Source organism: Silene latifolia, chromosome 11 (assembly GCF_048544455.1).
Source record: "Silene latifolia isolate original U9 population chromosome 11, ASM4854445v1, whole genome shotgun sequence".
Classification (NCBI taxonomy): domain Eukaryota; kingdom Viridiplantae; phylum Streptophyta; class Magnoliopsida; order Caryophyllales; family Caryophyllaceae; genus Silene; species Silene latifolia.
The window spans coordinates 189,624,896-189,696,984 of record NC_133536.1 but is presented as its reverse complement, the minus strand read 5'-3'; the positions used below and the strand labels follow the sequence as shown (position 1 = coordinate 189,696,984).

Sequence of the window (72,089 nt, the reverse complement as noted above, 5' to 3'; positions counted from 1 at the left end):
TTAATCCCTACGTTGACCATTTTATCACAATTTACCTAGATTCCTTTTTGTAGAATTTGCAATGCGCGAAACTAAAACACCTTTCTTAGTCTCTCGATTCTTAGTCAATAGGTCACCTAGGATTTCAACAAATCCCTTTTGAGTTTGGAAACTAAAGTTTGTGCAACACTTCAACACCTAACTTAGTTTGTCATCCAAACATGTGAACGAATCCTTAATTCTTCTCACGAATCTCAAGGATGTTCTTTAAGGCTTTCACAAGCCATAATGTGGGAATTATCCCTTTAATTGACTTATTGTGCTCTCAGTATATATCACATCATGACACGTGCGTGTGTTGGCATACATGATCATTCTAATGTCGGAAACATTAGAATTTGATTGCATGCGATCAACAACTTAATAGGTTCAGTGAACAACTATGACTCTATCATAGTAATTCCACTTTCATCAACATGAATAACCCATTCATCCCTTTTGATGTTAAACAAATACGAAAGATCTTATCCTCATAAGACTCTCAACTCTATGCCAATATACTCTCACATAGATTCGGTAATCTAAAGTATATTGCACCTTTTCCTAGTCTCCCAATCACTCTTGCCAGAAGAGAGAATTGGTACATTATTCTAAATAAGTAATATGTTATCAACATATAAGACATGGAGAAACAATTCTAGCTCCCACTTAACTTCATGTATAATCATGATTCTTCAATCATGTGAATGAACTCATCCACTATTATCACATGAACGAAAAGTATAATCCTTTAATGCTAGCTTAAGTCCATCTTGTGATCACTTAAGATAGCTACGCATAATATGTTAAGATTCTTAGATCTTCATCTAAGGTTTTGTGTTTCAAACACTTTCTTCTCTAAATTCCCATTTTAGAAAAGCGAATTCAATTTGCCATTCTTCATAAAATGAAATGCCGCAATTCCTAACATAATTTATCTTGATCAACATCTTCATGTAAATCTTATGCATTTATGTACTCTGAAGCTCTATTTACTTTTGAGGAGACCCTCGCCTTACAGTAAATCTACTCTTGAGTAACATTTTTCGGATTGTAATGCGATGGCTCGTATGAAACAAGGTCATGATACTATCACTTTCACAAAGTAATATTTTTAAACAATAAGACATGTGCGATAAACTCCCACTGAACTATGCTCTCATTCTATCTTCATAGACAATAGTTCAATACCAACTCCCACTCTATAATTCTATTACTTTTACAAAGTAACATTTCAACTATAAGAGATGTTTGTGGCGATTCAATCTACTCCCACTCTATCTCTCAGAAATATATCAATATTCATGAGAGATAGCTTTGTGAGTCACAAACATATATATATATATATATATATATATATATATATATATATATATATATATATATATATATATATATATATATATATATATATATATATATATATATATATATATATATAACGGAGTATTAGTGTTTATCTAGACTACATATTAGCTTTCAAAAGGCCATTCTAACATGGCAGCTTGATAATATACGAGTCTTATCCATATCATCTGTTTAATAGACTCTCTATTCTAGGTATCTCATGATTGACCATCCGTTTAGAATTACTTGTCCATTTTGGATTGCAAATTCCCAAAATTGAGTTCAACAACTCAAACCGACTCATATTAGTTTGATCTTATGGGTAGTGACTCTAGGTCATAATCCATCTTTAATAAATCAAATTTATTACTTAGATCTTTGCTACTACGATTGGATCGTAATGCTTTAGTACTTTGTTCAATTGGTTCTCTACATCATTTAGAAATTTCTCAAATCTCTCAAATGCTTCACTTTATATTTGATTGAGTAAATATGCCCATATCTACTTAAATCATCGGTAAAAGTGACGAAGTAGTCATAACCTCTCCTTGCGGTGATACTCGTATGACCACATACACCGACATGTATTAGTCCTAACAAATCACTTGCTCGTGTTCCTTTACCACTAAAGGAAGTATAAATCTGTAGATACCCGTATCCGTCGATATTGGAATTTATAGAGAACCCGACAAACACCCGATGATGATAGGACACATGTATTTATTAGTTGTCATTGTCATTATTTGGGTTCGTTTTACGATGTAGAATGAGCGTTGTCGACGAAGTATTTTATTAATTTAAATGATATTTAAATTAAATGTTTTTTTAAAGTGAATTCATTTTATTGCTTTATTTTGAATTTATTTTCTCAAGTTTATTTTATTGAAAATAAAATAAATAATTGATTTGAAAAATCATTTTATGAGTGTATTTGATTTGAAAAATCATTTATTTTAATGTGTTATTTGATTTGAAAAATCGAAAACTCGTTTCAACCACGCGTTTTGGAGCTCGATTATAGCTCGGTTTTTGAGCCCGTTTTCTTTACGAGTTGGCACGAATCTCGAGTACACTAACCAACCTAAGCCTCTACCCATCCAACCCCAGTTCGAACCCCATAACCACGGCCCAAATCCCGTCCCAAACACTCCCCAACAGCCCGCATAAAACACGAGCAGCCTCTCTGTTTTGCGTGCCAAATCCCGAGCTCAAAACCCGCTCCAAACACCACCAAAACCCGTGCCCATTAACCCTAACCCATACCCTAGTATCCTACCCATATTACCTTAGCTTAAACACCAAGAAAATCCCTCTCAAACCCTCACAAAAGCTGCTGGACAGTAGCTATGCGTGAATGAGCCCGTCTGCCTCTCCCCTCTAAAAACCCTACCTTAACTCCTTATAAATACCCCCCTTCACCATACATTCATTCTTCTAAGTTCTCCATATATACTACCGTTACTCACAAGCTTTAAACTCCAGAAACAAACCCTAATTGCCTCTAAAAAACCCTCGACAAAACCGACTTACAAACTGAGAATCAGTTTGTGTGTCCTCTTTGAAACCCTTCGTTCAACCAACAAACCTCCATTAAAATTCGAGTTTCTTATTCCAAATTAACCACACAACATCCATCTACATATTAGACAAATATTTACGAGCCAAATTACCCTTGAGAGTACACGAATCCCCTCGAAAAACAGAGTGTTATACACTCTGTTTTCGCGGCTTTTCCTGTCTGTCCAGTTCTGTTTGTGCTCGATTTTTGTGCCCAATAACTCAAAACGAGCAGGGATTGTTTTAATATCTCTGTTCTCCTCTCTTTCTAGTTTTCAAAACATCTTTTAAATCGAATTTTCACCGTGAAACGAGAGAGAAATCGCAGTTTGAAAGTTGCTGTCCAGATTTGCAAAAAACATGTTGTTTGCTTTGTTCCTTCGTCGACGACGGCCTCTCGAGATAAAATCTACGATCGATTACGACCCAAGACGGTGTCAACGATACATATAGGTAGAGGGTGCATCAAATCCTCCTCTTCTCCCTTTTATTTCGTTATTTATGTTTGTTTTTTTATAGTTCGTTTTTACTTTGTTTATCGTTTGTTTATCGTTTGTTTTCGTTAACTATGAAACTAGTTTAGTCCGAGTATAAGTTAAAGTACCACCATGAACACCCGTGTTGACTTGAGATGGGAAATAAATCCGCCACATCGGTCGGTCGTACACCCCGTCTCATTTACATATCCTCGTGTTCAAGGTAGGGCATTAATAAAACGATTTCTAACTTCGTTCCTCGCTTTTGACTCCTCGTTTGTTTCGACCAATTCGACCCACCCTAGGACCCGTTGTATGTTAGTTCGACCTCTGATTGTTAACATATGACTCATTTAGATGACATTAGATCAATTTAATAACCTAATTAGACACGTTAGGTGGCTTCGACATAAGCATTAAAATCGATCAACAATTCTCTAATCTAATTGAATGTATCTCTCTTTTCACATGATTTCTCGCTAGTATAAGAGTGCGTGATTAGCACCTTCTTATTAACACTCGACGAGTTAATTTAATTAGCGAACTTGACCTAATTAGACCCTTTAGGCCATGTAGAGCACTCGGTTTTAGGCGAAGCTTTCTGACCTCTTTTATCATCGTTTTCTAATGTACATCCCGCATCGCTTTTCAAATCTATCTAACCTAATGAATCTAACCTAAGGATTAGGGTAGGCTAGGATATGTAGGTCGTGTTTGGCCGTGTTTTTGTAGTCCTTTTCTCGCTCTTTCTTATCTTTATCTCGTCATTTCGTATCTTGTAATTATTTTTGTTTACCGAGTCGTGTTTTGTAATTTGTTTGTAATTAGTTTTCCGTCATCGAGTCAAATGATTTCTAAAAAATCTTAGTCTTGTTTGGTTAGATGGTTGTGCTCCAATTCATGTAAGAGCGTAGTAAATCGCATGTTGTTTAAAGCGACATGGCCCGATTTATGCTAATGCATGCTTTGGTGTGTGGCCCTATGTCTAATTCGATAAGATTAAGTGAAAGCACGCATTACGGGGAGTGACCTAAGGCCGTGAGGCATGTAAGCCGTGGTCCACCCCCCCCCCCTTGTGCACGTTTTCCTAGGCCGAATTGGCCGTGTAGTGTGTCGTGTATGGTTTTGCGTATAGCGTTGTATTTTAGATCGAGTTGTATCTTTAGTTTGTTGTTGTGTCAGCATGAAATGCCTGGGTTGTAATAGGGTAGATCCCAACAGCTCCCCCATTCCCCTTAAGCCTTGTTTGCTTTGTATGTTGCATCTAAATCGACATAGAAACTTCACATGTTAGGGTTTTAAAAACGATGTTTGCATATCATATATCGTAGTAGCTATGACCTTGTTTGAAATCCGACACTTGACTTAGTAGAGGCCGTTATTGACGGGCGAGGTTAGGTGTCCTTATGGGCTTCCTAACACGTACCCTCACCCCTTACTCAAGATCTATGGTTTGTGGATCCGTCTAAATACCATTGGATTACGAGAGTCATTCAAATCGAGTGATATAGGGTACAAGTCTTTATCTTTAATCACTCGTAGTCTTTTGGCTTTATGCTTTTCGACGAAAGGTGTAAAGTTGACTTGAACGGTTCCAAGTTCCCAAAAAACTTGGTGGCGACTCTAATTTGTCTTAATTCGATTCGAAAGAACCTCGAGTCGATTATACCTAGTGTGGATCCCGCGGACGCAGTTCCCGAGGGCCTTGTCCGCAGTTTGGTGACTCCGCTGGGAAAAAGAGGACTAGTTACACTTTGTTTCTAGGGTCTTTTCTTCCGAGGTGAAACTTGAAAAGAAAGTATTGGAAAGTAAAACATTACTCATAGTGCTATGATTCATGCATAAACCCTTAAGGACTTTGTCGGGCCGTCCCATCGTTTCTTTGTGATGCGTGGGGGGCGACGTCCCACTATGCCAGGAACTTGCACATTGCTTGCTTCCGCTCCTCCTCGTCGTGGTTCTTGATGGTGGGGATGCTCTTCTAGGTATTCTACCTAAAGGCCCTTGCTCTATAAGACCCAAAAAGGATGGAGGGCATAGACCTTCTTGTAGAAGACTTGCCGAGACTTAGAGATGTCTAGGAGCATACATCCTTATAACATGAGAATGACAATGTGCAAGGTGAATTTCCCGAGTCTTTTCAAATTTTCCATATCGATTTCAAAACCGAACTTTTGAACAACCTACTTTCAAAATAGCATGGTTTTAAAAAACGCGGAATGCTGCCCAAATAGGACTAGAATTTTTGGCCCAAAATGAGCTTTTATAGCCGGCATGCTGCCCATTTCAAGTCTCATTTTCAAATCAATCCTTCGTTTTTCAAAATCAATCCAAAATATCTCTCGAACCTTAACCAAGCATGAAATGCGTCGAGTCGTGTCCGGGTCCTGGCCGTGTTAGGCTAGGCGTGTTTTGCTCCGAGAGTCTAGAACACGATCTTGTTGGGTCACCCAAGCTCACCTCTTGGGCTTCGAGTCATGTGGGTCGACCAATTGGTCTAGGATAGTCCACAGAAACGTCCAAGCTAGGCCATTTAGGGCGTTTCACTTAAGCCTACGGACTATGTTGGTCCAATCACGGGTTTAGTCACACCGAGTCCAGTTTAGAATCGAGTTATGATGGCTTGAGTCATGTCGTCTTGTCGAGTCTAAAATGAATCGAGGTCTAAATCCAACCGTGAGTCGAACCTTTTTTCAGTCATAAATCGAATCTTTGTTTGAGTCAAGTTGGTGTCGTGTCCTTAAGTGTGCAGGGGCTCTTACATTTGAATATTGACTCAGTTCGGGGTTTTCTTGTAGAAAGGCCGCCAAAAACCCGACTTCAAGCAATGGAAGATGCTGTTAACAAACTCACTGAGGCCGTGAACCTCATGATGACTCGAATGGATGCAATCGAATCTAAGCTGGGTGAAGATTCCCCTCCATCTACCCCACCTCTGACTGATCTGAAGAAACGGTTCAAGTTCATCGAAGACCGTCTGAAACTCTCCCAGGGGAAGAACATCCACTATGAAAATGCTAGGGCCTATGCCACAGTTCAGGATAAGTTGCCCACAAACATGGTACTCACTGATATCCCAAAGTTTAAGGGCATAGAAGATCCAGTCCACCATGTTAAGGCCTATAAGGGGTACTTAGCACTGAAAGGAGTGCCTGCTGAAATGCTTTCTGAAATTTTCGCTCAATCTCTGGATAAACACCCGAAGGCGTGGTTCTACAATCTTGACCTTAAGAACTTCCCCACTTTCGAAGATATTACGGTGGAGTTCTGCAAGCACTATGCTGATAATGTCGAGATTCAAACCAACATAAGAACATTGGAGGTGATGACACAGAAAGACAAAGAAGACTTTACTGAATTCCTTGCAAGATGGCGCGCTGAAAGCGTGAAATTAGCCAAGAAGCCTGATGAAGTTGAAATGGTAGATAAGTTCGTAAAGAATCTACGACCTGTTTACCGTAATGCTCTGAAATACCAGAATTTCGGTTCCTTCAAAGAATTGATAAGAATCGGGATAAAGGTAGAAGATGACGTCCGAATGGTAGAAGTTGAGAAGCCAAAAGAATACCAAGGGGCCTCATCGTCTAGGACCAAAACCCCAGCAACGACCCATTTAGATGAAGGCATCAATCTCTTAGAAGGGCAATCGAAGAAGCCGCAGCGCCAAACACCTAGGGCATTCACCGATATCGGATGCACTTATACATACGCTCTCCAAAGGCTCATAGCCCAAGGAAAGCTGAAGCCTATTGGTCCAACTCCGGACCCTCCCGCTGAACAACAAGGCAAATGGTATAAACCAAATGCCTACTGTGCTTTCCATCAAGGGAAGGGACACGATACTGAAAGGTGCTTTAGACTAAAGCACGAAATCCAAGACATGATTGAGAATGGAACACTCCCGATCCCAACTGTTAAACCCAATAACATCACCAATCCATTTGGCGATCACGCCAACTTTGTTTCTGTCAAAGACATTGTCGATTATTCCCATCTTATCCGCCCATGTCACTTTAAAGGGGTGTTTATCGGGAAAATATTTGTGGATTGCTTTGAATTCTTGCCAAACCTGAAGAATGAAATTCAAGTCGGGAGTCTTGCTCTAGAATGTAATCCTCTCATTAACGAAGTTAATAAAAGACAATTCGATTCACCAACCTCCATCACTAGCGTAGATCCTCAGAGGACTACCTCGGGATGGAGGCAAACCATCACAGGGATCAAGGACAAGAGCCGAGCATCTAAGTTGACAACTGAACAAAGGAAAGCTGAAGACCATATTTGAAAAATTATGAGTCGGGATCTGTTTTCTTATCTTAGTCAAGTCGAGTCTAGAACTTTCTTTTCTTTAATTTGAGTCGTTTGTTCCGCAATGACCTAGGATGTGTCCTAGGAATCGTTTCTTCGAGTCTGTTAAGCATTTCTCATTCCAATAAAAAGTTGCAGTTTCGTTTCCAAATATGTCTTGTTTCCAATCCTCAATCATTCCGAAACATGATAAAACGCACAACACACTCAAAGGAATCCCCGGGTAGAAATATGTCATGTTTCAAAATGTAAGGTACACTAAGATCCCGTGTTTGATTCCTTTACCTATTCCATGTCTGGTGGTAGAAAACCTCCATCAGAACCAGTGCTTTTGACAAGCTTTTAGATGATTCTAGGACGAACTCGGACTAGCTCTTTGTTTTCCATATCGATGACGGAAGGCAAGCCTTTTTTCCACAGAATCTTCCCCTCTCGAAGAGAGAAGATATCAACCCGTTCTAAGAAAGAATTGATAATTCTAACCCAATTTAGTTGGCGAAGCCCAGTTTTTAAGGTGTATCCGTTTGTGACTAAGGGAATGAATAGAAGACCATTTTCAAGAAGAGAAGAAAAAAAAAAGATGAAAAAGAATGAAAAGATGAGAAAAAAAAGCAAAAGAAAAAAAAAGCAAAAGAAAAAAAATGAAAAAGATGAAAGAAAAAAGAAAAAAGAAAAAAGATGTTGAAGTTATTGCGGAATGCTTCTTGGTTGAATGTCGAAGTTACGGAAGCCAGAATTCAAGTCAAGTACCCATAGTTGAGGTTCAATGGGCGAAGCCCAAAATCTTAAGTAGTAACCTCTTTACCCTCTAAGTCCTTCCTGAGACAGTTACAAAGGGATAGTCGGGAATTTTGAGAATTATTCCGCTTGTGTTGTTACACCCAGCCTTTAGGGTCCAGACATGGAAATTTGAACCCACATCATTTTTCAACCCATTTGCACTCGTGGTTTATCAAACCCGAGACACCCATTCCAGCCACATCAGCAGCCATAGCCCTTGGCCTTAGCACCAGAAAATGAACCTTCAGAATGACGGTCCACTATTCAAGCCTTTTGTTGCCAAGCTCCACATCCCAAAGAACCACAACCTTTTGTACCAACCCTAGACACGGGATTTAACGATACCTTACAGGCTAGAATGGGATACGACATGATACCTTAGGTGAAACCTTCGAGTGTGTACACACAATCAATATGCCAAGTTTATGCACCTTGCTTGAACTACGTCGGATTTGATTTCGCTCCATGCGAATACGTAGGCAGTCCTTCAGAATAAGGGATTCAATCCACCCATCATCCAAGTTGCCATATTGTCGGTTTCTTACGGGTCTTAACCAAGTCCAAATGAAGCCACCTTTGTTTGAGTTGGTCTTAGTACTCGATGTAAGCTAGGATAAGGATATAGGTTCAGATGAATAGTATCAAGTCTCAGAATGAGCTTTATCGAACGGTTTAGGCAAAGATGCTGAGTCATATAGATGTGGGTTTGTGTTGGGAACAGAAAATATGAAAAACCCGTTGAAAAGAAAGAAGGTGTGGAAGAAAAAGTAATAAAAGCCCGATGAAAAGAAAGAAGGCGGTGGCAAGAAATGATGAATACTCGCTGAAAAGAAAGGAGGCGAGGAGAAGAGTGACAGAATGTTCCCAACAAAAGTCATGTGTGACGTCTAAGTGTTCTCATAAAATCAGTCTGTGTTTAGTGTCTGGGCGAAGCCAACGTTGTTGCTCCGTAAGTTTAATCCACCTTGTTAATGCCAAGTGATCTTGATTCCCATGTGCCCTCGGGAGCACGCCCATGCCATACGATATCCCTGTCTCAAGTCCGATGGCCTTGTAATTCCCGTTTGCCATCTTTTGGCGCCAGAATGGCCAATTTACATTTCTACCCCCAACAAGTCAATAATTGAATTTAAACTCGTGCACACTTACGGTTTTATTTTCCTTTTTTTTTTACGGTAGCGGGCTACGCCCACGTAATTTACGGGTCATACAGAGTGTCTGAGTCGTATTTCCTGCTCACCTACCAAGGTTCAATTTCAAAATGCCAAATGTTTCAGAATTCCGAAATTTCAAAAACTTTTTGCATCAAATTTTGGGTCGACGACCCAACATCCAAGGGATTCATTTCAAATTCAAAATTTGGGTCGATGGCCCAATTATTCAAAATTTTTAACTTGTTCAAATTTCGGGTCGATGACCCCAATCTTTCGAAATTCAAAATTTCAAATTCAATTTTTGAAGGGTCGATGGCCTAACATACCAAGTGATGTCAAATTTAAACTTCGGGTCGATGGCCCAATTATTCAAAATTTTCAAATTCAATTTTCGGGTCGATGACCCAATCTTTCGAATAATCCAATTTTAAGATCGATGATCCAAATGTGCTTATGCGATGGTTATTGCTAGTACGTTTTTGTGTTTCAAATATAGCAAGATATGCTTCAACTGGGGGCTCTAAAGTCTTCGACTTTAGAGCCATTGCTAAATCAGGGGCTCTGGCCGTTGGCTTCAGAGACCATTATCAGGATGTAAAAGATGACATCCACCAAGAATTCAATTCAATACAAGAGTATGAAATGGAAGAATTCCGTAGCTGAAAGCAAATGATGAAAGCGGCGGCAACCTCCTCGGAAAGTCCCGTCCCATTCGGACAAGCGCCAGCAGATGATAAATTTTGGGCAAATGTCAACAGATGATGAATTTTGGAAAAATGCCAGCAGATGATAAACTTTGGGCATGTGTCAGCAGTTGCCGAACTACGACGCGGGTTTGATTCCGTCAGAAACGGATACGTTGGTGCCTAAGGATAAGGCTCAATCCACCATCACATATGCAACTTTATGGGTCGACGACCAACAATGACGATTTGACGCAACAGAAGCAAGAGTTAATCCCCGACGAAGTTTCAGGTATGATCTCTTCTTATGGCTGGCGAGCTTACATACGCAAGTCTAATGGACTATAAATGACCCGCAGAATCCTCAGGTCGAGAGGGACTGGGGGTACTTTGACTTTCGCCTTGTCCAAGCCTCAGTCAAAGTGGGGGCTCTGTAGATACCCGTATCCGTCGATATTGGAATTTATAGAGAACCCGACAAACACCCGATGATGATAGGACACATGTATTTATTAGTTGTCATTGGCATTATTTGGGTTCGTTTTACGATGTAGAATGAGCGTTGTCGACGAAGTATTTTATTAATTTAAATGATATTTAAATTAAATGTTTTTTTAAAGTGAATTCATTTTATTGCTTTATTTTGAATTTATTTTCTCAAGTTTATTTTATTGAAAATAAAATAAATAATTGATTTGAAAAATCATTTTATGAGTGTATTTGATTTGAAAAATCATTTATTTTAATGTGTTATTTGATTTGAAAAATCGAATTTGAAAATCGAAAACTCGTTTCAACCACGCGTTTTGGAGCTCGATTATAGCTCAGTTTTTGAGCCCGTTTTCTTTACGAGTTGGCACGAATCTCGAGTACATTAACCAACCTAAGCCTCTACCCATCCAACCCCAGTTCGAACCCCATAACCACGGCCCAAATCCCGTCCCAAACACTCCCCAACAGCCCGCATAAAACACGATCAGACCCCCTGTTTTGAGTGCCAAATCCCGAGCCCAAAACCCGCTCCAAACACCACCAAAACTCGTGCCCATTAACCCTAACCCATACCCTAGTATCCTACCCATATTACCTTAGCTTAACCACCAAGAAAACCCCTCTCAAACCCTCACAAAAGCTGCTGGACAGCAGCTATGCGTGAATGAGCCCGTCTGCCTCTCCCCTCTAAAAACCCTACCTTAACTCCTTATAAATACCCCCCCTTCACCATACATTCATTCCTCTAAGTTATACATATATACTACCGTCACTCACAAGCTTTAAACTCCAGAAACAAACCCTAATTGCCTCTCAAAAACCCTCGACAAAACCGACTTACAAACTGAGAATCAGTTTGTGTGTCCTCTTTGAAACCCTTCGTTCAACCATCAAACCTCCATTAAAATTCGAGTTTCTTGTTCCAAATTAACCACACAACATCCATCTACATCTTAGACAAAGATTTACGAGCCAAATTTCCCTTGAGAGTACACGAATCCCCTCGAAAAACAGAGTGTTATACACTCTGTTTTCGCGGCTTTTCCTGTCTGTCCAGTTCTGTTTGTGCTCGTTTTTCATGCCCAATAACTCAAAACGAGCAGGGATTGTTTTAATATCTCTGTTCTCCTATCTTTCTAGTTTTCAAAACATCTTTTAAATCGAATTTTCACCGTGAAACGAGAGAGAAATCGCAGTTTGAAAGTTGCTGTCCAGATTTGCAAAAAACGTGTTGTTTGCTTTGTTCCTTCGTCGACGACGGCCTCTCGAGATAAAATCTACGATCGATTACGACCCAAGACGGTGTCAACGATACATATAGGTTGAGGGTGCATCAAATCCTCCTCTTGTCCCTTTTATTTCGTTATTTATGTTTGTTTTTTTATAGTTCGTTTTTACTTTGTTTATCGATTGTTTATCGTTTGTTTTCGTTAACTATGAAACTAGTTTAGTCCGAGTATGAATTAAAGTACCACCATGAACACCCGCGTTGACTTGAGATGGGAAAGAAATCCGCCACATCGGTCGGTCGTTTACCCCGTCTCATTTACATATCCTCGTGTTCAAGGTAGGGCATTAATAAAACGATTTCTAACTTCGTTCCTCGCTTTTGACTCCTCGTTTGTTTCGACCAATTCGACCCACCCTAGGACCCGTTGTATGTTAGTTCGACCTCTGATTGTTAACATATGACTCATTTAGATGACATTAGATCAATTTAATAACCTAATTAGACACGTTAGGTGGCTTCGACATAAGCATTAAAATCGATCAACAATTCTCTAATCTAATTGAATGCATCTCTCTTTTCACATGATTTCTCGCTAGTATAAGAGTGCGTGATTAGCACCTTCTTATTAACACTCGACGAGTTAATTTAATTAGCGAACTTGACCTAATTAGACCCTTTAGGCCGTGTAGAGCACTCGGTTTTAGGCGAAGCTTTCTGACCTCTTTTATCATCGTTTTCTAATGTACATCCCGCATTGCTTTTCAAATCTATCTAACCTAATGAATCTAACCTAAGGATTAGGGTAGGCTAGGATATGTAGGTCGTGTTTGGCCGTGTTTTTGTAGTCCTTTTCTCGCTCTTTCTTATCTTTATCTCGTCATTTCGTATTTTGTAATTATTTTTGTTTACCGAGTCGTGTTTTGTAATTTGTTTGTAATTAGTTTTCCTTCATCGAGTCAAATGATTTCTAAAAAACCTTAGTCTTGTTTGGTTAGATGGTTGTGCTCCAATTCATGTAACAGCGTAGTAAATCGCATGTTGTTTAAAGCGACATGGCCCGATTTATGTTAATGCATGCTTTGGTGTGTGGCCCTATGTCTAATTCGATAAGATTAAGTGAAAGCACGCATTACGGGGAGTGACCTAAGGCCGTGAGGCATGTAAGCCGTGGGCCACCCTCCCCTTGTGCACGTTTTCCTAGGCCGAATTGGCCGTGTAGTGTGTCGTGTATGGTTTTGTGTATAGCGTTTTATTTTAGATCGAGTTGTATCTTTAATTTCTTGTTGTGTCGGCATGAAATGCCTGGGTTGTAATAGGGCAGATCCCAACGGCTCCCCCATTCCCCTTAAGCTTTGTTTGCTTTGTATGTTGTTAGATCAATCAACCCACATGCTAAATTACAACTTTGACAAAGTTAGTTTAGTTGCATCTAAATCGACATAGAAACTTCACATGTTAGGGTTTTAAAAACGATGTTTGCATATCATATATCGTAGTAGCTATGACCTTGTTTGAAATCTGACACTTGACTTAGTAGAGGCCGTTATTGACGGGCGGGGTTAGGTGTCCTTATGGGCTTCCTAACACGTACCCTCACCCCTTACTCAAGATCTATGGTTTGTGGATCCGTCTAAATACCATTGGATTACGAGAGTCATTCAAATCGAGTGATATAGGGTACAAGTCTTTATCTTTAATCACTCGTAGTCGTTTGTCTTTATGCTTTTCGACGAAAGGTGTAAAGTTGACTTGAACGGTTCCAAGTTCCCAAAAAACTTGGTGGCGACTCTAATTTGTCTTAATTCGATTCGAAAGAACCTCGAGTCGATTATGCCTAGTGTGGATCCCGCAAACGCAGTTCCCGAGGGCCTTGTCCACAAAATCATATTGCAAAGGAGACAAGATTCGCATATTCCATATGATTGAAAATCAAATGGTTCATTAAATCCAGTCGACACTAGCCTTTAATGCGATTCTTATTTATGTAACCTAATTGAAAAAGTCAAATGTACAAAACATTTGGATTACTAGTTATGAGTCTTTTGGATCGTATTTTATAGATATCTTTGCTTGAGTTGGAAGTGTCTAAAACATGAATATCATTAAGATAAGTGACATGGCTCACATCCATGTCTATTTTCAACAAAATACAACAATTATCTTTGATGGCAAAATATAAATCCTTTCATGTCTCACATAGAAATGGAAATAATGATTTAGACTAAGTGGATACATAATAACATTATGTAAATGATAACTCAAAGCTATTTGCTAAGGTAAGTATATAAATTTCTCTTGAAGTGGCGGCTACCCGAGCTCCATTTCATTGTCAGAGATTCTTATCACTCTTGTTTAGCTTTTCCACATTTCCAAGTCCCACTTGGAGTAACAAGCCCAACTTTGATTTCTTCCAAATACTTGGGGCAATTTCGCCTCCAATGGCCTATGACATTACAATAATGACATTCCTCATAGGATTTGGCACCCTTCTTGGTCTTGGTCTTGGTAGTCCCACTATCCATTTCCAATTTATAATTAGGTTTGGGTTTCTCGCCCATTTTTGCCTTCCCTTTATTAATGCCAATACTCCTTTCATTTGCAAGGACACTCTTGCTAGAACTCCCACTTAATTTGATATTTCTCATTGTTTCTTCAAACAAGGATGCCTTAGGTTTTGAAAGATTTTCTTCATAAGATTTTCTTTCCAAGGTGGTGGGCAATAATATTGGAGTGGGTGGAGTGGAGGTGGTAAAGAAGCAAAAATTTCCATCCTGACCAATGCCAATGCGTAATTCTCTAATCGTATCATTGTCATACTCGGAGCATTTTTCATCAAATGATTGGAGCCATGTTTCAACGGTGATTGGTGTAGGAGTATTAGATGAATTTGGAGTTGCCATTGCAATTGTAAAAATGATTTTGACTACAAAATAGAAAGTTTGAAAGAATTAATTAACATCTATCGTTTTAATAATACTCGTAAATTTAACTACAGGTATTGCATTTATATAGTGACCTCCACCCAACTATATAAATGATTCCAAGATCCAAATTCATATCAACTCGGGCACGGTGAGCCGATTAATCCCTTATTAATATAACTCGGTGGATTAACACTTTAATCGATTCTACTTTTAGAACTCTCGGTCGATAAAAATTACTCTAATTTTCATCTTTAGCCCGGAACACATGCGACTACGGTTAACAATACTTCCGTTGAGCTCAATCCAAATTTCGATGTAATAACATTTTATTACCCCACTTCGCCAACGTAACAAGGTTTGTATTACGGTGAAGCCGGATTAACTCCCTTATGAAATTGGTACTTCATGGGTTCTACTATTTGGTAAGGCTATATCTCAATTATTATATGTGAGAGGTCTTGTCAATTTATTATCTATCACGTTTTAAGTGAACTAAAGCGGTGAACTATGATAATTTTAATTGACACGGTCGATGACTCGATATGATATGCATGTGTTGTTATGGCGATTTGGCAATGCATGCAACATATTAAAAGAAATGCAAAGCAATAAATAAAATTCCTGGTATGGCCTTTCCTAAAAATAGAAAATCAAATAATCTATTACATATTAGGAAACCAACTCCTTTGGTCCCTTGAATCTTCAAGTGGCACGCCTCCCAAGACATCGTCTTCGTCGGATCACCTTTCCGAATGGCACCGTCTTTGAAGATGCTCCATAATTACAAATAATAATAAAAATACAAAACTATTCCTATTATACATTTGTAAAATGGAAAAACTAATAAAAATAAAAGTGATACGAGATCACATTAAATTACAACCAAATCAATATTCCCTTTCATTACGGGTAATATCGATTAAAACTAAGGCCATACTAAGATAAAATTACATAATTCAAAATTATATAAATAAAAGACATTCAACAATTGAAATATGCAGCATTATAATATGTACCTATCATGCCAAATGATGTGCCAAATCGCCCTATTTAACTTATATCGTACATATAATCCGGTTTTATGGAAATGCGTGATAATAACCTTTTAAAATCACTAATTAACACTTAAATCACTTCTAAGTTCAAGTTAATTATCCTAACACTTTTTAGGACTCAAAAATTATTCATCACTAAATTTTTGACAATAATTCAACTTGATTTAATTTTATGCTCATTTTTGACCTTAAACTCATTATTTATATGAAATAAATCCAAATTAAATTATAAAAATTCCAAAATTTGAATTTTAAATTTTTGAACATTCTGGAATAAATCCATGACACTCAAAATGTCAAAAATCATGGTTAAAATTTTCGAATTAATTTTGAGAAAATATAGTTGCATATTATCGGTTTTATCTCATAAAATACTTAAAGTATCCGAAAATTAATCCAATAATTTTTAGAAATTTAGATATGATTAGTGGGATATTAATGCAACTTAAAATAATTTTCTCAAGCCATGCAATACGTTTTAGCTAATATTTCTAAAATAGTCACTATTTATGCCATTTTTACTCTAAAAATCCATAAATCATGCTAAAAGATATGATTTAATCTAGAAATTTACATACTATCTGTAAATTATGCTTTGACATCATATTAAAAGTTCATGGCTTAATTCGAGATTTTAACTAATTTTAACCAATTTACCTCGTTTAATCCATTTTTATCTCATAAAAATCATAAATCATGCAAAATTAATCAAATTAACTCTACTTTTTACACACAACTTGTAAAATATGCATGTGATGTCATATAAAATTTCCAAGGTCAGAAACTTAGTTTAACTATTTTTAGCATTTTAATTCCCATTTTAGTCATAAAAATGTAATAAATGACCAAAAATCATTAAAATGAGCAATAAATTTCCATAAATCATAAAAATGACCTAAATACATTTTAGAACCAGAATATATAACATGCAATGATATTTCGTGGCTTATACTAATAAATCACAAATTTTTAGTTTTATATGTTAACCTTTTAACTCGGAAAAATAATAACCGATTATGCATGCAACGTCCTTATGCTCTGATACCACTTGTTAGGTTCATATACCTATTATTAGACTCCTCTAATAGTGAACTAATTAACTTGTTAATTATTTGTTCTTTAGATCTAGTGCATGCATAACAATATGAAAGATTTATAAGAAAAACAATGTCCCTTACATTGATGATTGGTTCGAAATATTGGGCACAAGTAAGGTCACCTTCCTTCACTTGTTCTTGAGCTTAATGTTATGGATGATCCTCCTAAGACTCCAAGTATAGAAGACACTCCAATAAGTTGCACCCAAGATTAATTCCAAAAATTCCTACTAATATTAACTAGATATGTAGTAAAAATGTTCCCTTAATAATACTAATATTTCTATTATTACTACTTCTAGTAATATATTTAATGTATTAGTATTTTTAGAGAGTTTTGTTACTTTGCATGTGAGGAAGAATTAGGCAAAAGAAGTAAAAACTAGAGCATCTAAAAATGAGCGACAAGTGCTCATTTAAAGAGCACCAAAACCGATTGGTGTAGCATATAGGAGAATCTTTTCCATTTTGTTTTTACTCATTTGTAAAGTATAGGTAGAGTAGTGTAAGAATAGGTATGTTTAAAGCTAGTATGTAGTGTCACTATCATGCTTTAATCAAAAACCAACAAAGACAAAAGAGCATCTTTTGCTCTTCCATTTGGCCGAAATATTGGACCCATTTTGGTCCATTTTTGCCTTTTGTCATTTGTCCCACAAATGCTTATAAGTCATATGTTTAGCTATCTCACATTATTAATTATTAATTTAATCATTTAACACTTAAATATTACAATTAATAATATAATATACACTCCACTTTTTGAGTAGTATACTACCATTATATCAACATATAATGGGTCCCATAATTACTAGTTAGTTAAAATTACAACTTCTTGTAACTTTAAATAACTAATTACCTCTACCTCAAAACTTATATAATACCTCAACTAATTTAGTAATTTAACACTTAATTACTAAATTAAATCTTATTTAATCACATTACAGTAAGACATAAAATTGCACTCTCATAATTAAGGAATTAATTAATCTGTATCGCATACAATTAATTAAATATCTATTTGGGCCTCATCCTATAGGCGTGACCTAAAGGGATCAACTGACCACCACCGTCACACGACAGTAATGTCAAACTCTAGTTAGCCAATCATTAACGATTAATGACGGTCAGTCGACTATATATAAAGAATCATCCCTCACGTATTCTTAGTATGAGATTTAATAATGATGTTTAAATCATGTGATCGCACTATTGTTGAGGACACATTTCCCAACAGTTCCAAGCTGGAACGAAGAGCAGCATAAAAAGGAAGATGAACCGACCCAACGACACTGGGGGAGCAAGTACGAAAGGAGAAATAGAGCTTGGAAATACCAGTACAAGCGCGAAGTAGAAGCAACTCACATTGAGGGTCCTCAGTCCTCGCAACCAAGTCCATTAGCTCAATGGTCTTAGTTACTCTCTTCTCCACAATCTCACTGCCATAACCAGGACAAGTACTGACAGGTCCACCTAAAACTGTAACACCACGCAGGGGCCGAGCAATATGGGGGGGGGGGGGGGGGGGATCCCAGGAAGCTGACTCCGAGGATCCTCAATAGGCCAAAAGACCTCCGTCTTGGAGACATTAAGATGCAGTCCAAAACGAGGGCCATCTGTTATAATCAAATCCAATACCTTCCCCACCTCCAATGTATCCCCGACGATGGTGCCATCATCCAAGTACCACGCCTGCATAGTGAGGTCAAAAGTGTCCTGGATTTTGCATACTAAGGGATGCAAAACCAAAGCGAAAAGCAAAGGGCCCAAAGGATCACCCTGCTGAACACCTGACAAGATCACAAGCAATGCTCCCCGTAAAAAAGATGGGCAAGGCTGGAATAACAAAACTCCACCCGACGGGAAAGAACTGGGCACCAACGGCGGACTTCCTGAAGCATGGTCGCACGATCAACAAGGTTGAAAGCATTCTGGAAATCAACCAGCAATGATGCTGTCGTTTTCACACCAAAAATAAATTCCTAAAAACTACTAGCAGAAGCTAGCGGCAAGTAGGGTCGATCTCCTCAGGGAAGCAGAACAGTGTATAGTCTAATCTAAGTCTGTTGGTTTAACGGGGGTTTTGGATGTTTTGTCACTAAAACTAATAAGTTTAAGGGAAGAGAAATAACAATAAGAAATAAAGGATGTAAACAATAAGGAGAGAGATATGCTAGGACAGTCGGTCCACCATGGTATTTCTGCAATCAACTAAAGGTAAGGGTCGGTCAAATTACTGTGAGAAGGGTAGCAATTATCTCCTTTCGGTCTCAAACTGCGAGTATCTCCTTTAGGTCTCAACTCACCCTAAATTACTTCTAGTTTGACTTTCGCCCTCACTAGGTTAATCTATTGATCATGACAAGTCCGCTCTTTCCAATCTTTCGATCCAGGTCAAAGCTTAACTTACCTAATTAAATCCTCGCATGCATTCAATTCATTAATTATCAAAACAAAAAGTCTGGGGTCAATTCTCACATTAATCCTTCCTACCCTAATTATCAATTAATTGCAATATACCATGGCTTCCCTATAATCCTAGCATAAAGGAGATTAGCTATTCATATTAACGATTCTATAACAATAGGATACGAATAAACTAAATCAAGAGGCATAATAAGGGAATTAATAAGATCTACTAGCATAAGAGAAATAAATAACAGTAGATAAATTAAGGGCAATAAGAAAGGAATTGAGAATAAAACTAACTAGAATTAAAGTCTAAGAGAAGAGAAGAAGTTACAAAAGGATCCGACGGAGAAGCAAAGAACGCCGCCCAAAACAATGTAACGTGATACTTAGCAACAGGAAATGTAATTGATAAAATCTATTAGGTCTAGGTAGTCTCCTATTTATAATAAGAGAACTTATTATCTAAGATAAAATAAATATAACATAACATAAATAAAGTCTCGACATAAGCCTTCTCGATCGAGTGACAATGGGCTCTCGATCGAGCTTCCTTGCGTTAATTCTTCTCGATCGAACAGACACGGAGACTGTTCGATCGAGCATCTCCATTAGAAGCTCCTTCGATCGAACAGACACGGAGACTGTTCGATCGAGCATTCCAGTAGCAGCTTCCTTTCGATCGACCTGTTTGAACACTCGATCGAACATACTCTTCAACGCAGCTACTAGATTGACTTTAACGCCTTAAGTACGACTTCACGCACTCCAATGCAGCGACATTTCCACTCCAAATCTACTCATCTCTTAAATGCAAGCTTGTGGGACGGTTTTAGGCTCAAATACCTCTCCTTTGGGTACATTCTTGCAAATGACACAAGAAACACCAAAGTACGCAATACGGGGCATATTCGTAGAAAATGACTATAAATAAAGTACAGAAATGCGTGCTAAAAGGGTCCTAAAACGCTGTGTAAATAGCACGCACAAACTTCCCCAAACCGAACCTTTGCTTGTCCTCAAGCAAACTCATGCAACTAACTAAGACTAAATAAAAAGGAGTAAACATGGACAAACCGTAAACCGTCAACTCAAACCAATTTAATGCATACAAATCAACTACTCAAAGCTCAATGTCAAAGCAAATGAATTTATGCATATTTCAAAAAGATGTTGAACTTTCGACCTTGCAAGACTTTCAAAATCGGACTCTCACGGGTCGCTCAATCACACAATTAAGCACAAGGTGATATATAATGTAAGATAAAAGGAATAAAAAACACTCACCTAACTGCAACCTATAAGAACATGCATGCAATCTAACATGAATAAAGTCTCTACAACCGTACATATGCATTCCAACCAAACTGATGACCAAGACACAAGCCGAGGACTTACATATGGGTAAGTGAGGTAATGGGTAAGAAGGGGCTGAAATGAATTTGGATATGTGGGGTTAATAGCCAGGCTAGCAACAACGGATCCAAATTATACAACTTCCCAACTTCGAACTCAACTAATCAAGACAAAACAGTGCAAATTGGATGCACACAACTCGCTAAACACCATAAAATTATCAACTCCCCATGAAGTATAGATAAAACATGGGAGTATAAATCATAACATAATTCTTTCATTTTCCGCATATGATTTTTCTTTCTTTCTCATATTTTTTTCCTTTTCCTTTTTTCATTTTCCAATTCTTTTTTTTTCATCTTTCTCCTTCATTCTTTCACCCATCCATCTTATAATAAGAAATAATAACCAAATGCAATCAACACATTCCCGGTATTGCTACCATTACTAGCTCGGCTAGGGTAGGAAAAATATGGATTGTAGCTAAATAGGGACAAAATAGGCAATTTGGCTATGTGGAGCTCATGGGTAAAACGAAATAAAGGGATTGCCTCTCCAAACATATGTCACCAACCACAGACCCGAATGCATACAGGTACTAAGTAGATAAAACTCATGCTTATGCAATTTAATGTTACATGCCTTATAAGGAGTAACTACTCTCATCCTACATGAACTGGTCATGAATGACACCAGTTATAAACTCTAAACCTCAGAAAATGATGTAGTTTGCCAAACTTTCAAGTCAAGTCTACTAGTTCAACAAATTTTGAAACGAAATTCGAGGAATTGCAAAAACTTTTGCTAAAAGAAGTGATAAAATGCAAGGCTTAAGCAAAAGACAATTTACAGCAATGAAAAACTCCAATCAGACTCAACCTTTCCTGTAAAATTAAACATGATTTTTTGGATTTTTCGAAAATTTTAAGTTTTTATGGATTATAATTTTTTGAAATTAAAGACAATGCATGCAGAAATGCAAGAAATATGAATACAAAACAAATGAATGCAGACTCAAGGATGCATTTACCCTCCCCAAACCAAATCGTACAATGTCCTCATTGTACACACAGCTAACAGCAGCATAAAAGGACGGTAAAGATGCAAACTCAAATGCAAACTAAATGAAACTAAACTAAAGGAGAGAAAAGGAAATGGAGTAGGAAACTCACAAGATATAACCTCCCCAAACCAGCTAGGAAGCTGGGGAGAGAGTAGCAATCGTGATATCAGCAGGGATCACGAACAGACATCGTCGCGGCAACAGCAGGGGCCACAACAAAAGAGGAGTAACAGCAGTGAGTCGCGTCAATCAGATTCTGCAAACAACTTGAGTTCTTATTAGATATTAGTCCACGAAACAAACCACCCCAAACCAATTCCCAACAAAAGGGAATTGCAATAAAACAGATAAAAATAGGGGAGAAAGAACTCAGTAAAATTACCCAACAGAAAATAATTAAACCAAAATAAGCAGCCGAATTTGGTTTAATTAAAACTTGAAAAATATTTGGGTAATAAGATGGTAAATTTGGTTGCAAAAATTTGGTGAAACATAGATAGGGGATGAAGCATATAAAATTAAAAACAAAGGGAAAGGAAGATAAATAGACGAGAAATAAAAGAAGAAAAACTCCCTCTAACTCGTCAGCACCAGGCACTCGATCGAGAGACATGAGTCCTCGATCGAGTGATTCTTCCAGTTGAGATGCTCGATCGAGAGAGTAGGCTTCTCGATCGAGTGACTCCGTAGGTGTGCCCAGCTTGTTGCTCGAACGAGAATCAGCAGGGCTCGATCGAGGTCTTTCTTTACATCATATCTTCTCGATCGAAGGAACAAAGTACTCGATCGAGTTGATATTCTTCGGCACGCTTCCCTAAGCTCTTTCAACTCCACATATACCTGAAAATTTTCACAAATTGCAAAACACAAAAATACCAATACCAAAAACCTGTCCATAGTCAACTAAACTAAACTAACTAATTCTAATCGTCCTAATAAAAGCAATAAATAGTTCAACAAAATCCGAAATTACAAAATAAATACAAGCCGAGTAACACTACGGCTTCAAGTTCCAAAACAAGCAAGCAAACCCGCAAAGGGCTTCTGGCTCAAGGAAATGCCATCCACGTCCTTCGTCTTGGACTTCGGTCTCCAAATCGACTTTACGGAAGACTTCTTCTTTTTCGGCTCAGCTCCAACTTCCGTCTTTAACTTGACCTTCTTTCTTTTCTTATGCCCATTAACATCAGCTCTGTCTCCAACCTCAGATTCCTCATCCGTAGCACTGCCTCCAATGACATCTCCAGCATCCACTATACTTAAACCTGCAACAACAGAAATAGCAGAGTGGTCCTCCAATTTGCTCCCAAGCCGGGGCGGAGGTATAAACATGGCAAACGGACGGTCCAAAACAGGGTCAATAGAAGATATGGCATTGCAAGACTCAAATGACATAGGTGCCTTACTAATGCCAGACTTATAGAAGGTCAAAACCTCCTCCCCAACCCGAAAAGTCATGCTCCCTCCCCCGACATCTATCACTGCTTTAGCAGTGAAGAGAAATGATCGCCCTAAAATAATAGGGGTACGTGTATCTTCGGGGATATCGAGGACTACAAAATCAACGGGAATATAAAACTTCCCGATCTTAACAAGAAGGTCCTCTATGACTCCTAAGGGTCGTGATGTACTACGGTCAGCAGCCATTTGGACTGTCATGTTCGCGCAATTAAACTTGGTCAACCCCTATTTCATAGCAAGTGAAAGTGGTAAAACACTTACGCCCGCACCCAAGTCACACAGAGCATTGTCAATTAAATAATTCCCTAAATAACACGGAATCGAAAAGCTACCCGGGTCAAACCTTTTCGACGATGTCCTATTTTGAAGAAGGGCGGAACCTTCCTCGGTCAAAGCAACCGTCTCATAATCATTTATGTGTCTCCTACGAATTAAGATCTCTTTCATAAATTTACGGTAAGAGGGTACCTGAGTAAGTAGTTCCGTGAACGGTACAGTGACGTTCAGCATCCGTAGCATCTCGACAAATTTGCCAAAATCCTTCTCCAGCTTCTTGTCCTGTAGTCTACTCGGGAATGGGACTTGAATAGACGGGTTATCGGTTGGATTATTCACGCTTCCCAAAGGATTTTGAGGCACTGCACTGTTCATGGGCTTTCGATCGAGTGGATCTTCAGCATAATTGCTCGATCGAACAAGAGATGGCGTTCGATCGAATGGAAATTCAGCATAATTGCTCGATCGAGGCATGTATCCCTCTCGATCGAGCTCTGGCACAGCTGCAGACGATGTTTCCTGTACTGTTCCAGCGTGAACAGTACCAGGGGATTCCGAGGTGTCAGTTTCAGCATTTTTCTTCACCAAATCGGGTCCGTCATAAGACAACCCACTGCGCAAATTAATGGTATTGACTGGGTCGGGTGAATTTTCCTTTTCTTGCGCATACAATTTAGACACAAGCATATCAACTCTCCGCTCATTCTCAGCACACCGGGTCACCATAATTTTAAACATATTTTTCAATTCTTCCATCTCCGCATTAGAGGAAGAAATAACTTGTTGCGGTGCCGGATTAGAATGCAAATTACTCGCATTTTGTACCACTTCACAAGACGGTACTCGCTTCTTAGCTTGTCTGAACTCTATCACTTGTTCATTTGAAGCCAAACAATCAACAGGTCCGTGACCTACATCTCCGCATCTGCCACACACTTCCTCTTGAATGTTCAAAAAGAAAACTTGTTGCACACTTTCTTTCGCTTCCGTTCTAGTACTTCTTGGACTCCCGTATTCAAAGACATGGGTGGCCATTTGATCAATGAGTTGCCACCCCTTATCATCATCAACATTTTTCGAGAATCCCCCATTTGCAGCGACATCTAGCACAGATCTTTGGTCATTATACAACCCATTGTAAAATTGGTTGCATAAGTACCACCGTTGAAAACCGTGATGGGGAATAGAACAGACCAACTTCTTGAACCTAGTCCAAGCTTGGTGCAAATCTTCATCATCCAATTGAGTGAAGTTGGTAATTTGGCTTCTCAAAGCATATGTTCTTTGAGGAGGGAAATACTTCATGTAGAAAGCTAGGGCAAATGTACTCCAATCAGCAATTTTGGAGACTTCCCTATCCAGATCTCTCAACCACTCCCGGGCTTCTCCAGTCAACGAAAAGGTAAAAAGGAACTCTTTCACCTTATCTTGAGTTACCCCAGCAGTCAATGGGACGGTTGAGCAGTAATCAGTAAACAATTCTACATGCCTTATCGGGTCTTCTCCTTTCACACCTCTAAACTGGTTTCTCTCTACCAGTTGTATGTAAGAGGGATGAATCCCAAAAGCTCCTGTGTCAGAAGTAGAAAACAGGAAACCCTTTGGTAAAGAATCCACAGTCGGATCCAAGTGAGAAGCTATCGTCGGCATGATAGAAATAGAACTGTAAAATTAGCAGGTTCACACTCTCTTTCCAGAGCAAATTACCTGCAAGACACTAAACACTAGGAGAGAAATGAGAACAGCCCCAAGGAATAAATTCCTTGAGACTAAAAACAGACCTAAATAAAACAAATAAACACAGTTGCCTCCCCGACAACGGCGCCAAAATTTGATGCTGTCGTTTTCACACCAAAAATAAATTCCTAAAAACTACTAGCAGAAGCTAGCGGCAAGTAGGGTCGATCTCCTCAGGGAAGCAGAACAGTGTATAGTCTAATCTAAGTCTGTTGGTTTAACGGGGGTTTTGGATGTTTTGTCACTAAAACTAATAAGTTTAAGGGAAGAGAAATAACAATAAGAAATAAAGGATGTAAACAATAAGGAGAGAGATATGCTAGGACAGTCGGTCCACCATGGTATTTCTGCAATCAACTAAAGGTAAGGGTCGGTCAAATTACTATGAGAAGGGTAGCAATTATCTCCTTTCGGTCTCAAACTGCGAGTATCTCCTTTCGGTCTCAACTCACCCTAAATTACTTCTAGTTTGACCGCTCTCACTAGGTTAATCTATTGATCATGACAAGTCCGCTCTTTCCAATCTTTCAATCCAGGTCAAAGCTTAACTTACCTAATTAAATCCTCGCATGCATTCAATTCATTAATTATCAAAACAAAAAGTCTGGGGTCAATTCTCACATTAATCCTTCCTACCCTAATTATCAATTAATTGCAATATACCATGGCTTCCCTATAATCCTAGCATAAAGGAGATTAGCTATTCATAATAACGATTGCGATAACAATAGGATACGAATAAACTAAATCAAGAGGCATAATAAGAGAATTAATAAGATCTACTAGCATAAGAGAAATAAATAACAGTAGATAAATTAAGGGCAATAAGAAAGGAATTGAGAATAAAACTAAATAGAATTAAAGTCTAAGAGAAGAGAAGAAGTTACAAAGGGATCCGACGGAGAAGCAAAGAACGCCGCCCAAAACAATGTAACGTGATACTAAGCAACAGGAAATGTAATTGATAAAATCTATTAGGTCTAGGTAGTCTCCTATTTATAATAAGAGAACTTATTATCTAAGATAAAATAAATATAACATAACATAAATAAAGTCTCGACATAAGCCTTCTCGATCGAGTGACAATGGGCTCTCGATCGAGCTTCCTTGCGTTAATTCTTCTCGATCGAACAGACACGGAGACTGTTCGATCGAGCATCTCCATTAGAAGCTCCTTTGATCGAACAGACACGGAGACTGTTCGATCGAGCATTCCAGTAGCAGCTTCCTTTCGATCGACCTGTTTGAACACTCGATCGAACATACTCTTCAACGCAGCTACTAGATTGACTTTAACGCCTTAAGTACGACTTCACGCACTCCAATGCCGCGACATTTCCACTCCAAATCTACTCATCTCTTAAATGCAAGCTTGTGGGACGGTTTTAGGCTCAAATACCGCTCCTTTGGGTACATTCCTGCAAATGACACAAGAAACACCAAAGTACGCAATACAGGGCATATTCGTAGAAAATGACTATAAATAAAGTACAGAAATGCGTGCTAAAAGGGTCCTAAAACGCTGTGTAAATAGCACGCATCAAGCAACATAGAAATTCCCACTTCAGCACCCTGAGCCTCAAAGAGCCGATTCAAGGCATGCAAGATAGCCTCTCCTCCATCGGACACACCCACCCTAAACTGAACACCAGCAAAGTAAGAAGACAAGGAAGGACCAACCAGAAAAGCACAAACCTTAGAGACAAGCCGTTTCCAAACAGTGACAACAACAATCTAACGAACCCCACCACCCGGTTTAGCAAGCGGCGTGAGAGGGGCACTGACAATGTACTCACCCAATGCGAGAGGACACCGGCCCTCAAGAAAAAGATTAACCACTCTAGTGATAGAAATGATCAAATCATCAGAGACAGCCACAGCTCCGCCACTCAAACAGTCCATCAGGTGCTGGGCGTGAAAACCATCCCTCCCACAAGAAGTACCGCGTGGAAAGCTCTGAATCATATCCAAAACAAATGACGTAGAGGCAACCAGAGGATGATGATCCCCAAACAAAGGAGGCAATGAAGGAGGTGGGGCGACATGATGCTTCTAACGCAAGGCCACAAGAGTGGCATCAGAGTAGGGGCGACCCAGAGGAAGAAAGCACCCGAACAGCAGCAGGATAGTTACCATCACAAATCTTCCGCCGACATTGACGGATGTTAAGCTCACTCAAATCCAGATCCTCCTCTACATTAAACAAAGAAGGACCCTCATCAAAACACTCCTGCAACAGTTGCAACCCCCCCTGGGTACCTCCCAAGCAAGGATAGCATTAGCAATACTCTCCTCCTGACGCTGGCGCCTAACAGCAGTCCTACACTCAAGATTACTCCGAGGAGAGAAAGTCTTAAGCAGACACAACGGTAAAACAAGCCAGCGGTTTTATTATTATTATTATTATTATTATTATTATTATTATTATTATTATTATTATTATTATTATTATTATTATTATTATTATTATTATTGTTATTATTATTATTATTATTATTATTATTATTATTATTATTATTATTATTATTATTATTATTAAATACGGAGTATTACACTTGATCTTAATAAAGTCTCTATTAATCTTATCTAGTCGATTAATGGATTGATGAAGGAAGGAGGAAGCTTTGCATTTGAAAAATTCCCTCCGCGGCTAAATTAGCATTAACCAAAACTAGTCTACCTCCTTGCGATAATGAATTCACTTTTCATTTCGATAATTCAGTGCAAGAAGATTGGATAATACTTTCAAAAGTATTTTTAGTCACTCTGCTATCAATAATAGGGCATCCTAAATACTTACCTAAAGGAGCTTCCTCGTTCATACGAAGAATGCCCCTAAATGATTCACGAAGAGAACGATCAATATTTCTAATGCATTGAAAAGTAGATTCGTCAAAATTACAAACTGTCCTGATATCGTGCAAAATGTATCTAATATAGACTTAATAGCTCTACAACTCTGATTAGAAGCTTTAGCGAAAATGATAGTGTCATCGACAAAAGTAAGAAATGAAAATTTCTCCACCTGAGCTCCAATTCTAATACTAATATCACTAGAATTAATATCACTATTTTTTTGTAGTGATCTTGCTAAGATTTAGGCGCAAATAATAAATATATACAAGAAACGCGGGTCTCCCTGTCGAATAACTCGAGTGGGTCTAAAGAAGTCCCCTGGTGTTCCATTTACTAACACCGAGAAAGAAGCAATTTTTATACATTCCACAATCCAAGAAATCCACATTTTATAAATTGTTGAACACAGACTAATAGGGCGAAAGTGGTTTGCTATTTGACGATTGCCAACTTTGGGAATCAATGCTAAAACTGCTTTACTACCATAATTTCCTATAGCATCCCAATATTTTTGAAAGAAGTCGGTATGAAATCCACCAGGCCTGGACATTTATTAGCGGCTAAGCTAAATACAGTTTGTTTAACCTCTTTTATAATAATATTACTAGTAGGAAATTTGTTATCTTCATCTATAATAAGCCACTAATAGACTTAAAATCTTCATTTTTGCCAGAATTACAAAGTTGATTTTTTGTAAACGTAAGTTTAAATTCATCAGAAATTCTTGTTTAATAAGTTCTTGATCAGTAATACAAGCACCATTCTTATTAATAAACTACTTAATACCATTTCTCTTACGTCTAATCGTGGCATAACTTTGAAAGAATTTGGTATTCTCATCTCCAAAATTCACTTTGTTTATATGGGATTTTTATTGCCAATAGACACGTTTATAGTCAAGAAGTGCATCACGTTTTTTCAGCCATCTCAATTATGCGTTTTCTAAATCGGCAATATGATAGGAACCTGGTTGTTTTTCTATATTTTCCAACTTTTTTTCAGCAGTTGAAAGTTGTTTAAAAATATTACCAAATATAGACTGATTCCATTTCTTAGCCTTTTGTTTTAGAAATTTATATTTTTGGGAAAGACAGAAAATATAAGATCTTTGGAACTGATATTGCCAACAACTTTTGACCATTTTACTACAACCATCCGGAGAGTCCACATGAGTTCAAATCGAAAAGGAAGTGCTTTCTTATGAACTTGGTCATGAAACTTCACAGAGATAGGACAATGGCCGAAGCCAGTGAAGGCGTGATGCAGAAACTGCATATTTGGAAAAATACTAATCCAATTAAGAGAGGCTAAGGCTGTATCAAGAATTTCATAAACATTTCAGAACCAGTTTTCTTTTTTCTCCAAGTAAAAAAAATTACTAGCAAAAAGGAGGTCTACACAAGTAGTATTACTTAAATATTTAGTTAATCTCACACAACGCGCATTGGTAACCTTTTCACCTCCTTCTTCTTCACTAGGACTCTTAATCTTATTCAGATCTCCTAGTAATAAGAATGGCAAATCGAGATTAAGGACAACCCTGCAATTCATTCCAAAAATCCGACTTTTTAGCAGGTTGGGTGAGAGAATAAACAAAAATAAGGCAAAAAATGACATTATTTTTCAAGTCACAAAATTCACAAGCAATGAATCTTTTCAATTTAAATGTGACATTAATCGAAAAAGTCATAGAGATAGATTCTTTCCAAAATTACCAAATACCACCTTTGTCTTCTTCCTCCAAACTTGTCTAGGAGCCATAGAGTGAGGACCAGGGATAGGCTTCCTCCACCTCATCCTCCCTCTACATTGCACATCTCTATGCCATATCCCTTTATATCTCTGACAAGTTACAGGTATCCAGTCATACTCAATCAAACCTGTAATGCGTTGCCCATTTTTATCCTCAAACATTATTCTATCAGGAAAATACTGGTCTTGTTGGAGCTTGTGTCCTCCAAAAATTAGTGTGATAACATTTGTAAATCTCTTACAGGTTCACAAGGGTATACTTCGTATATTTAATCAGTTGATTAACGTTTACCTAATAACGGTTGGCTTGCTAGAAAGTTTGACGTTATTATCATACAGATGGCGGTGATCAACTGGTCCCTAAAGGTCACACCTATAGGATGTTTTTGAGAAATGTGGTTATAGAAATATAATTACATTGATGCCCAAAATGACTAAAAAGTTAGTGATGTGTTGATGAGATAATTATTTAATGAAAATTAAATAATATTAGTTGAGACGAATTAACTGTCAATTCGTAAATTAAATATAATAAGTTATATTTAATTAAATATATATAATGTTAGCTTGGACGAATTAATCTGTTAATTCGTAATTAAATATACTCAGTTGTATTTAATATCAACAAGTTGAATGTGTCATAGTGGTAATAGTGAGGGTACACATACCAAGAGGTCATGGGTTCGATCCTCACTAGATGACAATCCAATACATATTATATTTTTGGAAAGACCAAAAATAAGGATTATACACTCCTTATTTCGGTTTACTTGGCCGAAAATTAGGAGAGTTTTTACTTTCCTAATTGACTCCAAGTTTCGGTCTGTATAAAAAGAAAGGTAGAGAATTATTTCTACCCTAATGCTTTTTCTTGACCTAGCCTCCTCTCTCTCATCACAAGAAACAAAAAAACAACTAAATTTACAGAAAATTTTAGATCGATTTCTAGCATAATCAAAGGGCATATCTCAGATCGTCTTGGGTGCAACTAATAGGTGAATATCAATTTTGATATTGTTCTTAGGCCATATTTGCTAGGACCGAAGGATAATTCTGAATCCCTATACTTTGTTTCTGACCTTTAATCATCATTGTTAAATCGTTATAATCCTTCTAAATTAAGGGAAGTATACAGATTATTTCCCACAAGTGGTATCAGAGCATTAGGCTACGATTTTAATTTTGATGATTTTCATAAAATTTGTATGTGAACAATAGGATTTTTGAAAAAAAAAAAAAATTTAGGGTTTCGAATTTTTTTTTGTGGTTCGAAATTTTTTTTTGTGCCGTTTTTTCTTTCTGTTTGATGATATTTTTCCATTCTATTTTTCATATTATAGTTTATAATCAGTTAAAATTATCATATGAAGAATTGGTAGTTTTTGATTTAATGCAGATTAAATTAAAATTAAATGGAATCGTCATGTTTATGATAAAAAGATTGTTTTTGCTATATAGTTTTTGGCATATAAATTAATCATGTTTATTATTTCATATGCTAATCACCTTCTAATAGCAAAGGTAAACAATATAGTCATCAAATCTTGTTTTAGGGCATATTGCCGCAAAAAGAAAGAAAAAGGAGGCCGTTTTTTTTAGTGTTTACAGAAAAAAAAAATTATTTTATTTTTGTTTTCTTTTTGGTAAACCGGGAAAAGGAAAAAAATAGGAAAGTTTTTTATTGCCTTTTTGCCGAAAAAGAAAGAGAAAAAAATTTATGGAAAGTTTTTTCCTTGTTTTTCCTATTTACCGAATTAAAAAAAAGGGGGAAAGGGGCTGTTTTTAAAATTCAGCCGTGACAGCTGAAAAATAAAAAAAAAAAAAAATTTTGTTTTTTTTAGCCGAGACCAATTTAAAAATTGGATTTTTTTTTATTTTTTTTATTTTGGCAAATTAGTTATTGTGAATCGGTTCACAATTTAATGATACCGAGTTATTTTAAAGCAGTTTAAAATTTTGACGGATAGAATTCATATTACAAGTTTAATATGGATTGAAATGAAATTAATGTGATTAAATTGCGGAATTGTCACTTAATTTAATTTAAATAGGTGGTTTGGATAAATTAATCAACATAATTAATGTATTGTTATGTATGTTTAATTTATTTTAGTTGATGCTTTTAATTTTGTTGAATGAATCGGATGAATGAATTTTATTTACGTATTTATTTTTGCAATCGGTTGTAATTTGTAATACTTAGTGTGGCCTTAGTCAAATTATGTTTTCGTAATGAAGGAAACATGATTTCTTATGTAATTATGAGATCTCGAATCTCCTTTATTTTAGTTTTGGGTTTTTGAAATTAGAATGTAATTAATAGGTCAATTATGTAATTTTATTTATTGTAATTTCAAAGAAGACTAAAGATGGAGATTGAAGCTCACTCCCGCTACATGGATCAAGATGGAACATCAAGACAAGCTTCTCGGGTCCAAGGATGGATTCCAAACTTGTATTTATTGTTCATTTTGATAGGATAGGCCACACTAGGACTTTTTTTTGTTTTTACGTTTTTTCATTCTTATTGTTTTTCATTCACATGTTAGTTTATGCATCATATTCCGCCTAAAACCAAACCACCTACTACTAAAATGCATGAAAATTGACTCATATAGGTTGTATGTTAATTTTCATGGACATGCAGATGTCATAGTCTTTAAGCCATCACTTTAGTTTAATCATTCTCGCATGCTAGATTATAGTTCACTTAAAATGAATTTAAATAAAGTTGATGGGATCTTCCTCTAAAACGGAAATTGAGATTAGTCTTTATAAGGGCAAACATCTATGAATCCCTTCTTCGTCGGTAGGCCTAATATGACCCCTTCTACGTTGGGTAAGTAGTTTTGTTGACTTAGTTTACCTCAACATCATAGTCCGAAGAGTTTCTCGTGATTATGATGGACTAAAGATAGTATTTACAAAAATTTATCGACCAAGAATTCTAACGGTAGAATTAGCTAAAAGGTTAGCTTATCAATTTACAGAGAATTGAGTCTTGGGGTCATTTATATAATTCTTGAGGGAGGTCAATTGTATAAATGTTTTTGAGTCTTCGCGTTATGACATTAGTTCATTAGACTTAAAATTAAAACGATGCACATGCTTATTGTTTTATTCTTCTTTCGCAGTGTAGAACACGTTTATTATCAATAATACTGTTACAACAAATGGCTGGAAATAACGCAATCCCAATGCCTAATGCCACACTAAATCGTTCGTCCTGGCTCAAAATGTTCATGGACCAAATGAATCAGTCCACTCGATTGAAGAATGATGGGTCCAATTTTGCGGACTGGGAGGCGGCACTACGGAATGCTGCCACTGCTGAAGGTAAGCTCAGGTATTTAACTGAGCCAATACCGGTCAACCCAGGCCCAAATGCAGGAGTCAACGAGTCACTCGCTTATAGTGATTTCGTTATGGAAGCGGGTGCGATAAAGAACGTACTCATCTTTGCAATGGAAACCAATTTGCAGAGACGCTTCATTGCCCAAGGTGCAAACAAGATTTTCACCACGCTTACTAACGAGTTCTCAAAGGCACCGAGAATCGTTACATATGAGCATACCTGTTGCTTCTTTGATGCGAAACTCCAGAAGGGCCAACCAGTTAGCCCACACATTCTTCACATGATTGAGAATGTCGAGAAGCTGGAGACACTGAACTGTAGAATCAGTGAGAGCATTGTCATTGACCGAATGCTTCATTCTCTTCACGATGGTTTTGCCCTTTTCAGGGCGAACTACTACATGAATGACTTGAAAAAGAGTCCTCATGAGCTACACTCCCTTCTCGTACAGACCGAGAAGGATATGAAATTGAGTGGGAGCATGAAGCAGGATGTTCTCACGATTCACAACAAGAGTAAAGGTAAGGGCAAGGCTCATGGCGACCTAGCTGTAGGTAAGCCAAAGTTCAAGAAGCCAGGAAACGGTAAGAGTGCACCTGGTGAGACTAGTGGCTCACAGGGTAAGGCAAAGAGCAAGGGCGGTGACATAGAGTGTCACCATTGTCACAAGACTGGACATTGGAGGAGGAACTGTCCCGTCTACCGTGAGGACATCAAGGCAGGCCGCGTCGTTCCTGTTGGTATGTCATCTTATATTCATATGATTGAGATTAACCATGCAAGATTCAGAACTTGGGTACTTGATACTGGTTGTGGTTCTCATCTGTGTAATCATTTGCAGGGCCTAAAGAACATCATACCTCTCGAAAAAGGTGATGTGGACCTGCGAGTCGAGAATGGAGCACGAGTTGCTGCTACCTCGAAGGGAACATATGTAATCCAACTCCCTAGTGGTTTTGAGTTATTTTTAAATAACTGTTACTATGTACCCAGTTTATCTAAGAATATTATTTCAGTTTCCGTACTTTCTAAACACGGTTTTACATTTTCAATAAAGGATAATAGTTGTATTTTCTCTTTTAATGAAATAATTTATGGCAAAGCAGTTTCCATGAATGGAATTTATATCTTAGATCAAACCACGGAAGTATTACACATGAATAATAAGAAATTAAAGGTTGGTGACAAAGATCAAACCTATCTATGGCATTGTCGAGTGGGACACATAAATGAGAAACGCATAAAGAAACTCGTCGATAATGGGACTATTCTCTCATTCGGATTTTCTGCATATGGCCCGTGTGAATCATGTCTCATTGGCAAGATGACTCGAATTTCCTTCAAAGGTGTTGGAATGCGCGCTAGTGACCTATTAGGACTCATACATACGGACGTATGTGGACCTATGTCAATTACCGCTAGAGATGGCTATAGATATTTTATCACTTTCACGGACGATTTGAGTAGATACGGATATGTCTACTTAATGAAGCATAAAAGTGAGTCCTTTCAGAAATTCAAGGAATACCAGAATAGGGTACAGAACCAACTGGGTAGAAAGATTAAAGTACTCCGTTCAGATCGGGGTGGCGAATATCTTTCAAATGAGTTTGATCAACACCTGAAAGACTGTGGAATCGTTTTACAGTTAACTCCACCTGGAACACCTCAATTGAATGGCGTGTCCGAACGGAGAAATCGAACCTTACTTGATATGGTTCAATCCATGATGAGTCACACCGTAGTGCCTGATTCATTATGGGGTTATGCTCTTTTGTCAGCTGCTCTTATACTTAACCGAAGTCCGTCTAAAGCTGTCGACAAGACTCCATATGAAATGTGGAAGGGAACAGTACCTAACTTGTCCTTTATTCGGATTTGGGGCTGCGAGGCTTATGTCAAGTGGAGACACGAGGATAAGCTCGGCCCGCGATCGGTCAAGACATACTTTATAGGTTATCCAAAAGGAACATTTGGTCATTACTTCTACTCGCTTACCGAACATCGAGTTTTTGTTGCGGCTAGTGCGACGTTCGTAGAGAAAGAATTTCTCGAGAACAAGTCGAGTAATAGAACCTTCGAGCTGTCGGAGATTCCAGAACCAACAACCGAGGAACAGATGGAGGAAGCTGTACCTCCAACTGATGATACGGTTAATATTCCTAAGGAACCTAGGAGGTCGGGTAGAGACTCTCATCCTCCGGACAGATACATTGGTATGGTCGAAGAGAATGACGTTTTACTTCTAGAAAGTAATGAACCCGCAACCTATAAAGGTGCTATGGCCTGTTCTGACTCAAAGCTATGGCTCGAAGCCATGCAATCCGAGATGGACTCCATGTATGAGAATAACGTATGGGATCTAGTTGATTTACCTAATAAGGTAAAACCTCTACAGTGTAAATGGCTTTACAAAATAAAGCGTTCTGTAGACGCGCAACCAGATATCTATAAGGCACGACTTGTGGCAAAAGGTTTCACTCAAGTGCAAGGATTGCATTATGATGAGATTTTTGCACCTGTAGTCATGCTACGTTCTATTCGGATAATCTTAGCGATTGCCGCATTTCATGATTATGAAATTTGGCAAATGGATGTGAAAACCGCCTTCTTAAACGGTTATTTGGAGGAAGAGTTGTATATGGTGCAACCCGAAGGTTTCATAGATCCTAAACATCCTAAGAAAGTATGCAAGCTTAAGCGTTCCATTTATGGACTTAAGCAAGCTTCTCGGAGTTGGAATCATCGTTTCGACCAAGTGATAAAGGAGTATGGTTTCACTCGATCGGTCGAGGAACCATGCTTATATATCAAGTCGAGTGGGAGCAAGATTGTATTCTTGATATTGTATGTCGATGACATACTCTTGATTGGGAATGACATTCCTCTCCTTTCTTCGGTTAAAGAATGGTTGAAGAACCATTTCCAGATGAAAGATCTAGGTGAGGCACATCACATTTTGGGAATCCGTATCTACAGAGATAGATCACGACGGACGTTATCACTTAGTCAGGAGTCTTATCTAGATAAGGTTCTTGAGAGGTTCAGCATGACCAACTCCAAGAAGGCGAACCTTCCTGTGACGATTGGGATGCAGTTGAGCAAGTCTCAGTCACCCACGTCGCCTGAAGGTATTGAGCGCATGAGTCGTGTTCCTTATGCTTCTGTAATAGGATCGATCATGTATGCCATGATATGCACACGTCCAGACGTGGCATATGCATTGAGTATGACGAGTCGGTACCAAAAGACTCCAGGTGAAACACACTGGATAGCAGTCAAAAATATCCTCAAGTACCTACGGAGGACTAAGGATTGGGTATTGACTTATGGAAGCGATACTAAGCTATGCGCAACCGGTTACGCAGATGCTAGCTTCCAAACGGATCGAGATGATTCAAAATCTCAGTCCGGGTTCGTCTTCACTCTTAATGGTGCTGCGGTCAGCTGGAAGAGTTCCAAACAGAGTGTTGTAGCAGATTCTACTATTGAATCCGAGTACTATGCCGCCGGAGGCAAAGCAAAGGAAGCGATATGGATGCGTCAATTCTTACAAGGGCTTTCGGTAGTTCCTAGTTCGAATGACCCGATCACCATCTATTGTGACAACAGAGGTGCCATCTTCCAGGCTAAGGAGCCAAAGTCTAGCAACAAATCTAGACATGTACTTCGGAAGGCTCACCTGATCCGTGATTACGTGGAGCAAGAAGAGATAGTGATTGACAAGATTGCGACGGATGACAACATCGCAGATCCTCTCACCAAACCGTTGAATTATGATAAACATGTTCCTGAGTTATAGTACTTGATTATGGATTTGATACATTATCTTTTTCATATATTATTTATAAGTTCATCGTTTTATATATATAATATTTTGTTTTTCATGTGGATTGTACTGACAACATTGAACGCCACAAAGTGAACTGAATTACATTATATTTGTTTTGGTCCGTAATCGCCAATGTGAGCTGATAACTCCGGCTATTATATTGTGCAGTCGATTGATGGTGGGTTCAACGAGCCATAAGTCAAACGGTTGACTGATCGATCACAGATACGAGATTATGACCATACCTCGTAGGACAACTTTTTGTGACAACGTAATGGAGTCCTAAATGTTTCATAACATTCGGTGCCAGGTCGTGGATAGGACGTCCATTGTGTTCCTAGAGTCGATTCTTTTGACTATCGACTGCCTCTTGAGATTAAGGCAGTTTTTGGGTGACTTTGGTTTATTTCTCACGGTCTACCGTAACTGGGGCTAAGTAGATTTTTTTCTTGGTCATTTCATACTGCGCTTACATCTGCAAGATTCGAGTTTAGGAAAACATCCAACCCTTATCAGGTATAGTTATTTCTCAGGGCCACTCGAGGAGTTGTAACTGAAATGCATGGCCATGCTCGAATGTTGATTCGTTTATCAGTTAAGTTACTCTCTAGTCGGGGAAACCACTCTTGATATTGATCGCTTGTAAAATACGACCTTTGTGAATGTGGATTTGCAAATTGTTTTACATTGAGTGGGAGAAATTTTATAGGATATGAGAATCGGTTATCGCACATACACTTGTGAGGACAAGTGGAAGTTTGTTGGAGCTTGTGTCCTCCACAAATTAGTGTGATAACATTTGTAAATCTCTTACAGGTTCACAAGGGTATACTTCGTATATTTAAATAGTTGATTAACGTTTACCTAATAACGGTTGGCTTGCTAGAAAGTTTGACGTTATTATCATACAGATGGCGGTGATCAACTAGTCCCTAAAGGTCACACCTATAGGATGTTTTTGAGAAATGTGGTTATAGAAATATAATTACATTGATGCCCAAAATGACTAAAACGTTAGTCGATGTGTTGATGAGATAATTATTTAATGAAAATTAAATAATATTAGTTGAGACGAATTAACTGTCAATTCGTAAATTAAATATAATAAGTTATATTTAATTAAATATATATAATGTTAGCTTGGACGAATTAATCTGTTAATTCGTAATTAAATATAATCAGTTGTATTTAATATCAACAAGTTGAATGTGTCATAGTGGTAATAGTGAGGGCACACATACCAAGAGGTCATGGGTTCGATCCTCACTAGATGACAATTCAATACATATTATATTTTTGGAAAGATTAAAAATAAGGATTATACACTCCTTATTTCGGTTTACTTGGCCGAAAATTAGGAGAGTTTTTACTTTCCTAATTGACTCCAGTTTCGGTCTATATAAAAAGAAAGGTAGAATTATTTCTACCCTAATGCTTTTTCTTGACCTAGCCTCCTCTCTCTCATCACAAGAAACACAAAAACAACTAAATTTTACAGAAAATTTTAGATCGATTTCTAGCATAATCAAAGGGCATATCTCAGATCGTCTTGGGTGCAACTAATAGGTGAATATCAATTTTGATATTGTTCTTAGGCCATATTTGCTAGGACCGAAGGTTAATTCTGAATCCCTATACTTTGTTTATGTATTTTGTTTATGACCTTTAATCATCATTGTTAAATCGTTATAATTCTTCTAAATTAAGGGAAGTATACAGATTATTTCCCAGAGGTCTACCTTTACTTCCACTAGTGCAACAAAATTTGTTACATTGTGATTCATTTGCAGGCCAAAAGAAACAGTCCAAGGAATGGTTCACAATTAAATGCATTTCATCTCTTTTTGAAGTGTCAGTCCAGCGGGCCCAACTTGAAAGCCTTATATCTCAAGTTATACTCATGCAAGTCCTATGATTCTTATGTCATTGGAAAGCTTGGGATCTTAGATAAATAATGGATTTTTAATCACCATCATATAAGCTCCATAGCTTGAGATATGGCCGATGCAAACGGCCTATGCATTACAGAACAACTCCTAACCTATCCGCACTAAACCTATCAGCACTAAAAGTTGAATAACTCATTATTTACTCCTTGTTTAAGGGTGATTCTTTTTGGAGGTGAAAGTTAACTTCATTTGCTTTCCAATGAGCTATCAGGTGCCTTGAGCTTCATTCTAAGGAAAGAGATATGCTCCCTACAAGATGCATCTAATTCCTGAACAGGTTCTGAAACTCGGTTTTGGTCCGTCTTCTAGAAAAAGGTCCAGGGCACCCCATAAACGGAATTGAGTAATTACAAAGCCTAATAATCCTAACTTAAGGTCTTAGGAAGAGAAAAGTCCATGAGAGTTTGTGGTAATTCACAATTTAAGTGAAGGTTCAACCAAATATAAACAATGGGTCTATGTAGGACCAATTCAGCAGCCTCACATGCCAAGGCTGTTTTGGTTGATATTTTTGGCTAAACAATAGCTAGGAAATCCTTGAAAGGCATCCTAATATTTTGTGCTTGAAGAGTGAAGCTGCCAAGGACCATTCCAAGACCTTACACATCATATTCGACCTTGTGCAAGCAAAAAATCTCAACTCAGCTTTATTACTTTATGCTTTATGTTTTTCTTATTTTCTAGTCTTCTATTTCAATTTGTATAAAATAAAATAGCTGTTATTTTATGTCCTTTTGTAAGGCCATATTTATGGCCCTTAGATTAGAATGAATGGTGGAGATTGTATTGCTTTGGTCTATATAAACCAAGCAAACCTAATGTAATATTCAGATTGAGTTTAAGATCAAAAATATGAATTTGAAAACTAAGTTTTCTACTTACTTAGTGCGGAAAACCCTCCATTTGCTTAGTGCTTTTAGGGCGGAATTTAGTCCTTGCTTCATGATTTTGGACGAGATTCCTAGTCTTGAGCTTGCTTCGTGATCTCGCTCAAGTCATATCTTTGTTCTTATTCCATTTCAGTCGCCCTAAACAGTTCATTGGTGCGTTTATTTGTGTTATTTTCATAAGAAGTACAATCTGTTTTCGAGTCCAATTCTCTCCAGAAATCGAGTCCTTTACGTTTTACTCCAAATTGGTACTAAGGCAGGTTATAATACTATTCCATCTTGTGTTAGTCTTGGGTTAAGCCTTTGTGAGTTCAGTTTATATCCTTAAATACATAAAAAACACAAAAACAAACCAATGAGTGAAGAGATTTTATACAAACTTGGGTTTGTTGTTTGAAAAATCTGTTTTTATTAAAGTGTTGTCATTCGGTTTTTCCATTGGAAAATCAATAGCAATGGAGTATGTCCCTCATGTTTCATTCTCAAAGATGAAGCCTTGGAACCTTGGTTCCATCTCCAAGTCTTTACAAGCTTCTATAGTGAAGTTACAAGCTCTAACAAGAGGGCTTGAAGGCGATGCGCATGCAAGGAGTACAATCGGATGTTATGGAGTTCCAAGGGAACCAAAACCTTCTGATTTGTACCAAGGAGAACACCTCATATCCTATGAGTGTTCTAAGTCCTTTCCTACCCTTAGAGGCAAAGGTAACATACAATTACTTCCTTTCTTTAATGGTGAAAACAATAGAGCATTTATGTCTTGGTTGTTTGATGTTGAATGCTATTTCAAGAACAAGTGTTTTTTTCATTCAAGGAAGTGTGAAATGGTTGTGTCTTGTTTAAAGGATGTTGCTTTGTTGTGGTATAATACTCTTAATTTTTCAAGGAGCATGTAAGAAAAGGGTAAAATTAGGTCTTGGTTTAAACTCGAAAGAAACATGAGACTAAGTTTCTGCCTTGCTCTACCATGAATGAATTATGGGCTGAACTTAAGACCCTTAAACAAAACTCCTTAAGTGTTATTGAACATGCTAAGTTGTTTGAGGATTATGTCGAAGAGGGAATCAGATTTGATCTTGGCTTGAAATCTGAAATTGATAGGAGAATTAACTTAGAAATAATACATTCATATGGAGAATTGCTTGAGTTGGCTTTGGATGTTGAGAAGAGTTTAGGAAGGCGTAAAAACCATGAGTTATTTGCTAAGGAGGACAGATTAGAAGCCATATAAACTGATGGGAAGAAGGATGGGTTAAATCAAGAAGTTGACATGCCATGCTTGGATATTGCTTGTCCTAATTCTAAGCCCCTTGAGTCAAAGATCATGAGCACTTATGCTGAAATGAATAGCTCATGTAGTGCTATCTTTGAGAGCCCATCTATTGAAAATAAAATCCCCTTCAACTCATCACATGAGCCTACTAGTGAGGAGGAGAGTAGCCATACCCTTTCCCATGAGACCATCAATGACCAAGCTACTGATTTGGGATCTAGAGAAGTGATTGTCGACCAACGACTAATTAACCTTCAAACCATAGAGTTTGGAAAGTCCATGGTCATGTTCAATGGTGGAACTTGTTGGGATTCAAGTAAGGGTAAAGCAAGAGGAGAGTCTTGGGTTGTTCCATTCTCAAGTTTACCAAATCCGACCTCCTACATCAGCCATGGTTCTTGCTTCAAAAGATGTATATTTGGAAGTATAACTTGCACTCTCTCAACTCCACACTTCCATTTTTACATGTTGGTGAGGTTAAAAGCTAGTGTTGTTCATTTGGGTGCAATCCCATACACATTAAATGAGGAATCCAAGCATATGAATGCTAACTTGTCTAAACTGTTTTGGAGTAATGACTTGAATCATTTTGAGAAGTCTAGCAGCTTGAAGTATATTTCTTGGGTGGTGTTGATGCTTCTAAGTAGGACTTCTGTTTTTAAAAGGTTCATTTTTACTCATTCAAGGTGGAAATTAATTTTTGAGAGTGAAATGAATCAATTTAAAACTTGCTGTCCAATTTTGGAATTCCTTTGTTTGGGTTAAAATTTGTTCAAATTCATTATGAGAGCTTGTTGTAATTGTTTGGTACATCAAGTACAAGGTCTCTACATGGTTTAGAAGGAGTTGTAGCACATTTGGTGATGTTTTTGTCGAGGGTGATGCACGAGAACAGAAACAAGCCCTTTGTTGCGCTATTGTGCTCTACTAGTTGTGTTAATGCTCATTATGGCTCGAGCTTGGGTGAGTATATGCTGTTGGTTATCCAATTTGGTGAAATGGTTGTTAAACTTAGAGTAAAGCCACCTTGGCCTTTTGATGATGGGTACATAAGTTCAATCGAGAGGAAAGTTGGAATGGGCATAAGTGGTGACAATGAGCCTTTCATGGGTATGAAATTTCCAACTCTATTTGCTGAATTTAATGGTGGTACTCATATCCGACCTAGCCAAGAAACCATGAACTTTATTCCAAGAAGGATAAGAGGTACTTGGATGACTGAACAAACTGAATTTTGGAATGGCACAACACCTCTCTTGCCATACACACAATTCTGGTCTATGATCCGGGAGGAAGTCATGAGAGCCCATCTCTTGAAGCGTGCTTGGTCTTTTGATAAGTGGGAAGACACAAGCCTTTGCAACAAGTCTCTTTATTCTTGATCCAAAAGAATTTATGGGCAAATTCTTTTGAAGAAAGGGCGTTCGCAACAAAATTTTGTTGCACTGTGATTCATTTTTAGGCCAAAAGGAACAGTCTAAGGAATGGTTCACAATTGAATGCATTTCATCGCTTTTTGAAGTGTCATTCCAGCGGGCATAACTTGCAAGCCTTATATCTCAAGTTATACTCATGAAAGTCCTAGATTCTTATATCATTGGAAAGCTTGGGATCTTAGCTAAACAATGGATTTGAAATCACCGTCATATCAACTCTATAGCTTGAGATATGGCCGATGCAAACAGCCTATGCTTTACAGGATAACTCTTGACCTATCAGCACTAAAAGTTAAATAACTCAATATTTACTCTTTTTTAAGGGTGATTCTTTTTGGAGGTGAACGTTAACTTCATTAGCTTTCCAATGAGCTATCACGGGCCTTCAGATTCATATAGAGCAAAGAGATATGCCTCCTATAATATGCGTCTAATTCCTGAACAGGTTCTGAAACTCGATTTTGGTCCGTCTTCTAGAACAAGGTCCAGGACACCCCCTAAACGGAATTGAGTAATTCCAAAGGATAATAATCCTAGCTTAAGGTCTTAGCAAGATAAAATTTCTGGAGAGTTTGTGTTAATTCACAATTTAAGTGAAGGTTCAGCCAAATATAAACAATAGGTCCATGTAGGACCAATTCAGCATCCTCACATGCCAAGGCTGTTTTGGTTGCTATTTTTTGGCTAAACAAAAGCTGGGCAAGGCTTAAAAGGCATCCTAATATTTTGTGCTTGAAGAGTGAAGCTGCCAAGGACCATTCTCCAAGACCATACACATCATATTCGACCTTTTGCAAGCAAACAAATCTCAACTTAGCTTTATTACTTTATGCTTTATGTTTTTCTTGTTTTCTAGTCTTTTATTTCAGTTTATATAAAATAAAATAGCTGTTATTTTATGTCCTTTTGTAAGACCTTATTTATGGCCCTTAGATTACAATGAATGGTGGAGATTGTGTTACTTTGGTCTATATAAACCAAGAAAATCTAATGTAATATTCATAATGAGTTTAAGATTAAAATTATGAGTTTGAAAATTGAGTTTTCTACTTGCTTTATTCTTGCTTAGTGCGAAAAACCTTCCATTTGCTTAGTCCTTTTGGGGCAGAATTTAGTCCTTGCTTCGTGATCTTGGACGAGATTCCTAGTCTTGAGCTTTCTTCGTGATCTCGCTCAAGTCATATCCTTGTTCCTATTCCATTTCAGTCATCCTAAAAAGTTCATTGGTGTGTTTATTTGTGTTATTTGCATAACAAATACAATATGTTTTCGAGTCCAATTCTATCTAGAAATCGAGTCCTTTATGTTATACTCCAAATTGGTACCAAGAGCCAGGTTATAGGTCTAATGAGTCCAATAATCGAGTCCTTTTCGTTTTACTTCAAAATATAAGTAATAATGAGTCCAGTATAAAATTACTTGCCTTGTTTTTTATTTCCAGAGACCCTTTTGTTACTTCCTATAAGACCTACTACAAACTAAAAAATAGATGAAATTGAGCAAGCTCAAACCAGCAAGAACCCAATAGAAGTAATCATAATGACCTTTACTTGGGTCACTTGATATCCAACTCTCCGCCCCATCTTGTTTCGTAACATAATTTATGACACTTACTATAATACTCGAAACCAGGCCTGAAATACTTATTGCTAACGCGGCAAGATTGACCGATATGCTTGCCATGCTCTTCGGAAACTTGGAGTAAAAAAACTCAATCTGAGCAATTGTTGTAATCCCTTCAGCTAAGCCGATAAGGCACACTTGTGGCACTAGCCACAACGCCGACATTGGCATAACCAACTTTCCTTCAATAGCACTACGCCTACGAGCATTCTCAACAACTCCAGCTACCACCATACATGCAAAAGAAAGTACAAAACCGATTCCCATGCGAGTTATGACATGTATGGCTACGGGTTTACCCATCACTCTAGACGCCAATGGGATGAATACTCTGTCATAGAGAACAATCCATAATAAGACAGAGCTAAGTGCAAATGTACCAAAGGATGCACATGGAATTTCGAAGCTTGGTGTAATGAAATGGCGGTCCATAGATTTTGCTTGAACCACTAGAAATGAAGACACGCATGAATGAGTTACTGCAAGCATAATTCCGGTCGACCATATTGGTATTATGTTGACGATTTCTTTGAAATCTTCAACTTGGTCTATTGTACATAGACTCCATGGATCATTAGCTATACCATCTATTGAAATATCTCGTTGACGATCTTTTACAATGCACGCCTTGTTCAAGAACCTATCAAAATAACATTGAGACTATATTAATATTCCCAGCACTGACAACAATAGTGGAACCGAATGAAGTAAATATATTAAATCTCATGTTAAGTACCTTAGTTTCTGCGTTGGGACTTGCAGAATTGAGCCCTTTGCAACATGATAAATGGTGTCAGCGCCTAAACAACTTGAAAATTGGTAATGCCTATTTCTCCATGAAGCAGCAACAACTTGACTTAAACGAGTAAACGCGCTAGACATAGGCTTCATTTTGACATAGAATGAAGAAGCCGAAAAGAAGCAAAGTGCCGAAACAAACATCAGTGAGGCAGGAATTGCGAAACCAATTTGCCATCCAAAATGGTCTTGCATGTACACAATGAAGGTAAATGCAAAGACCATTGCCGATATGGAACAAAAGTAATACCAGCTCACAAAGGTCTCTATAAATCGTTTACCACCCGGTTTACCTTTTGACAACAATTGATCAGCGCCAAAGGCCATGGATGAAGATCTGATTCCACCAGAACCAATCGACATTAGACCAAGGCTGGTGCATATATAAACCAGCTGAATTAATGTTGCAGAAGTTGAGTTACTTGATGTTTCTTTATGTGATGGAGGAGTTACCCCTGGAATTATAGTAGTCGACCACATAATTATCATCCCCTGTGCCACATTCAAATTTAGACATTAAAAAAGATAAGAGATCGATCAGCTTAATTGATTGTTGTATTCTAAAACAAAAGATTAAAATTTCATGGCTACACCACCAGATCAAACCTCAAATTATGAGATGAACCTACACAAAATAACATTATATCAGGACACATGCATCAACAATTACCAGCAGGGCCGAAACACATCCGAAGCTAATCATTCGAAAGCGGCCGACATAGGCATCTGCCAAAAAAGCTCCTACAATAGGTGTGAAATTAGTTGCAGCACTCCACAAGAATATGATGTTGGAACCGGTTACCGTGTCCAAGCCATAAACTCCCATTAGATACAGAAGCATATTAGGTAGAAGCCCATAATATGCTGCTTTCTCAAATCCCTCATTTGCTGCATCATTCATAAGTTCCTTATCAATCTCGAATATCATATTCATACCGAGTATAATACAACTACACATTACGTTGATAAAATAGTTTATGTAATTCTACAAGTACTGGAATTCAATATCACTTAATAGCGTCCTTTATCCTCTTTGAATTGGCTTATTAATTATGTTGTTTTCAAATTTAAGGTTATGAGATTAATTGTTCCGAACATATAAAATTAAAATTTAATTAAACGTTCCAATGTCGTCCACCTTATTATAAAATAAAACTTTGCAAATGTAAACTATCTTACTTGAAAAATTTATGAAATGTGGTGCTAATGGCCCGAGTTCAAATTTCGTGAGTAAAAAAAATAAAACTATGCAAATGTGTTACAAAAAGATAATGTGTAAAAAGAGTGCATACTCATGGGTCAAGGCGGTACCCCATTGATAATTTTATTGTAACTTGTATTAATCAACCCGTATTCTTGCATGAAGACGTAGGTCTTACCATGAGACAGACTTAGTCATATAACTACATGATCGATCATGCCACAGTCATGTACATCCTCTAACACAACAAATTATTTACATTCCTTAAAATACTCCTCACAATTCACAAAATAATAAAAGTGTAAATTTTCCATGAAGTCAGAGGGTATACAATACTTCAAAATAAAAAATAAAAAACAATTTACTAGAGCGTATATAAAATCTATATTCGACGTAAATTATGAATATAGGAATTACCTAATATAAAGGGTATGGTTCGTACACCACCTAGAGCTTCATTCATCCCTTTCTCTTGATCAATATCTTCATGAGACTCCATTGATATTTTGTTATAAATTTTCTTGAAATTTTATCAAAAAGTTGGAATAAATACTGAGAAAAAGTGAGATATTGATAGAGAGTATGGGGTCCGTTGTGCATCAAAAATGAAACAGAATCCCAATGTTTTAAATTGTAGGATTATGTACTAAATTGTAGGATTATGTTTCAAAAAAGGAGGTTGTTGATGCTCAAAAATGATATATACTAGGTAGTATCCTGCACTTCGTGCGCCCTGATTTAAAATTTTATTATTATAATTGAAGAAAAATAATATAAATCATATATGATCTTAATATTTTTACTTATAAATAAAATAAAAATAATTTAATATTTCTCAAATTAATTTTTTTAGGTTTAACTTCAATGTTTTAAAATAAAATACAAACAATAATTTTAACTGAAACTAATAAGTGATCATTAATTATGCATGATCAACGTTTTATAAATAAAATTGTGACCAATTAAATATCATATTAATTAAAATAATTTTTTTTGAATAAAGCAATAATCAACGTTAAGTTTTCAAATTATATGATTTCATGATACGTTATATTCCAAATCAATTAATATTTGTTCAAAATGATGTGAATATAATTTTATGCACTTTTTTAACTTTTTAAGTATAATGTGTGATATTTATGTATCAAACATATAGGATCTAAAATTAACTTATTGAAGCGTTTTGATTGTGTCTTGCATAAGTTATGTGTTAAACAATCTATAAGAAATTTGCACCTTTTGTTTTTTTAAACAACTATATATAATGATGTTTAAAAGTTTACTTATAAATAAAATAGATTGAACTTTCTCGAATATTAATTTTTAAGGTTTAACTTCAAAGTATTTAAAAGATGACTTAAAATATTTAACTAAAAGTAATATTTAGTTAGTCATAATCAATATTTTATACTTGATGTATACATTTTAAATGAAGATTTTAAAGTAAAATGTAGTTTGTTTTATACCTTTTTATGTCATTTAATACTATGTTGTATTACTTAATAATCATTACTTTTATTTTGATTATTCAAATGCACTCGCGATCACTATTTACATAGATACTCGTACACATACTCACTATTTAAACCTCTCAAAATCTCATATATATTCAATTTCTCGCAATATCATTTTTTTTCCATTCCCACACTATAGAAACTTATGTCTAAGTAGTTTTCTTTAAGTTTTATTTTTAATAAATACATGACTCTTCCAAATATATTTTTCTTATTTGTTTTAATGGTCTAAGCTTTATAACTTTCGCAAAATATTTTTAGCGTAAACGTAAAACATTGCCAGAGACTAAATTAGTAGGAGAAATAACATGGAAAATAGAAATTAAGTAACTCCCTCCCCTCATCATATGAGAGGTCTCTTAATAAAGCTATTGAAAGACAGTCTCTCTAAAGTTTTTGTGACATATCAATATATTTCAATAAATGTAATGAAAATTATACTCAATTAAAAGCATTTTTCGCAATGAACGTAATTATTTATATTTTGGAATTTTTATCAATTTTTTTTATCCTATTCGTTAAAAGAACAACCACAGTGCTGAGTTGTCAGCACGTGGTTGTCTGTTGACTTTTCAAAGCAAAAATTAAAGGAACCACTAACTCTTCCTAATTTAATTACAAGTCCTGATTTAATTTATGTAGTGTACAATGATCAACCAAATACAAATACAAAAATACAAATTACAATCTACAATACAAATTATATAACTTTTTTTTTGTAATGTTCAAAATTCAATTACATATAATATAAATTACAGCATCATAATTAAATATTATTACAAATTACGGGCAATATGCACTTTATCTGTTTTGTGCTTTTATTTAGAGAATCCATATTTTATACTCCTATTGCTATATACTCTGTAACAATTACATTGAAATAGGTCATGTCTTACTGTACATGTTTTATATTCAAAAAAATAAAAGCAAGCATACTTCGTATAATAGTTTCCAAACACTGAAATTACTTTCTAAAAATCAATAATGGCATAGATAATTTAAAATTACAAAACTAATAAAAAAAATGTATATATCATAAATATGGGAAGATAAAATTTTACTACTACGATGAAATTAATAATTTATATTAAAAATAATATAATCAAGCATTAAAAAAAAAATTAGAATTATTATCACCAGATTCACAAAAATAAAAAGGAATTTCCTCACAAAAATAAATAATGAAACTTCAAATATTTAAATAATATTTTCTACAAGATGCATGTAGCAAATTTGGATATTATAAGCTAACAAAAAATCCAAAAACCATTTGAATATAGAATACCTGAATCAATTAATAAATAAAAATCATGAAAGAAATTAACACTATAAGTAACTTAGTCGAAAACATTGATTGAAAATTATACGGGATTGCAATTATGAGGTTTCATGTGTTTTTTAAGGAGGAGATTGAAATTAGATGTTAAGGCAAATAGAGTTTGAAAACGGCGGGAGTAGATTATGATAGTTTGGACTTTGGAGCAAAGAAAGCCAACAAATATGTGAATATGTAAATACATATAGGGTTAAACAAAGGAATGCGATGTATTTATAATTACTACTCCGTAATAAGTTGGGCTAAGCCTACCCTTTCAGATCGAGCCAGGTTTGGATCGGGGTCATTATCGGGCCGGGTTAACTCGCGTCAAATGATGTATCAGATCGGGCTGAGTTTGGATCGTGCTACTATCGGATCGCGTTATTTCAGTTTTTTTACCATTAAATTTAGTTTTTAACCATTATTTAGTTCAATAACTTCATTATTAAGTCAAACATATCAATCTAAACATTAAAACACTTTCATTTTGATCAATATTAAGCTTAATAATTGTCGAGTCATCAATTTAATCATCTCAATATCGGGTCGGTCAAAATCGGAGCAGGACTGGTTCGGGTTTGGGTCACTGTTTATCGGGTCATGTCCGGTTATTCGTCATCGGGTCGATTTCAAGTCGCAAAATTTTCGGGTTCTATTGGGTCGGGTTTGCTCGAACTCGGGTCGAGTTATACTTACCAACTCCAGATATTAATTAGTAGTCGCTAATTCTCGAGTTATCTATATTAAAAGGACCCGAACTTACATGTTATATAGCTTTAAGGACCTAATTTATTATACCATACATATTACCATGGTTTAAGGACCTATCACTGACGGAGCTTATGATTACACACATTTTAGGCGAACACTGCATTGCATGTTTAATAAGTTGGAAATGAGAATCAAACAATCTAGCCATGCAATCACTTTTGATTAATGTAATTAACAAAGGAAAACGTAAATTCTCATTGCAGACAATTACTTTTCGTCTACATTTCAGACGGGCCAATATGTTTGTCATTTAGCGACAAAATATCTTTTTTAGTGTAAAATTGTTACAGTTTAGAAAATTGTTCTTTTAATGCTTACTGTCTTACTGCACGGGTTTACGGGTTTATAAACAACATCTCAACTTAAAGAGACTTGTAGGTTTACATAATAACATTGTCACTATTTTCATTTAAAAAAGAGTAAATTATAATTTCCTTTTAAAATAATAAATGACAAATTTGGTTACGTGTCCAAGTCATTACCTAATGCCTAAAACTGAGTTTAATTGATGAAAAATAAAGTTTAGGGGTACACTTAGTGATAAAGACAACAATTAGGGGTACCATGTATGTTTTAGAAAGTATAGGGGCAGCATGTAGAAAGTACGAAAATTGAGGGGTACCATGTAGTATATCAAAAAAAAAAAAAAAAAGTTTAAAACTTAACTCAAAATATTGCAAAAATTTAAAAATTGCTCTCTAACCCATATTTTTGCATTTTTATGGCAAAAATGGCTCTCACTTTTTTATTTCTCATGTGATTATCGAACTCTATTACAACTCTACCCATCCTTCTACCACCTAGGGGTACTCATTGGGCTGGGCCGAGTCGGGCTGGTGCGAGCCAAGGGCGGGCTGGACTGGGGTAGAGCAGCACTGGCACGACACTACCATAGGACCGGGCTGGTTACATTTTTTTTTTTTTTTTTTTTTTAAAAACGGGCTGGAAACCGGGTTGGGCTGAAAAAACCCAACACTAGGCCGACCCGTCGTGCTGACCGGGCTGGGCCGAGCCAAGCCATGTGCTGACCGGGCTGCTGAAATCTGGCCCATGAGACCGGGCTGGGCCAGGCCGTGCTGGGCTGGCCCGCCATGTTGTCCACCTTTACTACCACCCAAGGACTCCACGGTCAACCATCACAATCCTCCACCCAAAATCCACCTTCATATTCGTCATATGAGAATAAAAATTAGGAGCATTTTTGTCATAAAAATGTAAAAATAGGGGTTTGAAAGCGATTTTTAAATTTTTGCTTTATTCTGGGTGTAATTTTTAAACTTTTTTTTTTTATAAGAGAGTAAGTTTTAAAAAATGTATTTTAAAATCATACTGATGTAAAGAAAAAAATGCGATCAGAAAATATAGCCGTTAATTTGCGCGCATTTAATTGAAAAATCAATTATTGCTTTGAAAACAGATCTACACTTTTAAACTTCAATTTCAGATATTAGATTATTTTTGTTTCCTTTAAATACAAATCATTCACGTGTGATTACAGCAGCAGTTTTATCGGGTAGTCATAAGGGCGATAAAGTGCATATTGCCCGTATTACACTTACTCCATCTGATTCCAGTAAGTTCCGATGAGTTTGTTTGAGAAGACAATTCCCTGTTGCGGTGTGTTTTGCAATGACAATAAATAAGAGTCAAGGACAGTCACTAGCACATGTAGGGCTTTATCTTCCAAGGTCGATGTTTACGCACGGTCAGCTCTATGTCGCTATTTTAAGAGTCACAAGCAAAAAGGGATTGAAGATTCTGATTTGCGATAATGATAAACGCGTGTCCAATAGAACAAATAACGTAGTGTATAAAGAAGTTTTTGAGAAGCTATAGTTCAAATAACTTATGATTATACCCCATAACAACTTTTTGTTGTACTTATTTACTTCCAATTTGTCTACTTTTGTTAACTCTTAAAATTTTGAGAATTTATTTATGTATTTTCAGAATTCCCAAATTTATATTACCATGAAAGAGCATCCCCTATTAACAACACTACTTCTCAACCTTAAACAGCAACCCCGTGCAATTTGCACGGGCATAAAACTAGTAAATTTAGAATCAAATCACCGTAATTATTTAATGTAATTTTATAATAAAATTTATTAAACTATAATTAAAATTTTACTGAGATTTATACGACATTTATTATGTTCAGATTAAATAATTAGCTGTCATTAATGCTTGTCATTAAGGTTGTATAGAACATGTGGCACATCCACAGCGTTTCAACCCAGTTAGTACCAATAATTTAATATCTACGTCCTGATCAATGGTTATTTATTACTTCTGGCAGAATTGCCATAAAGACCTAGAAAAGAAAAACTATAACTCTACTTACACGTACGAGAAAATGGCCACGTAAGCCTTCCGAAAACAAAAATAAACAAATACGGAGTACATTTAAAGCAAAAATAAATTATTTACCCTAAATCAATTATCATAAGAAAATGATCGAAATGGATTCTGAATTGTTATTCTAGTCAAACGTAGGAAATTGCTTATCCATTTGGTAAGTAGAAAATCCGATAAAGTGATTTCATATATTGTGAAACCAACCAAAAGTTTTAAATTCACATCACATGAATGATTAATAAAGTTATCAACTTTAGGGATTTAACAAGAATTTCTACCTCGTATATCAATTAAGTCATCCATAAGACATTTGCCATTTTTAAATATATCAAGAAGATTCCCTCATATCAATGCAAGATTAGTACATCAATCTTACAAAATTTTTAATCAATTAATTATACATAATCAAATTGGATTATGTATTTCAAACCTGAAAAAGATAATTTTTTGGGAAAATGCACGTGGTGCCCTTGAAGTTTCGAATTTTGCCCGAAATACCCAATTTTTTGTTCCGGAAAACTTTAAGCGGCTATAGCTCGTGTCTACGAATTCAGAAAGTGTTAATTTTTTTTCAAATCGATCATCTTTCCGAGAACTACGATTTGAAAAAAAAAACTGTCGTATTTGGATCCCGTGGCTAGGAGTTTTTGTACGTCAAAGTTTTTTTTACCATACAAACTTTGAGTGATCATATCTCTTGGTCACGAATTCCAAACACGACAATTTTTTTTTTCAAGTCGTAGGTCTCGAAAAGATAATCAATTTGAAAAAAAAAATCGTTACTTTCCGAGCTTGTAAACACGAGTTATAACCTCTTAAAGATTTCCGGATCAAAAAATTGGGTATTTCGGGCAAAACATCAAAGTTCAAGGGCACCGCGTGCATTTTCCCTAATTTTTTTGGTTCGATAGAATATAAAGAAGAAAAGTATAGGGTATCAATTTTGATTTGTTCATTATATAATTCTTTTTATTAAAATAATTTGTTCATCAAATTATAAATTTTTTTTTGAATGCATCAAATTATAAAATTTTAGTTAAACACTAAACTATAATACTTTAGTTAAAGTATAAATAATTTAAAACAATAAACCATTATATCTTTTATTGATATTATTATTTTAGAATGATTTGGCTCATACAATGCATATTATATATAAACAAAATTATAAATTATTTTGATTACTTTCATAACACACAAAAAATCGAGAAAATTTATAAATTGGAATCATTAGAATTGTGGTATAAAAAATACATTTCCGCACATTACTCAATTCTTTTCGATTAATTTTCAGTTTTATTGTTTTTTCCTCAAAATAAAATATAATAACGAGAAAATTGTTCATTAATGACATACCACTATTATTTTATAGTTCATGTTTACTCAGTTTTCTTGAATAATTTTATAGTTCAATTTTTTTTTCCTCATATCAAAATATGAAAAATAATGAGGTTTTAATTTAGCATGATTAAGTAATACCGTGCATTTATTGTGCGGGATCTAAACTAGTTTATAACAAAATAATAATATCAAATTAGGTATAATAATTGCTTTTTTTGTTCAAATGAGACCGCTATGTTGCGGCTGAGAATCGAACCCCCTAACTTCATTGTTGGGGTAAGAGAGCTCTTACCACTTAAGCTAACTCTTGTTATCAGGTGTAATATTTGTTAATCATACAATTTTAAAGATCTTCGCTACATTACTTTGGTGACCTCGTCTACGATCCGGTGGTCCATTTGATTTAGTACAAATCAACCTAACAATAAGTGGATCGTGGACCGGACCAGAAAAATATGGTTGAGTCGGGAGTGATCAATTCTTCGAACCCCGGCCATTGAATGAATACACTTACAGGTAAATCATCCACATTCGCCTTTATAAGCTCTCTATTTTGGCTTTCTCCAACCAACTCCCGGTGAAACCACAATTACCACCTCTTCTTTCCTTTGATTTCCTTCATCACAAAATCTCATTTGTGACGGCACATATCCGTCACTCTGGAGTGACGTATACCATTTTACCTCACAAAGTACCCACTTTTTCTCTCTCTGCAACACTATTCATGTGGTCCCCTTTCTCCACTAACCCATTTTGTTACCTTTTTAACTCACAAAATATCTGCCATAAATGGTGACCCGTCACAAGGGAGACCAATTGTTCCTTCATTACCCGCAAGATATTCTTCATTCTTTTCACAACATCGTCAATACTCCACATAACATCCTCATACTCCACTTTGTTCCTTCTCCCACATAGCCCTTTTATTTATCTTTTTATTAAACGACTCTATGATAACTTAAAAAAAAAATAAAAAAAAAAGAACCTCTTTAATGATATCATGCATCATCCATTTGGGTCACTAATTCTGAGTTATGTCCTCGGTAAAAAACGATTGAGACAGAGAAAGTAATGAATAAAACAGAAAAATACGACAAGGAGAAGAGTTAGTTAGAAAGATAATATCTACATAATAACTAAAATACATTTCCTCTCTATAACCTGAGTTTGAAATTCATTAACATTCAAAATATATGTCTAATGAGTCAAGTATAAAACTACTTGCGTTATTTTTTTTTTCCAGACACCCTTTTGTTACTCCCTGTAAGACCTACTACAAACTAGAAAGTAGATGAAATTGAGCAAGCTCAAACCAGCAAGAACACAATAGAAATAATCGTAATGACCCTTATTTGGGTCATTTGATATCCAACTCTCCGCCCCGTCTTGTTTCGTAACATAATTTATGACACTAACTATAATACTCGCAACCAGGCTTGAAACACTTATGGCTAACGCGGCAAGATTAACAGATATGCTTGCCATGCTCTTCGGAAACTTGGAGTAAAAAAACTCAATCTGAGCAATTGATGTAATCCCTTCGGCTAAGCCGATAAGGCACACTTGTGGCACTAGCCACAACGCCGACATTGGCATAACCAACTTTCCTTTGATAGCAATACTTCTACGAGCATTCTCGACAACTCCAGCTACCACCATACATGCGAAAGAAAGTACAAAACCGATTCCCATACGAGTTATGACATGTATGGCTACGGTTTTACCCATCACTCTAGACGCCAATGGGATGAATACTCTGTCATAGAGAACAATCCATAATAAGACAGAGCTAAGTGCAAATGTACCAAAGGATGCACATGGAATTTCGAAGCTTGGTGTAATGAAATGGCGGTCCATAGATTTTGCTTGAACCACTAGAAATGAAGACACGCATGAATGAGTTACTGCAAGCATAATTCCGGTCGACCATATTGGTATTATGTTGACGATTGCTTTGAAATCTTCAACTTGGTCTATTGTACATAGACTCCATGGATCATTAGCTATACCATCTATTGAAATATCTCGTTGACGATCTTTTACAATGCACGCCTTGTTCAAGAACCTATCAAAATAACATTGAGAATGTACTAATATCCGCATCAACGACAAAAACAGTGGAACCGAATGAAGTAAATATATTAAATCTCGTGTTAAGTACCTTAGTTTTTGGGTCGGGACTTGCAGAATTGAGCCCTTTGCAACATGATAAATTGTGTCAGCGCCTGGATAACTTGAAAATTGGTAATGCCTATTTCTCCATGAAGCAACAACAACTTGGCTTAAACCAGTAAACACGCTAGACATAGGCTTCATTTTGACATAGAATGAAGAAGCCGAGAAGAAGCAAAGTGCCGAAACAAACATCAGTGAGACAGGAATTGCGAAACCAATTTGCCAACCAAAATGGTCTTGGATGTACACAATACAGGTTAATGCAAAGACCATTGCCAATATGGAACAAAAGTAGTACCAGCTCACAAAGGTCTCTAAAGATTGTTTACCATTTGGTTTGCTATTCGACAACAATTGATCAGTGCCAAAGGCCATGGACGAGGATCTGATTCCACCAGAACCAATCGACATTAGACCAAGGCCGGTGCATATATAAACCAGCTGAATTAGTGTTGCAGAATTTGAGTTACTTGATGTTTCTTCATGTGATGGAGGAGTTACCCCTGGAATTATAGTAGTCGACCACAGAAGCATCATCCCCTGTGCCACATTCAAATAGACACACAATAAAAACGATAAGAGATCGATCGACATAATTGATTTATGTATTCTAAACAAAAGATTAAAAGTTCAAGGCTATGTCACTAGTTCGGACCTCAAAGTATGAGGTGAACCTACACAAAATAACATTATATAAAAAAACATGCATCAATAACTACCATCAGGGCCGAAACACATCCGAAGCCAATCATTTGAAAGCGGCCGACATAGGCATCTGCCAAAAAAGCTCCTACAATAGGTGTGAAATTAGTAGCGGCACACCAGAGAAATATGATGTTGGAACCGGTTGCTATGTCCAAGCCATAAACTCCCATTAGATATAGAATCATATTAGGTAGAAGCCCATAATATGCTGCTTTCTCAAATCCCTCATTTGCTGCATCATTCATAAGTTCCTTATCAATCTACAATTTAATATATAATAAATATACTTCATAATATAATTGGAACAATAAAGAGAAAATTAGCATGGACTATTCAAAAAAAAATACTCGTATAATATAATACAATTATCCATTCTGTTTGATCCTCCATATCTAAGAGCTAGCCTAAGATTCATAAAGACATTTTAATATCTAGTTATGTCAATTTTTTTTTTACAAAAAGACAATTAACTAATAAAATGTAACAAACTTTTATTAATAAACCCGGATTCCTGCATGAAAATGTACGTCTTACCATGAGACAGACTTACTCATATAACTACATGATCGTGCGACAGTCTTGTACTTCCTTTGACACAACAGATTAGTTACATTTCTTAAAATACTCCTCACAATTCACAAATAATAAAAGATTAAAAGTGTAAACTTTCTGTGAAGTTAGAGGGTGTAATATACTTCGGAATTTAGTTCCGAAACAATTTACTAGAGCATATATAAAATCCGTACTCTACGCAAATTATGAATATAGGAATTACCTAAGATAAAGGGCAAGGTTCCTACACCACCTAGAGATTTGGAAGGGTGGTTTAAAAGAGGTTCATTCATCCCTTTTTCTTGATCAATATCTTCATGATACTCCATTGATTTTCTGTTATGAATTTCCTTGAAATTTTATCAAAAAGTTAGAATAAATAGGAAAAACTAAAAAGTGAGATGTTAATAAGGAGTGTGGGTCCGTTGTGCATGAAACATGAAATAGAATCCATGACGTCCAACACACCAAACATCTCCCAATGTATTAAATTGTAGAATTATGTTTCAAAAAAGGAGTTTGATGCTGCTCAAAAGTTACATATATATACAAGTAAACGAAGCACCAATAATTTAACGTCTACATTATTTATTATTTTTTACGGAAAGACCTAGAAAGGAAAAATGAGTGATTTTTCGACTACACTGAAGACTATAACTCTACTTACACGGGAAAGATGGCCAAAAAAACTTCTGAAAATGAAAATAATTAACAACTACAGAGTACATTCAAAACGAAAATAAATAATTTCTCACTAGGTCGGAGGGAATTTGGGAGTACCAACTTGCTTGTCAATCAATTATCGTAAGAAAATGATTGAAATCGATTCGGAATTGTAATTCTAGTCAAATGTAGGAAACTGCTTATCCACTTATTGGTAAATAGAAAATCCCACGAAATGATTTCATATATAGTGAAACCAACCAAAATTTTTAAATTCACATCAATGACTAATAAAGTTATCATCTTTTACTCTGTTAGGTAAGATTTATTTAATAAGAATTTCTACCTCCTATATCAACTAAATCATCCATTAAACATTTGCCATTTCTAAATGTATCAAGAAGATTCCACCGTATCAATACAAGATCAGCATCAATCTTACAAAATTTATAATCAATTAATTACACATAATCAAATTGGATTTTCTATTCCATACCCGAAAAAGATAAATTTTTTTGGTTCCATCGAAGAAAAAGAAGAAAAGTGAAGGGTATCAATTTTGATTTGCTGGATATCTTTCGATTTCTTTATCAAAAAGTTATACGAGTGTATTTGTTTACATACTACTCCCTCCATTCAACTCCACACTAACACTTTCTATTTTATACACTATTCACAATTAATCATTTAATCTCAATTTTCTCTCAATACATAAGCAAAAATATATTCATGTGGGATCTTGTTTGATTGCCTTTACGAAAGACATTAAAAATATCTAACTTTTATATTTTTTACAAATACGTAGCTAACGATATTTAGCGCGTAAAAGACGCGTTGGCAAACGTGAAAAAAGAAAGTGGTAGTGTGGAGTTGAATGGAGGGAGTAGTTGTTATACTAGTTGTTACACTGTGCACAAGGGACGCGGTGTCCCAATAAGGTTAAGAATTAGGCAGGATCATGTTGTGACGATTATATATTGTAAATAGAGTTGTTTTATTGGGTACTCTGGTTAGACCTGGTAAAACGGATTAACGGGTCGGGTTCGGGTTGGGTCAATTCGGGTCGGATCAGTTCGGGTTTTTCATTGATTTCGGGTCAACTCGGGTCGGAACGGGTCATTTCGGGTTTATTTCGGGTTTGTTGGTCGGGTCAGTTCCAGGTCAAGCGGGTCGGATTGTTTCGGGCCGGGTCATTTTCGGGTCAATGAATAATAGAGAAATTGTCATTTCAAGTCTTTTCGGTTCAATTAGAGTTATATTTTGTCGGGTCATTTTCGGGTTTGGTGGTTTCAGATCGGGTTATTTTCGGATCAGGCTAGTTCGGGTCAAGAAAGTTCGGGTCGGGTCGGGTCAATTCTGGTTTTCGGGTCACTTCGGGTCTCGGGTCAGCCTTTTCGGGTCGGTCAATCGGGTCGGGTTGCTTTTGCCATGTCTAACTCTGGTGGTGTAAATGGATCGGAGCAAGGATCATCTCCATTTCTTTGAGTCCATTTACTTTCAGCTATCCAAATCACATTCTATCAACATCGAACGGTTCTAAATTTATGTGTAGAATTAAAAGAATAATAGAATATAAAGGAGAAATTATTATTAAATGAGTTTGAGAGATAAAATGAGAGAAATAAATGGAGAGGATCCTCATTCGTGTAAATGGTATGAGAAACATATCCCTTAGAGCATCCGCAACAATGGGGCTCCCCATATTATCTCTTTCCTTTTCTTATTCGTCCACCTAATTTTCCACTAACTTTTTCATTTACCCTCCCCATTTCATAACTACATCTCTGCAACAATGGGGTTCCCCATTTCAACTCCACTTTACCACTTTACTTTTTCACGTTTGTCAACGCGTGTTTTACGCGGTAAATATCGTTAACTACGTATTTGCAAAAATTATAAAAGTTCGATATTTTTAATGTACTTTCGTAAAAAGATTTAATCAAACAAGATCTCACATGAATATATTTGGCCCACTTTTTAATAGAACTTGGCCCATTTTTTCATATGGGAACCTCCCCTACAAATGGTGGAACCTCTAATTAAGGGGAAGTGTGTGCACTAATGAGGTTCCCCATTTGAGGAGAGAGAGTACATATGGGGAGGCACCTCCCCATCTTTGCGGATGCTCTTAGGCTAAGATTATCCACGTCTCAAGTTGGGTCTTAGCTCAGATTTTCACAAGTCCCAAGCTAAGATTTACGATAAAGTGGTATGAGCTTTAGACTTGTCTTAAGTTGGGTCTTGGGTTTCCAAGACTCGACTTGAGACCCATGAATAGTAATTGTGAGTGGGAAATGTGGATCCCACATGTAAAGAATATAAGTTTTTGAGTCTTGGGATGAAGTAGAAAAATAGTTGAGTCTTAATCGAGTCTTATAAATAAAATAGTAATATTTTTACTGTTGTTGAGACTCAAACCGGGTCTTAGGATAAACATAGTCTTATGCTAGATAAAGGCGGTCACTCTATGGTTTCGCACTCCCGATTGGCCTAAATCGTGATATAATTTTAATAATACGGGTTTTTCTAACGTGTGCCCTACGGGCACACGTTAAGAAACCATAAAAGGAAAGATTCCCAGGATAATTTCATTAAAAATGGCAACATTGAGTTCATCTCTAAATTTATCATGAAATTATCCTGAGAATCTTTTTTTTTATGGCTTCTTAATGTGTACCCTTAGGGCACACGTTAGAAAAACTCAAATAATATTCCGTAGTTAGTTAGACACAACGCGACAGACACCTAGGCGTTATGTTTCCCGTCTTAAAATTATGACGAAAGAATTTGTGATAATTTTCCATTTTCTTTTTCTTTTGAGAGTTTTTTTTTGTTGTTCGATATTTTGACTTGTCTAACTCGACCCATTAACATAGTCGTCGAGTTGCACGAACCTCGTTTCCATCAAAAACGACAATCAGGAAAGATTCAACTCTCAATCATGCAAATTGTAGGAACTTCATCATGTGATTGACAAGCTTTCAGTTCATTGCTGAAAATCTCAAAACAGAAGTAAAACAACTACAGCTGAGAGTCTATTGTTAACGGCAAAAAACAGCACCCCTATCTAATGCAATGCCTAGTCATTAGATCTGTCTAGGCATTGCATTAGATAGGGGTGCTCAAGTCCGACTGTGGGATGAGGCTTGGTTACCCGGAGAGGGGATTGGTAGAGTCCCTGCGTTGAATTTGGAAGCGGACCCGGCTATGACAGTGGCGGACCTTATAGACACCGACCAAGGATGCTGGAACATTGAGGCTGCACGAGCCGTGTTGACCGAGGCCGACATTGACCTGCTACTCCAACTCCCCCTAAGTAAGCGGTTGCCCCGGGATGAGTTGTTTTGGTGGCCAACGAAAGACGGAAGTTATACGGTTAAATCGGGCTATTGGCTTGGGAGAAGGGGAAGTGTGTCGAATGCAAATCACGAAACTGATGAGGACACTCAGAGCTTGTGGAGGATGATTTGGAGGATGAATATTCCTCCCAAATTAGCCCACTTTACATGGCGTGTGTGTGTGGGAATTCTGGCCGTGCAGAAGAATCTCTTTTCCCGACATTGTTGCATGTCTCCGAGCTGTAATTTTTGTGAGGAAGAAGAGTGCAGTAACCATGCCCTGTTCCAATGCGAGTGGGCAAAGCGTGTATGGGAGGATTATGGCTATGGGGATATTATAGAGGCTACAGGAGAGTTGTTTTGCCGGGAACGTGTTGAGTGGATTTTGACAAATCTGGAGGAAGAGGGAAAGTGGCGATTCTTGGCGGTGGCATGGGCTATTTGGACGATCCGTAATCAGCGCATCTTTGAGGAAACCCCTCCACCTCCTGAGCTAGTGTTAACAGGTTTTGTGAAAATGGTGACTGATTATCGTCTTTATGCCACTCGGGTGCTGAGTTTCACTCGGAATGATAATGGTGCGGGTGGGAATTCCTGGTCTGCTCCGGATGTGGGAAGAGTTAAGATAAATACCGATGCATACCTGACCGGTTCTGGTGAAGTTGGGTTGGGAGTGGTAGCACGGGACGCGAATGGGAGAGTTCTCTGGACTGGAAGTAAGAGAGTAAGGGCGGGATGGGATGTGGCCATTGCTGAAGCACAAGCTGCCATTTTCGGGTTGGAAGTAGCTCAAGCGAGGAATGAGACGAGTATTATTCTTGAATCGGATGCGCTAAATCTGGTGAATGCTATTAGGACCAAGCTACTTACTCGCACTCCTCTGGGTCTTGGTGTTGATGATATTTGTTACCTTTTGTCTTCTTTTCCGAGTTATGTAGTCTCTCATGTTAAGCGTGGTGGGAATACGGTAGCCCATGCGGTTGCTCGATTGTGTGAAACGGTTGGGAGTGCCTTTGTATTGTCAGCGGACTTTCCGCAAGCTATTTCCGCTTTAGCGGAGATTGATTTAATATAATTCCCGTTTTCCCTTCAAAAAAAAAAAAGATCTGTCAAAATTCGACCCGACCCGGAAACCCGACCCGCCCGACCCATTTTTTTAGGGTTAAAAACCCGGTTTTTTCTATCCGCGACCCGAAATGACCCGTTATTTTAGGGTCGAGACCCGACCCGAGCGGGTCGACCCGTTGGGTCAAAAGAAAATCATGAATTTTATTAAAAATATTAATATTTATATATTATATTTGAAAATATAGTTAAAAAATTATTTTTTTTATTACTTAAAATTAAAAATTCAACCCAAAAGTCAATTTTATATAACTTTTATAATATTTAATAATAAAATAATTATTAAAAAAACTTTATTTTAATAATTATATCAATATAATTATTGTATATGATGAATATGATTAAAATAATAATTTTAAATATATTTTACTTTTTAAAAAAATATTTTTTAAATTAAAAAAATCATTTAAAAAAAACGTTAAAAATTCTTTCTTAACCCGTATTCTGACCCTAACACGGCCCGTATCTAACCCGACCCGTATTTAACCCGACCTGTATTCTTACCCGACTCGCATGACCCGACCCGGATCCCGACCCGTTTGACAGGTCTAACTAGTCATGAATGTTGTTGATATGGAAAGATCAAAACTATAAATCCTTTTCAAATGCCAATAATGCAATGACGTCCTATGACTCCTATCTAACCAAATGGGGTTGGTTTGTATACACAAATTCTTTTATTTGCAATGAAGATATCCAATTTAAAGTTAAAAAGCGGCCAAATAGTCATTTAAATAAATGCGACAAAACCTAACAATCTAGGTAGGAGCAAAAGTTCGTCCTATGACTCCTATCTAGGGATGGCAATGGGTAGAGTTTGGGTAGGGTCCGTCTATACTCGGACCCTAGATCCGGACCCGACCCGAGATTTTCCCTTTGGACCCGTACCCGACCCAAACCCGCAAGGGTCTAAAATTTGAGGACCCATACCCGGACCCTATGGGTAAGGGTAGGTCTCAGTCTCACCCATGGTCAGTTTAACCACTTTAAGAATAAGATTAACGGTATGGGGTCTATAATATTAAAAAAAAATTCATACTACTTTAACATTATGAGTTTATTAATCTGCCGTTAATGGTGGTTGTCGGTCGCCGGCTATTAGAGAGATGGTTGTCAGTCACGTATCAGTGCTGTGGTGGTGAATTTCTTATGTCAGTGGTGGAGTGGTGGTATTGTCAGAAGAGTTTGGTTGGGTTTTATCACGGGATGAGGGAAGAGAAAGAGACTTTAGTTGGGTTTCTACAATCTGTCAGTATGAATTCAGAAAAGTTGCAATTTTGATTTTTTTTTGTTTAATAAAGGGTCTAAGGGTCGGGTATGGGTCTCATAACTTAGACCCGGACCCGGACCCGAAATATTTTCTTTAGACCCATACCCGACCCATACCCATTGGGTCTGAAAAAATGAGACCCATACCCGACCCATTAAGGTCTGACCCTCAGGATCTGGATCGGGTCCCCGACCCACTGTCATCCCTACTCCTATCTAACCAAATGGGGTTATGTTCGAACTTTAACACATTTTATGCCAAAATGAAAATAAGCCTGAACATGGTAGCTCACGCAAAACGAGGACGCAGACAAGCTCAAGTTCAGCTCGGAGTTAAGTAATTAATATCGTCATTTCAATTAATTTAATATTATTAGTATTAGAAGTATTATCATTTAGAAATAAGCAATTTAAAATTACAGATGGTTATTTTATTTATTTTTTAATTATCGAATAAGAAATATAAGGCAATTGTATTTGTTTTAGGAAAGTCGAGTTTAGGTAAGTTTCAGCGTGTTTTAAGTTGGTTTTGGCTTGTTTAGCAAGTCGGTCTATTAGTATAAATAGGGAATCAATTATACTGTTTTAGAGATCGATTGAGAACTAATAGAAATTGAAGCACAAGTTTTTTCGTGTTTGCAAGTTCTGTAAACATAGGATCGGCGCGTTTTCGTTCCAAAACTGTTATTGTTTGACGTGTTTCAAATTCTAACCTGATTGATAGCAATAGGTCTTACGATTCAATCACCATTGTTCGATCTATAGGTCTAGATCGCGCAAATATCCCATTGTTTCGATTTCAAGACAGATTTCGAAGCAAATATCCCTTATTTCGATATTGTTCCTTATTCTTTGAAATCGCTTCCACACAATTTTCGTATCAATCCGCTATTTACTAAATGAATAGGCGAAACTCTTATTTTTCCCGCCTAAATAATATTTTCTAAAATAAAGTGTAGTATTTTTATCATATATTATCTCACAATCTTTTAATGGCACAATCTTTTAATAAATTTAATATTTAAAACATTCTATGTTATTTCACATTATACGTAAATTTATCTCCATTATTATATGATAAAAAAACCTGTATATTTTTTTAAAAAATAGTACATAAAAATTCATTGACTTTTAGTGATAAGAAGTTGCACAAAAAATGTTAATAGTAAAAATATTTTAAAAATAACATCATTAGTTTCTCAGTAAAAAAAGAAAACTTTCATTAAAATATTCATTTCATGACTTTTTACAACTTTAATTTTTATTGCTCAAATTAAAATAAAGTGATGAGAAACATAAAAAATAAGTGAATTATCAATTTAAAATCCATAAATAATACGGAGTACACTAAAAAGTAAAATTTTATAAATACCATTCATATATTGCACGGGATCAAAACTAGTTTATATATTAAATGTATCATATTAGTTAATGAACCAGGACATATCCATAACAAGTAGGTGGATGGCCTGATCGAATATAGATCTACAAAATCTGGTCTTGAACTGGACCAAACTCAACATTTTCAGCCTTCTTGAATCTTAGTCCTTAATTTAAAACTAAGATAAGGCCATGTAGAATATACGCTATCTAGATTTTAATTTTTTTTGAAATAAAAGATAATAATAAAATTATACTTTGTGGTTTAATTTAAATGATTTTTAATTAGCATAGATCTCGCGCATGCATGTGCGGTATATAAAGTTTTTACATTTTAATGTATTATTTATAGATTTTAAATTGACGCGTCACTAATTCTTTATTTCACCTTTTTTATTTAAATATGAAAAAAATGGAAAACTTATTAAGAGAATTGAGTGAAGTAATGAAATGTGTATTTTAATGATTCTTTTTTCCCATAAAACTAATGATTTTAATTTATTACTTTTCTCAAATAGTTTGATGAATTTTTTGTAAGTAATTTATAATTGTTAGATTTACACCAGTTTTGTTTTATTTAATTAGACGAATGTAATTGAGAGTTTAGAGAATTTTTTTTGCAAAGGAATTCTCATTTCTTCTCATTTCAAAAGAAGGAAATTACAATACTTTGCAAGACTAACCACTAGCAAATAAGAACAACAATAAGCCCCCTACAAACTTACAAAAAAAGTAAAAAACCAACTTAAGAGCATATTCTATCTATAATCCGTCTATAGTCAAGGTGGTGGTGCCACATGAACATTCTCACAGAAACTAAGAACTTGATCTTTTGAACTAGCTCCTGGTAATGTTGCTTGAAACCTTTGAAAATCCGTCTATTTCTTTTAGCCGAGAGCTGATGGACAGTAGCTACCAGAGATACCATAAACCAGTGAAGCAAGTCCTGCCATACAGCTTTAGACATAGAACAATGAAAGAAAAGATGTTCACTAGTTTCCAGATTATCTTCACAAAGAGCACATCTGTTGACATAAAACATCCCCCTTCTCTGCAAGTTATCAATAGTAGCAAGTTGGTTAAAGGATTAAAAGACTATATCTCAATTAAAATATAGAGATTAACAGATTAAAGGATTAGAGAAGATTATATATATATATATATATATATATATATATATATATATATATTTGGGATCCTCTGAGAACCATGAAGATAATGAGAACTGCGAGAACCTCTCACAACCCTTAGATCTTAGACAAATAAAGCGCTGCGATTAAACTTATTTTTCCAACGTCAACCTCAATTTTCAATCATTATGCATGCGCTTTACTTCTACTCTCCCCTCCTTCATCACACTTATTCAACGATAACTCTATAATCTGTGATTTCGAGCACCATTACTATGATTTTGATTAAATTAGTCCGTACATCCGACCTCAATTTCGCTTCCTTCTTCGTTCTTGTTGATTTCATCATCGCCTTTTCTGATTTCGAGCAGATTACAATTTAGGTAATTCCTTAATTCCCCCAATTTCTTTCTTATTTATCAATTTTTATGATTTTTATGATTCAAATTAGTTGATTAGGGTTGAATTCCTCATTTGTAAATCATTTTTTCTGATTTCGAGCAGATTAGAATTTGGGTAATTCCTCAATTCCCCCAATTTCTTTCTTATTTCCAGTTTTTATGATTTTTATGATTCAAATTAGTTTATTAGAGTTGTATTCCTCATTTGTATCCTTTTCTTTTGTTTTTGTTTCTTTCAAATTGTCGTAGGATCATTTTTTTGGAAAAAAGTTTCTTCTTCTCTTATAACCCGGCTATGTAAAAAATCTGGAAAATTATGCAGTTTTTGGAAGTTGTTCCTGAGTTGGGTAACAACTATTCAAAAGGTGAATCAACCACAAGATTTAGAAATCCATGGTGGACTTTGTGCACTTGTCAGATTTGTAGAAAATTTGAAATTAGCTCTTCCATCAAGCTAGATTTTTAGGTATGCTTTTCCATTCTGGACTGTTTGTTTTCATAAACGGTTTCGATGTAGCTTGTCGGAGGTTGCTTTGTGTGTGTTTTCACATCTTCTATATCATAGCTTATTCAAATTTAATCGCTTATTCAAATGATCTCTAGATAGTCGGATAGACTGTAATGTGTGCCTTAATGCTACTTGGCGTAGTTTGTTTTAATTGTAAAAAGGAAAACGTTGTTTTGTTTGTAATAAACCAAGAGGAGACAGGGATTGAGAACATTAAAACCTTACAATTTTGATTCTGCTGTGTTTGTTGATTTTGCGCAGGATTCTTATTGGATACTCCAACTGAATAGTTTTCTTTTAATAAAGTGAATCTGAAGGCACGAGATTTTCTGGGTAGAAAATTCAACTTAAGGGTAACATTCAGAATGTGTATGTTTCATATGGCTTTACCGCTCCCTTTTCAGGTTCACTGTTTACCTTTTCGACATTTTGTTCTCATTTGCATCCGTTGTTCCTTTCTGCCTAGTTATATTTCATTTGCTTCTGAACCGTGTTATGCATCCTGATATTTAGAGATAATCGGAGTTTCGAGTAGGCGCATAATTAGGTCCACATCCACATTCAGCATGCAGATGACAGCTTTGCAGGAGTAGGCATTCGATCCTGTGATATCGGTAATAATTCAAACTCCTAACTGCCTCATTTGACTCTGAAGCCCACTGCACTACTCTACTAGCCGATACAAACTACAATTATAGCCAATATGGGAGTTGAACCCACATCTTGTGCATTGCACAATGCTCTACCATTTGAGCTAATTGACTTTTGAAATAAGTAAAATATAAATATTCGTAATTTAAAAACGACAATGACGATATCAAAAATATTATAAACTGATAACTTCGCTCACGGAGGAACAAATTGAAAGAGTTGCTGTTGATTTTCTTAATTGGCCTAAGTAGTGCTTATTAAGGCTCTAAATACGATTATCTACACTTCCTCTGTCAAATACTATCCCATGCTGGTGCATCCTGTTGGAATAACAGGGAAAATAAGCTTATTAGTCTGCAACTTACAAATTTTCAGCTTTCTGGGAATATCCCAGATTCTCTGCAGTTTTGTTCTAGCATTCAGACACTTGATCTTTCTGGTAATGCTTTTATGGGTTCAATTCCTGTTAATATTTGTTCTTGGCTCCCTTTTTTGGTTACTTTAGATTTGTCTAATAATCAATTATCTGGTGAAATTCCTCCTGATCTTGGTAACTGTCAGTATTTGAACAAGTTTCTGCAATTACCCAGTTCTATCAGTATTTCACCCGTGAAGCTGTTTATAAATCTGGGCTAACAACATTGTACTAGGAGTTCTAATTTCAATATCAAGCATTTGCATTTTAACCTTATATGTGCATGAAATAAGGTTCTATGTGGATGAAATAATGTTCTATGTGCATGGAATAAGTATTAAATGGGCATGAAATAAGGTTTTATGTGCATGACATAAAGTTCTATGTGCATGAAATAAGGTTCTATGTGCATTAAAAAGTTCTTCAATAACATCAGTTTGTTATCTTATGATACTAATTCTTGTTGGGTAAAGACATTAATTTTAATTCTATATGCATAAAATAAGGTTCTATGTGCACGAAATAGGGTTTTATATGCATGAAATAAGGTTCTATGTGCATTAAACCTGTTCCGATAATAAGGGAATTTGCTTTGTTCAATAAACATATGATACGCTCGTTATTTGATACTCGTATTTTTTTAGCGTATTTTAAAGGCTATTAGCTCAATGGTAGAGCAATGTGCAAATTTTGCACAAAGGTATGGGTTCGAGTCCCATATAGCCTATTAGATGCATGAAAAAGCAACCTATGTGCATTAAACAACCCTGTACATGCATGAAAAAGTGTCCAATTTCCTCATCTTTTTTTGTCTTTAGATCCTTGATAAGAAGTGGAAATAGGATTACCAATTACATTATTTCATTCTTAGAATAAAAGAAAGATTTGGTATTTCATAGCCAATATGGGAGTCGAACCCACATCTTGTGCATTGCACAATGCTCTTCCATTTGAGCTAATTGACTTTCAAAATAAGTAAAACGTAAACATTCATAATGTAGAGAGCATGCGATACTGACATGGTACTAACACCCTTGGTATATGTCGTCCATTTCAGCCAGTTCTACAACAAATAGCAGTCCCTTACATAACTTATTTAAGAGAGCTTTTGTGAGTCAATGTAATTATTTTTTTTTTGGTGAAATGTTAAATTTGTATTAATAAAACCTTGAAGTACATCACCATACTGATTACATTGCTCATATCAGAAAATTACAGACATCAGCCTCATTTCCATTACATTAAACATCTATCTCTCATCCTCCTAATTAGATAAGACCCTGTACTCGTCTACACCAGTCTTGGGCAGCAGTAGACATAGAAATTCCCTGCCTGGATTTCATCCTCAATCTGACATGATATTGCACCTGTTGGAACACCCTTACCGGATGATGCACACTCTACTCAATTCTACATCTATTTCTCTCCATCCAAATCAAATAAATCAAAGCAACAACAGCTGAATGAATTACCTGTTTCTTAATCAGGGATTTCACTTTCAGCTTAAGACACCATTGTATCACTTGCTGAACAGGAATTCTACACCCCAACCAACTGCTAACCAACTCTAGACACCTGCTGCTGTAATTACACCCAAAGATCAGATGCTCATGTGTCTCATACTCCAAACCACAAAGCTCACAGTTCCCATCTACTTGCATACCATGATGCCCAAGTCTATCCTTAGTTGCTAGCATCCTCAGCACATAAAACCACGCAATGAAGGAATGTTTAGGTGTATTCAGTCTGCCCCAGATCACAGGTTGCCAATCAACTTTAGGTATATTGGATTGTTTATGTTGGATTCTAACGATTATCTGCTGGATGTTATTTGGAACCTACTTCGTCATTGAAAGGTAAGCATTGTGGCTCTTGACAGTCAGTGGCTTAATGGTTTTCAGTCTCCCAATCATTGTTTCCTTATAAAAAAAAAACTCTTGCCAACAATGACTCGACATAATAGGAGTCGAGCCAAAGCGACCTCAGAACTCGCACATCTCCAGTATGTGCATCTCCATTTGCAGCAAAAAGGAAAGCAAGCTAGCAGATTTAACACCTAAATCAACATAAAATTCTACTCGGATAAGGCCTAAAATTTCCGCCCTATAATAGACTCAATTCGCTACCAGAAAATGAGAGTAACATCCTCTGAAAGTCGACCATAACTTGAACTAATTGAACCCAAAGAAAGAATTTCTCAAACCCTAATTTCACAAATTCGACAACTTGATGCAATTAAAAAAATTAGGGATTAGAAGGCACCTGAAATTGGAGATATGATGCCAATTAAACCCTACTTGAATCAATTAGAACACTAGCCACACTCAGATTCGAAGCAATAATTGCGTAGAAATCAACTCGAAGCAGCAAAACGGCACCGAAATTGTGACAACAAATAAGATTGATATGGATTAGGTTTGTTGCGGTGGTCGCTACAGCAGGGGACGGCGGAGGTGGAGATGAGGATGGGGGTCCTTGCAGAAGTAAGAGACGGAGCTCGAAAATATGGTGCTGGTAGAGGTGTGCGTCGCAGCAGCCAGCAGGGGATGATGGTCGAAGAGAGAGAAGAAATATGAGAGAGCAGGGAAAATTGGGAAATGAATTTGTTTGGAGGGGTTAGGGGATGCGCGTCGACTATTCTATTAGATTAAGGTGGTTCTCACGGTTCTCATTATATGGGTGGTTTTCTTTGGATCCCGACCCTATATATATATATATATATATATATATATATATATATATATATATATATATATATATATATATATATATATAATCAACATCGGGTGAGAACGTAAGAACGCCCTCTATTTAACTTATCAACTATCACACACTCCATTTAATAAACAAAAATAATAAATCAAACATCTCGCATACCCCAGCATAAACACTAACCTCCTTTAACCTCTCTCACATCCCAGACTCAGATGACCACTCCCTGACCACTTAGCACCGGTGGGCACCACCATAAAGATACCAACATTACGAACTGAAGAAAGAGTTGCATCACCGACGACCTCCCTCGACCAACTCAGAAGTTGCGCAGGAACTCAGTAGTCATTCTTTGCGTACTGACGCCGACATCGAAGATCCGGTAACCACCACCAACATCCACTCCGACAACCCCTCTCCCTCTACTCCCACCACACTATCTCCCTTACATTTACACCACAACATCGTCCTATCTCAGGTAAATAATTACCATCTCGAAGCGAAATCGACGTCGCGCAAATTTATTTCTTCAATAAAAGCTTATGTGCTCAATAAACTTTAATTCATAAAAAAAAAACAGATCAAAAACTTAAATTAATCGCTAAAAGTGATAGAATTGATAGAAAATCGTCGATCACATACAAATAATCTACACTAATTTTTGATGTATATACACACTATTATTTGATGTATCTAGCCACTATTTTAATGTATCCTAATAATATACACACAATTAGTTATTAGGCACATCAAAATTAGTTTTAGATACACCAATGTATAAACTAGATATAACAATGTATTTCAGATCTACTTTCTGTGTTACCGGAGTTATGCATCTCTTCATCGTCGAACTTAGTGTCGAAGTCGTCTGCGTGGTGGAAGGAGATAAGTTGTGGTGGCTGTCATAGGTTGCGGTGAACTCTCGTGGTTAGTGGCCTTCAATGAACAGTGATATGCGACGGAAAATCCGTCGCAAGTCACTGTTTTGCGACGGGTATTTGCGACGCATGTGTCCGTCGCAGGTATTTAGCAGCGACGGAATTCCCGTCGCAGAACCAAAATTTGCGACGAAATAGAGCGACGGATAAAATCCGTCGCAAGTCCGTCGCAAGATCTATTTTTGCGACGGGATTGACATATTTGCGACGGAGTTTTCCGTCGCTATGGAACTTTTTTTTTGTAGTGGGTGGTCTCGAAACTGCGTGGTGGGGTGGTGGCTATTGTGGTGTTGTCAATGGTTCATGTTTAGGGATCGTGAATCAGTGATGCGTTAGTGATGAATGGCTGATGTTTGGGAGAGGTTAATGACAAAGAGTTTTTAATTATGATTGTGTTTGTATAATGTACTCCCTCCGTACCAATCCAAAGGTAACA

At 36.6% G+C, this 72,089-nt stretch overlaps 4 protein-coding genes across 4 annotated transcripts; 1 reads left to right on the top strand and 3 right to left on the bottom strand.

Annotated features, from left to right (window-relative positions):
• Window positions 1-23,636: 23,636 nt before the first annotated feature.
• Window positions 23,637-25,337, bottom strand: LOC141614515 (uncharacterized). The gene has a single exon (XM_074433260.1). It carries the CDS (start codon window positions 25,335-25,337, stop codon window positions 23,637-23,639), a length of 1,701 nt encoding a protein of 566 aa, XP_074289361.1.
• An 18,792-nt stretch (window positions 25,338-44,129) lies between these two features.
• On the bottom strand, window positions 44,130-46,981 carry LOC141612185 (protein NRT1/ PTR FAMILY 1.1-like). The gene is made up of 4 exons (XM_074430903.1): window positions 46,807-46,981; window positions 45,859-46,076; window positions 45,127-45,680; window positions 44,130-45,030 (listed from the first exon to the last, which is right to left on the bottom strand). The coding sequence occupies exons 1-4, from the start codon at window positions 46,886-46,888 to the stop codon at window positions 44,220-44,222; spliced, it is 1,665 nt and encodes a 554-aa protein (XP_074287004.1). The 5' UTR covers window positions 46,889-46,981; the 3' UTR covers window positions 44,130-44,219.
• A 7,839-nt stretch (window positions 46,982-54,820) lies between these two features.
• On the bottom strand, window positions 54,821-57,639 carry LOC141615248 (protein NRT1/ PTR FAMILY 1.2-like). The gene is made up of 4 exons (XM_074433687.1): window positions 57,347-57,639; window positions 56,586-56,803; window positions 55,853-56,406; window positions 54,821-55,756 (listed from the first exon to the last, which is right to left on the bottom strand). The coding sequence occupies exons 1-4, from the start codon at window positions 57,450-57,452 to the stop codon at window positions 54,946-54,948; spliced, it is 1,689 nt and encodes a 562-aa protein (XP_074289788.1). The 5' UTR covers window positions 57,453-57,639; the 3' UTR covers window positions 54,821-54,945.
• Window positions 57,640-60,993: 3,354 nt separating this feature from the next.
• Window positions 60,994-62,199, top strand: LOC141614514 (uncharacterized). Its single transcript, XM_074433259.1, has one exon. The coding sequence runs from the start codon at window positions 60,994-60,996 to the stop codon at window positions 62,197-62,199; it is 1,206 nt and encodes a 401-aa protein (XP_074289360.1).
• The last annotated feature ends 9,890 nt before the right edge of the window (window positions 62,200-72,089 follow it).

What these genes read in the sequence shown, in the direction of transcription:
- LOC141614515 (XM_074433260.1), bottom strand. Translation starts at nt 25,337, where the DNA reads ATGCCGACGATAGCTTCTCACTTGGATCCGACTGTGGATTCTTTACCA.
- LOC141615248 (XM_074433687.1), bottom strand. Translation starts at nt 57,452, where the DNA reads ATGGAGTATCATGAAGATATTGATCAAGAAAAAGGGATGAATGAACCT. An exon ending in AACCTTGCCCTTTATCTTAG is followed by an intron (nt 56,804 to 57,346) that starts GTAATTCCTATA and finishes TGAATGATGCAG; the next exon opens with CAAATGAGGGATTTGAGAAA. An exon ending in GTCCCGACCCAAAAACTAAG is followed by an intron (nt 55,757 to 55,852) that starts GTACTTAACACG and finishes TTATTTTGATAG; the next exon opens with GTTCTTGAACAAGGCGTGCA.
- LOC141612185 (XM_074430903.1), bottom strand. Translation starts at nt 46,888, where the DNA reads ATGGAGTCTCATGAAGATATTGATCAAGAGAAAGGGATGAATGAAGCT. An exon ending in AACCATACCCTTTATATTAG is followed by an intron (nt 46,077 to 46,806) that starts GTAATTCCTATA and finishes TGAATGATGCAG; the next exon opens with CAAATGAGGGATTTGAGAAA. An exon ending in GATGTGTTTCGGCCCTGCTG is followed by an intron (nt 45,681 to 45,858) that starts GTAATTGTTGAT and finishes AATGTGGCACAG; the next exon opens with GGGATGATAATTATGTGGTC.
- LOC141614514 (XM_074433259.1), top strand. Translation starts at nt 60,994, where the DNA reads ATGACAGTGGCGGACCTTATAGACACCGACCAAGGATGCTGGAACATT.